Source organism: Lepisosteus oculatus, unplaced genomic scaffold (genome assembly GCF_040954835.1).
Source record: "Lepisosteus oculatus isolate fLepOcu1 unplaced genomic scaffold, fLepOcu1.hap2 HAP2_SCAFFOLD_37, whole genome shotgun sequence".
In the NCBI taxonomy this organism is placed as follows: Eukaryota; Metazoa; Chordata; class Actinopteri; order Semionotiformes; family Lepisosteidae; genus Lepisosteus; species Lepisosteus oculatus.
This window is the reverse complement of record NW_027167902.1, coordinates 2,603,095-2,675,183: the sequence shown is the minus strand read 5'-3', so window position 1 is coordinate 2,675,183 and position 72,089 is coordinate 2,603,095.

Genomic DNA, 72,089 nt, shown 5'->3' with positions numbered 1-72,089 from the left:
TATACTAACTCCAAGGACAAGAAACATCACAAACCATTATTTAAGTGCTGATGTTGGAGCTGCAATACTACTACCAAGACAAAAAATGATACAGGTAACACTGCTTTCAGATTTCTAAGAATTGCTAAAATAGTATGTTTACAGAGCATTCAGAGTTGAGAATATGACAAGTTCCTACCATCTCAAACACTGCCAATCTAGAACAAAAAGAAAGTACTTGAACGCCTGCAGTAATCGAACACAAACCAGAACATATCAGTGCATGACAACGAAATGTAGTCACAAAATGATTCTGCCCTTTCAAGTCCCAAAAAGGACCGAGGAACTTACCGGAGGCGATACCTGGATTTCAAACAGAGTACAATGTAGCCACTGTAGGGGAGAAGATCACAGAGAGCTCTTCTCAGATTGCTCAGAGTCAGCCCCAGCACCCTGTCCTGACTGAAGCAGACAAAGTGGTCAAACAGGTAGGTAGAAATGAGTAAGGAACAGAGAGTATGGTTATTCTTGCATTGTTTTGTTCGTCTGTCAAAGAAAAGAGTGCTTCTGACTTTTGTCAATGTTCATCTTTATTTTAGGAGAAGAACAAACGGTGGTATCACACTTTGCTCAAGTGTATGATACCATGTGTGTACAGCAGACATCACCAAAGGAACAGGAGACACCTGAGTAGAGAACAAGAATATGAAAAGACTGATGAAAAAAGGCACCAGGAGAAATCCATTGAATATGCACAATCTCGTCTGGTATTTCAATGAAAAGTTTCAGTGTTGTTTTTAGTGTCGCCGTATTGCATACATTTAAAACAATGTGTCTTGTTTAATGAACAATTTCATTTACTTTAGTAAAAAGTGTTGTTTACTGTAGTCCTAGCATGGATGCAATTGTTAGAAAAAACTTGAATGAAAAACTGAATGTTTCATACAATATGGGTTTGTGTTAACCCACACACCTAAGTGAAATGTTTGATTACGTTTACAAGACATAACACATAGTTCAGTTGAGTGTGAAAGGGAACAACAGAGAAAGTCACAAACAAAACATTTGTGAAGGACTTGATGAATGTTTTTTCTTTAGAAATTACAAAAAATAAAGAATTTTTCAACAAGATGTCTTTCTATAGCGAGTTTCATTTGAGATAGTCTTTTCTTAGAAGTGCAAGAGTGGTATTCCCTACAACTTATTCCCCAATTTGATCATTCTCAGAAATTAGGAGACGGAAACCACACCTACTGTAATATTAGACCTTGTAACAAGGCAACTAGGTTTCAATGGCTTAAAAGGTGCAGAAAGAGGCTCATGTATAATGACCTCCAGTGTCCCACAGGTTTCCCAAATCATTTCTTAGAGTATGGAAAAAGAGGAAATAAAGTGTCTACAGAAAGCGTATACCCCCTTGAACTTTGTTCAGTTTGTTGCGCCAGTGCCAGAGTTTCATGCAATTAAATGAGGACCTCTTTCTCACACCACATATGTTATACTTTCAAAGGGAAAAAAGGAAATATTACAATTGTATACATTTTCACCCACATGTTAATATTTGGTAGAAGCCCTTTTCACAGCAATTTCAGCTGTGAGTCTGTTGGTAATGGGCTCCACCACCTCTGCACCAACAAGATTTGATAATATTTGAGAATTTCAGAAGTCTGTCTGGTTTAGCTGAAGAATCAGCTAAGGTAAGTTTCAGGAAGAGCATCTGATTTCTTTCAATAAAGCAGAACAGAGAAAAAACACACAATACAAAATCATGAGAATTTGTATCCATATGACACTTTGACTCGAATACTTTTATCAGACCTACACAGAGTATATACTGTACACACTTTTTCAGCCCAGGTTTATACATTTGGATCTGCCATTTGTAGGTGTTTTTGTGTCTTAGCTCAACACTGTGAAACCTGTAGTTACAAACATGGAGGATGAAGACATGAAGACATATATTGTACCTCTGACCGGCCTACCTTCCAAGAGGTGAAAGATTAAACTTTTCCTTTATCGTCAACTCAGTGAATGTCTTTAAACTTTCGAAAACTGTAACAAAGAATAAGTTAAAAAACTTATTTTCATTGGACCCACAGAAAAGTCAAAGTTGTCCATAGAAATGCCCGTCTAAATCAGAAATCTACAGCACAAAGGCAGTGGCCTTTCGGGACATAAAAATGAAATCAGACTTTACTCAGACGAATTGCCCTTGGTCACGGACATCTTGCTATCAGTCACTACAAAGATGTTTTCTCTCGTGCCATGGCTTGCCTGACTTGCTTCTTCTGCTGGATGGCTTCTGGTCGCTGGTCAGGATCGACAGCCAGCATGTCCTGGAGCAGTGTCCTTAGCTCAGTGCTTATGGCTCTATTTACTTTCAGGGGGATGTGGAACTGCAGCCAGGGGTTCTCATCCAGGGCCTCTCCAACAGGCCCTGACAGACATATGCTCCTGTATCGGAAACACACTTTAGTTCAATTCTAAAATATTTCTCATAGGACTGAAGGAACCTTTGCCTGTTAAGAGTTAACAATTAGGTCCTCAAGAACTGTTTTACGGTTTTCTACACTCCTGGCTGGCCAAGGTCTCTTTAAGGTCTCTTAAGTGGAGGTGTAACTCATGTATCCTACATGTGATTTAGCAACATGAAAGGGAATAGCTTCTTATCGGATTATGGTCTTGGTTAACTGCCTAAGGCTGACCTAAGTGCCTAACTTTCTGACTTTCTTTATACCTTATATGTTAAGAAGCTTCTTCTGACCAATCAGAAATGTATGCTTTATGTATGAACATTTTGCTCATCAAAGTGAGTGAGAGACAAGGTTAACAGAAATTAGCCACGGCAGTAAATGACAGCACATTTTTGGGTTCTTAAATGGTCTCTACCTGGCACACCTGCAGTGCAAACTGACACACTGTTTAGAGAAACAGCTACTCTATTACTAATATTAATGAAACATTTCTTATTCTATGGAACAAAAACAAACAGTAAAACTAAAACACAGATCTCTTAGCTTCCTATTTCATGAACCAGATGACTGAATGACCAAGCCTAACTAGTAGTCAGAACCCCAGTTAACCCTCCGTAACACAAAGTTTAACCACACGACAGGAACTCTTTCAAACTGAGTGAAAATCATAAATGGATCCATAACTTTACATCAATTTACTATGTTGTGCCAATACCTGCATTTACATTTAGAACGAATGATGTCATAGAACCAGCATCACACCAGTTCCAGGTGTCTCCAAGGAGACAACAGAACTTCAGTTGTGTTTGCTAAAATACACACTTTGAAACATACTGTAACACTTAGTTAACATGTCTGGTTTAGTTGAAGAATCGGCTAAGGTAAGTTTCAGGGTTTAATGGTGGGATGGCACCTGTGCTTTTTTCCCCCAACCGCTAGAATATGATTCGCACCAAACCCAAAAGAAATACTGCACAGTTCAGGAACTTCATCAACCTAGCAACTGTAAAATAAGCTTACAAACAACTGAATTGAAATGCCAAAAAGTTCAGAGAAAGGCACAAACTATGTTTACTTGGGGTTTACAAAATTAAAGCTAACTAAAACTGTAATGATAAACAATCATGCTGCCAATGGACAGAGAAATATCATGTTTTTTGAATAATGTATTATTTGTTACATAGGAACCCAGTATAAGGGAATCCCTTGCGATCCTGTCTGCAGAGATAAAGGTAAGTATTGTTTTCTCTTTAGCTCTGTCACTCCAAGAAATATAATGAACATAAATATATTTGCCAATCTTTTCATAGTAATCCAAACAACTCTGCGTGTATCTGACATTTGTAATATTTATCTACCGCAGTATAACTCTTCTGGCAAGGCGATTGGTATTGTACCTTGAAAGAAAACTGATTGGAAATGTCATGTACTCTATGGTTTCTATTGATGTCAAGTGGCAAATGTTGACTGGTGATGTTATGTGAATCTTAGGAAATGGTCATTTTTCAATCGAGTCTATGTTTCTCAGAATTTGAGACAGAGAGGTCAATCTCTGCAATCCGAGCTGAGGGCATTTCTTGGAATGGAAAGGTAAGAGCAACGTGTTCTTTGTTATTCTCTTAAGACTCTTCGCCAGATTTAACGATGAAAAATGTAAATAATAATAACAAACATTATTTTATATAGTGCCTTGAAAGGTGGCTTCTTTACAGAATGACAAAACCAACTACAATAAATAATACACAAGATATGCATGATGACAATACACAGTTAGAGGAGACAGTAGATGGTCATTGTCAGTGTATTCTGAAGGTAGTTTTCCAATTTTTTGGAACGGGGTAAAAGCCACCTCTACTAAAATCTTTGTCCTAACCAAAAATGTAACAAAGTATAATAATAATATTAAAAATAATAATGATAAACTTTATCTATAGAGCACCTTTCATACAAATAGTGCTTTGGTGCTTTAAAAACCAAGCGTAAAAATAAAATATTAAAATTGAGAGATATACTTTCAGTTGTAAAGGAAAATACAGCAATACAGTAAAGCAACATACATGTCAATTAAATAAATAAAAATTAGGAAAGTCGTAATAAAATAAGAACAATTAAAGAGAACTAAAAAAAGAAACAGAAATAGAAAGAACAAAGAACCACTTTAACTAAAAGCAACATTTTCAAATGTTTTTTAAAACAATGTACCGAGCTTGACTGCCTAATAAAAAGTGGAAGTGAGTTTCATAATTTAGAAGCATAAAAACAAAAAGCAGCCTCTCCACTCTTTCTGCATTTCACATGTGGTATTTGCAGTAGGCCAGTATGTGCAGATCTCAGGTCACGTATACGAACATATGAAGACAGACATTCAGTAAGGTACAGACGTGCTAGGTCGCTTAAAGCTTTAAAAACAAGTAAAAGAACTTTCAAATTTATCCTAGATAATACAGGTGACCAGTGAAGTTTTTTTCAAAACAGGAATGATATTCTCTTTCTTGTATTTGTTAGGATCTGTGCTACTGCATTTCGAACAAGTAGTAAGGGATTTATTGTTTTCTTGGGAAGCCCACAAAACAGAGCATTATAATCATATCCACATCAATGTGAGCAATGGAGAAGTCAAATTAACGTGTCTAAATATCATCTAGTTCTATCCCAGGGAAGAGGGCTGTTGCCTACACAGACGACAAGACACAAAACGCTCAACTGTGCAAAACACGCATAAGGACATCAGTCAGGAGGAACAAGGTAAAGTGTTTTTTCTTCTTCACCATGGTCATGTAGTTTCACTCCAAGCACTGTCATATGAAATAACTGTGGAAACGACCTCCCCAACATTTTGGGTTGTTGCATTTTGCTTCAATGAATTTTAACCTTTTCTTTTAGACATTAAGAGGAAGGACACATTCACCCTTGGTAGAGATTCAGTTGTTCTATGAGATGTCAAGGTGAGAATTAACCACTTCAGGGATAAGTCAATCCACATAACTGAAAAAGGGGCAATGAACAGGATATGGGGATTTTGCTAGTTATAAAGTACAATAATCATCATTACATGATCTAAGACTACTGAAGTATAAGCTGTGTCCCTGACTGATTAATTAGCAAATTCATCTTTGTAGAGTGCAGCTACTATCTATTCAGTGGCATTTCCTTAAAACAATTGTATTCCCACATTCTGAATATGGAGTGAGATCATGTAGAGAATGTTGGACTTGTAATAACTAATTGAAGGATAATAATAATCAACGAAAGTGCTTAAAAGTATCAACAAATGCCTTCAAAGTACTTGACACGTACTTTGCTTTCAAAAGTGAAACATAATTAATGCTTACGTAAGATTTCTCTTGACTTCTCAGGAGTATACTAACTCCAAGGACAAGTAACATCACAAACCATTATTTAAGTGCTGATGTTGGAGCTGCAATACTACTACCAAGACAAAAAATGATACAGGTAACACTGCTTTCAGATTTCTAAGAATTGCTAAAATAGTATGTTTACAGAGCATTCAGAGTTGAGAATATGACAAGTTCCTACCATCTCAAACACTGCCAATCTAGAACAAAAAGAAAGTACTTGAACGCCTGCAGTAATCGAACACAAACCAGAACATATCAGTGCATGACAAGGAAATGTAGTCACAAAATGATTCTGCCCTTTCAAGTCCCAAAAAGGACCGAGGAACTTACCGGAGGCGATACCTGGATTTCAAACAGAGTACAATGTAGCCACTGTAGGGGAGAAGATCACAGAGAGCTCTTCTCAGATTGCTCAGAGTCAGCCCCAGCACCCTGTCCTGACTGAAGCAGACAAAGTGGTCAAACAGGTAGGTAGAAATGAGTAAGGAACAGAGAGTATGGTAATTCTTGCATTGTTTTGTTCGTCTGTCAAAGAAAAGAGTGCTTCTGACTTTTGTCAATGTTCATCTTTATTTTAGGAGAAGAACAAACGGTGGTATCACACTTTGCTCAAGTGTATGATACCATGTGTGTACAGCAGACATCACCAAAGGAACAGGAGACACCTGAGTAGAGAACAAGAATATGATAAGACTGATGAAAAAAAGCACCAGGAGAAATCCATTGAATATGCACAATCTCGTCCAGTATTTCAATGAAAAGTTTCATTGTTGTTTTTAGTGTTGTCGTATTGCATACATTTAAAACAATGTGTCTTGTTTAATGAACAATTTGATTTACTTTAGTAAAAAGTGTTGTTTACTGTAGTCCTAGCATGGATGCAATTGTTAGAAAAAACTTGAATGAAAAACTGAATGTTTCATACAATACGGGTTTGTGTTAACCCACACACCTAAGTGAAATGTTTGATTACGTTTACAAGACATAACACATAGTTCAGTTGAGTGTGAAAGGGAACAACAGAGAAAGTCACAAACAAAACATTTGTGAAGGACTTGATGAATGTTTTTTCTTTAGAAATGACAAAAAATAAAGAATTTTTCAACAAGATGTCTTTCTATAGCGAGTTTCATTTGAGATAGTCTTTTCTTAGAAGTGCAAGAGTGGTATTCCCTACAACTTATTCCCCAATTTGATCATTCTCAGAAATTAGGAGACGGAAACCACACCTACTGTAATATTAGACCTTGTAACAAGGCAACTAGGTTTCAATGGCTTAAAAGGTGCAGAAAGAGGCTCATGTATAATGACCTCCAGTGTCCCACAGGTTTCCCAAATCATTTCTTAGAGTATGGAAAAAGAGGAAATAAAGTGTCTACAGAAAGCGTATACCCCCTTGAACTTTGTTCAGTTTGTTGCGCCAGTACCAGAGTTTCATGCAATTAAATGAGGACCTCTATCTCACACCACATATGTTATACTTTCAATGGGAAAAAAGGAAAATTACAATTGTATACATTTTCACCCACATGTTAATATTTGGTAGAAGCCCTTTTCACAGCAATTTCAGCTGTGAGTCTGTTGGTAATGGGCTCCACCACCTCTGCACCAACAAGATTTGATAATATTTGAGAATTTCAGAAGTCTGTCTGGTTTAGCTGAAGAATCAGCTAAGGTAAGTTTCAGGAAGAGCATCTGATTTCTTTCAATAAAGCAGAACAGAGAAAAAACACACAATACAAAATCATGAGAATTTGTATCCATATGACACTTTGACTCGAATACTTTTATCAGACCTACACAGAGTATATACTGTACACACTTTTTCAGCCCAGGTTTATACATTTGGATCTGCCATTTGTAGGTGTTTTTGTGTCTTAGCTCAACACTGTGAAACCTGTAGTTACAAACATGGAGGATGAAGACATGAAGACATATATTGTACCTCTGACCGGCCTACCTTCCAAGAGGTGAAAGATTAAACTTTTCCTTTATCGTCAACTCAGTGAATGTCTTTAAACTTTCGAAAACTGTAACAAAGAATAAGTTAAAAAACTTATTTTCATTGGACCCACAGAAAAGTCAAAGTTGTCCATAGAAATGCCCGTCTAAATCAGAAATCTACAGCACAAAGGCAGTGGCCTTTCGGGACATAAAAATGAAATCAGACTTTACTCAGACGAATTGCCCTTGGTCACGGACATCTTGCTATCAGTCACTACAAAGATGTTTTCTCTCGTGCCATGGCTTGCCTGACTTGCTTCTTCTGCTGGATGGCTTCTGGTCGCTGGTCAGGATCGACAGCCAGCATGTCCTGGAGCAGTGTCCTTAGCTCAGTGCTTATGGCTCTATTTACTTTCAGGGGGATGTGGAACTGCAGCCAGGGGTTCTCATCCAGGGCCTCTCCAACAGGCCCTGACAGACATATGCTCCTGTATCGGAAACACACTTTAGTTCAATTCTAAAATATTTCTCATAGGACTGAAGGAACCTTTGCCTGTTAAGAGTTAACAATTAGGTCCTCAAGAACTGTTTTACGGTTTTCTACACTCCTGGCTGGCCAAGGTCTCTTTAAGGTCTCTTAAGTGGAGGTGTAACTCATGTATCCTACATGTGATTTAGCAACATGAAAGGGAATAGCTTCTTATCGGATTATGGTCTTGGTTAACTGCCTAAGGCTGACCTAAGTGCCTAACTTTCTGACTTTCTTTATACCTTATATGTTAAGAAGCTTCTTCTGACCAATCAGAAATGTATGCTTTATGTATGAACATTTTGCTCATCAAAGTGAGTGAGAGACAAGGTTAACAGAAATTAGCCACGGCAGTAAATGACAGCATATTTTTGGGTTCTTAAATGGTCTCTACCTGGCACACCTGCAGTGCAAACTGACACACTGTTTAGAGAAACAGCTACTCTATTACTAATATTAATGAAACATTTCTTATTCTATGGAACAAAAACAAACAGTAAAACTAAAACACAGATCTCTTAGCTTCCTATTTCATGAACCAGATGACTGAATGACCAAGCCTAACTAGTAGCCAGAACCCCAGTTAACCCTCCGTAACACAAAGTTTAACCACACGACAGGAACTCTTTCAAACTGAGTGAAAATCATAAATGGATCCATAACTTTACATCAATTTACTATGTTGTGCCAATACCTGCATTTACATTTAGAACGAATGATGTCATAGAACCAGCATCACACCAGTTCCAGGTGTCTCCAAGGAGACAACAGAACTTCAGTTGTGTTTGCTAAAATACACACTTTGAAACATACTGTAACACTTAGTTAACATGTCTGGTTTAGTTGAAGAATCGGCTAAGGTAAGTTTCAGGGTTTAATGGTGGGATGGCACCTGTGCTTTTTTCCCCCAACCGCTAGAATATGATTCGCACCAAACCCAAAAGAAATACTGCACAGTTCAAGAACTTCATCAACCTAGCAACTGTAAAATAAGCTTACAAAAACTGAATTGAAATGCCAAAAAGTTCAGAGAAAGGCACAAACTATGTTTACTTGGGGTTTACAAAATTAAAGCTAACTAAAACTGTAATGATAAACAATCATGCTGCCAATGGACAGAGAAATATCATGTTTTTTTAATAATGTATTATTTGTTACATAGGAACCCAGTATAAGGGAATCCCTTGCGATCCTGTCTGCAGAGATAAAGGTTAGTATTGTTTTCTCTTTAGCTCTGTCACTCCAAGAAATATAATGAACATAAATATATTTGCCAATCTTTTCATAGTAATCCAAACAACTCTGCGTGTATCTGACATTTGTAATATTTATCTACCACAGTATAACTCTTCTGGCAAGGCGATTGGTATTGTACCTTGAAAGAAAACTGATTGGAAATGTCATGTACTCTATGGTTTCTATTGATGTCAAGTGGCAAATGTTGACTGGTGATGTTATGTGAATCTTAGGAAATGGTCATTTTTCAATCGAGTCTATGTTTCTCAGAATTTGAGACAGGGAGGTCAATCTCTGCAATCCGAGCTGAGGGCATTTCCTGGAATGGAAAGGTAAGAGCAACGTGTTCTTTGATATTCTCTTAAGACTCTTCGCCAGATTTAACGATGAAAAATGTAAATAATAATAACAAACATTATTTTATATAGTGCCTTGAAAGGTGGCTTCTTTACAGAATGACAAAACCAACTACAATAAATAATACACAAGATATGCATGATGACAATACACAGTTAGAGGAGACAGTAGATGGTCATTGTCAGTGTATTCTGAAGGTAGTTTTCCAATTTTTTGGAACGGGGTAAAAGAGGCCACCTCTACTAGAATCTTTGTCCTAACCAAAAATGTAACAAAGTATAATAATAATATTAAAAATAATAATGATAAACTTTATCTATAGAGCACCTTTCATACAAATAGTGCTTTGGTGCTTTAAAAACCAAGCGTAAAAATAAAATATTAAAATTGAGAGATATACTTTCAGTTGTAAAGGAAAATACAGCAATACAGTAAAGCAACATACATGTCAATTAAATAAATAAAAATTAGGAAAGTCGTAATAAAATAAGAACAATTAAAGAGAACTAAAAAAAGAAACAGAAATAGAAAGAACAAAGAACCACTTTAACTAAAAGCAACATTTTCAAATGTTTTTTAAAACAATGTACCGAGCTTGACTGCCTAATAAAAAGTGGAAGTGAGTTTCATAATTTGGAAGCATAAAAACAAAAAGCAGCCTCTCCACTCTTTCTGCATTTCACATGTGGTATTTGCAGTAGGCCAGTATGTGCAGATCTCAGGTCACGTATAGGAACATATGAAGACAGACATTCAGTAAGGTACAGATGTGCTAGGTCGCTTAAAGCTTTAAAAACAAGTAAAAGAACTTTCAAATTTATCCTAGATAATACAGGTGACCGGTGAAGTTTTTTCAAAACAGGAATGATATTCTCTTTCTTGTATTTGTTAGGATCTTTGCTAATGCATTTCGAACAAGTAGTAAGGGATTTATTGTTTTCTTGGGAAGCCCACAAAACAGAGCATTATAATCATATCCACATCAATGTGAGCAATGGAGAAGTCAAATTAACGTGTCTAAATATCATCTAGTTCTATCCCAGGGAAGAGGGCTGTTGCCTACACAGACGACAAGACACAAAACGCTCAACTGTGCAAAACACGCATAAGGACATCAGTCAGGAGGAACAAGGTAAACTGTTTTTTCTTCTTCACCATGGTCATGTAGTTTCACTCCAAGCACTGTCATATGAAATAACTGTGGAAACGACCTCCCCAACATTTTGGGTTGTTGCATTTTGCTTCAATGAATTTTAACCTTTTCTTTTAGACATTAAGAGGAAGGACACATTCACCCTTGGTAGAGATTCAGTTGTTCTATGAGATGTCAAGGTGAGAATTAACCACTTCAGGGATAAGTCAATCCACATGACTGAAAAAGGGGCAATGAACAGGATATTGGGATTTTGCTAGTTATAAAGTACAATAATCATCATTACATGATCTAACACTACTGAAGTATAAGCTGTGTCCCTGACTGATTAATTAGCAAATTCATCTTTGTAGAGTGCAGCTACTATCTATTCAGTGGCATTTCCTTAAAACAATTGTATTCCCACATTCTGAATATGGAGTGAGATCATGTAGAGAATGTTGGACTTGTAATAACTAATTGAAGTATAATAATAATCAACGAAAGTGCTGAAAAGTATCAACAAATGCCTTCAAAGTACTTGACACGTACTTTGCTTTCAAAAGTGAAACATAATTAATGCTTACGTAAGATTTCTCTTGACTTCTCAGGAGTATACTAACTCAAAGGACAAGTAACATCACAAACCATTATTTAAGTGCTGATGTTGGAGCTGCAATACTACTACCAAGACAAAAAATGATACAGGTAACACTGCTTTCAGATTTCTAAGAATTGCTAAAATAGTATGTTTACAGAGCATTCAGAGTTGAGAATATGACAAGTTCCTACCATCTCAAACACTGCCAATCTAGAACAAAAAGAAAGTACTTGAACGCCTGCAGTAATCGAACACAAACCAGAACATATCAGTGCATGACAAGAAAATGTAGTCACAAAATGATTCTACCCTTTCAAGTCCCAAAAAGGACCGAGGAACTTACCGGAGGCGATACCTGGATTTCAAACAGAGTACAATGTAGCCACTGTAGGGGAGAAGATCACAGAGAGCTCTTCTCAGATTGCTCAGAGTCAGCCCCAGCACCCTGTCCTGACTGAAGCAGACAAAGTGGTCAAACAGGTAGGTAGAAATGAGTAAGGAACAGAGAGTATGGTTATTCTTGCATTGTTTTGTTCGTCTGTCAAAGAAAAGAGTGCTTCTGACTTTTGTCAATGTTCATCTTTATTTTAGGAGAAGAACAAACGGTGGTATCACACTTTGCTCAAGTGTATGATACCATGTGTGTACAGCAGACATCACCAAAGGAACAGGAGACACCTGAGTAGAGAACAAGAATATGAAAAGACTGATGAAAAAAAGCACCAGGAGAAATCCATTGAATATGCACAATCTCGTTTAGTATTTCAATGAAAAGTTTCAGTGTTGTTTTTAGTGTCGTCGTATTGCATACATTTAAAACAATGTGTCTTGTTTAATGAACAATTTGATTTACTTTAGTAAAAAGTGTTGTTTACTGTAGTCCTGGCATGGATGCAATTGTTAGAAAAAACTTGAATGAAAAACTGAATGTTTCATACAATACGGGTTTGTGTTAACCCACACACCTAAGTGAAATGTTTGATTACGTTTACAAGACATAACACATAGTTCAGTTGAGTGTGAAAGGGAACAACAGAGAAAGTCACAAACAAAACATTTGTGAAGGACTTGATGAATGTTTTTTCTTTAGAAATGACAAAAAATAAAGAATTTTTCAACAAGATGTCTTTCTATAGCGAGTTTCATTTGAGATAGTCTTTTCTTAGAAGTGCAAGAGTGGTATTCCCTACAACTTATTCCCCAATTTGATCATTCTCAGAAATTAGGAGACGGAAACCACACCTACTGTAATATTAGACCTTGTAACAAGGCAACTAGGTTTCAATGGCTTAAAAGGTGCAGAAAGAGGCTCATGTATAATGACCTCCAGTGTCCCACAGGTTTCCCAAATCATTTCTTAGAGTATGGAAAAAGAGGAAATAAAGTGTCTACAGAAAGCGTATACCCCCTTGAACTTTGTTCAGTTTGTTGCGCCAGTACCAGAGTTTCATGCAATTAAATGAGGACCTCTATCTCACACCACATATGTTATACTTTCAATGGGAAAAAAGGAAAATTACAATTGTATACATTTTCACCCACATGTTAATATTTGGTAGAAGCCCTTTTCACAGCAATTTCAGCTGTGAGTCTGTTGGTAATGGGCTCCACCACCTCTGCACCAACAAGATTTGATAATATTTGAGAATTTCAGAAGTCTGTCTGGTTTAGCTGAAGAATCAGCTAAGGTAAGTTTCAGGAAGAGCATCTGATTTCTTTCAATAAAGCAGAACAGAGAAAAAACACACAATACAAAATCATGAGAATTTGTATCCATATGACACTTTGACTCGAATACTTTTATCAGACCTACACAGAGTATATACTGTACACACTTTTTCAGCCCAGGTTTATACATTTGGATCTGCCATTTGTAGGTGTTTTTGTGTCTTAGCTCAACACTGTGAAACCTGTAGTTACAAACATGGAGGATGAAGACATGAAGACATATATTGTACCTCTGACCGGCCTACCTTCCAAGAGGTGAAAGATTAAACTTTTCCTTTATCGTCAACTCAGTGAATGTCTTTAAACTTTCGAAAACTGTAACAAAGAATAAGTTAAAAAACTTATTTTCATTGGACCCACAGAAAAGTCAAAGTTGTCCATAGAAATGCCCGTCTAAATCAGAAATCTACAGCACAAAGGCAGTGGCCTTTCGGGACATAAAAATGAAATCAGACTTTACTCAGACGAATTGCCCTTGGTCACGGACATCTTGCTATCAGTCACTACAAAGATGTTTTCTCTCGTGCCATGGCTTGCCTGACTTGCTTCTTCTGCTGGATGGCTTCTGGTCGCTGGTCAGGATCGACAGCCAGCATGTCCTGGAGCAGTGTCCTTAGCTCAGTGCTTATGGCTCTATTTACTTTCAGGGGGATGTGGAACTGCAGCCAGGGGTTCTCATCCAGGGCCTCTCCAACAGGCCCTGACAGACATATGCTCCTGTATCGGAAACACACTTTAGTTCAATTCTAAAATATTTCTCATAGGACTGAAGGAACCTTTGCCTGTTAAGAGTTAACAATTAGGTCCTCAAGAACTGTTTTACGGTTTTCTACACTCCTGGCTGGCCAAGGTCTCTTTAAGGTCTCTTAAGTGGAGGTGTAACTCATGTATCCTACATGTGATTTAGCAACATGAAAGGGAATAGCTTCTTATCGGATTATGGTCTTGGTTAACTGCCTAAGGCTGACCTAAGTGCCTAACTTTCTGACTTTCTTTATACCTTATATGTTAAGAAGCTTCTTCTGACCAATCAGAAATGTATGCTTTATGTATGAACATTTTGCTCATCAAAGTGAGTGAGAGACAAGGTTAACAGAAATTAGCCACGGCAGTAAATGACAGCATATTTTTGGGTTCTTAAATGGTCTCTACCTGGCACACCTGCAGTGCAAACTGACACACTGTTTAGAGAAACAGCTACTCTATTACTAATATTAATGAAACATTTCTTATTCTATGGAACAAAAACAAACAGTAAAACTAAAACACAGATCTCTTAGCTTCCTATTTCATGAACCAGATGACTGAATGACCAAGCCTAACTAGTAGCCAGAACCCCAGTTAACCCTCCGTAAACAAAGTTTAACCACACGACAGGAACTCTTTCAAACTGAGTGAAAATCATAAATGGATCCATAACTTTACATCAATTTACTATGTTGTGCCAATACCTGCATTTACATTTAGAACGAATGATGTCATAGAACCAGCATCACACCAGTTCCAGGTGTCTCCAAGGAGACAACAGAACTTCAGTTGTGTTTGCTAAAATACACACTTTGAAACATACTGTAACACTTAGTTAACATGTCTGGTTTAGTTGAAGAATCGGCTAAGGTAAGTTTCAGGGTTTAATGGTGGGATGGCACCTGTGCTTTTTTCCCCCAACCGCTAGAATATGATTCGCACCAAACCCAAAAGAAATACTGCACAGTTCAAGAACTTCATCAACCTAGCAACTGTAAAATAAGCTTACAAAAACTGAATTGAAATGCCAAAAAGTTCAGAGAAAGGCACAAACTATGTTTACTTGGGGTTTACAAAATTAAAGCTAACTAAAACTGTAATGATAAACAATCATGCTGCCAATGGACAGAGAAATATCATGTTTTTTTAATAATGTATTATTTGTTACATAGGAACCCAGTATAAGGGAATCCCTTGCGATCCTGTCTGCAGAGATAAAGGTTAGTATTGTTTTCTCTTTAGCTCTGTCACTCCAAGAAATATAATGAACATAAATATATTTGCCAATCTTTTCATAGTAATCCAAACAACTCTGCGTGTATCTGACATTTGTAATATTTATCTACCACAGTATAACTCTTCTGGCAAGGCGATTGGTATTGTACCTTGAAAGAAAACTGATTGGAAATGTCATGTACTCTATGGTTTCTATTGATGTCAAGTGGCAAATGTTGACTGGTGATGTTATGTGAATCTTAGGAAATGGTCATTTTTCAATCGAGTCTATGTTTCTCAGAATTTGAGACAGGGAGGTCAATCTCTGCAATCCGAGCTGAGGGCATTTCCTGGAATGGAAAGGTAAGAGCAACGTGTTCTTTGATATTCTCTTAAGACTCTTCGCCAGATTTAACGATGAAAAATGTAAATAATAATAACAAACATTATTTTATATAGTGCCTTGAAAGGTGGCTTCTTTACAGAATGACAAAACCAACTACAATAAATAATACACAAGATATGCATGATGACAATACACAGTTAGAGGAGACAGTAGATGGTCATTGTCAGTGTATTCTGAAGGTAGTTTTCCAATTTTTTGGAACGGGGTAAAAGAGGCCACCTCTACTAGAATCTTTGTCCTAACCAAAAATGTAACAAAGTATAATAATAATATTAAAAATAATAATGATAAACTTTATCTATAGAGCACCTTTCATACAAATAGTGCTTTGGTGCTTTAAAAACCAAGCGTAAAAATAAAATATTAAAATTGAGAGATATACTTTCAGTTGTAAAGGAAAATACAGCAATACAGTAAAGCAACATACATGTCAATTAAATAAATAAAAATTAGGAAAGTCGTAATAAAATAAGAACAATTAAAGAGAACTAAAAAAAGAAACAGAAATAGAAAGAACAAAGAACCACTTTAACTAAAAGCAACATTTTCAAATGTTTTTTAAAACAATGTACCGAGCTTGACTGCCTAATAAAAAGTGGAAGTGAGTTTCATAATTTGGAAGCATAAAAACAAAAAGCAGCCTCTCCACTCTTTCTGCATTTCACATGTGGTATTTGCAGTAGGCCAGTATGTGCAGATCTCAGGTCACGTATAGGAACATATGAAGACAGACATTCAGTAAGGTACAGATGTGCTAGGTCGCTTAAAGCTTTAAAAACAAGTAAAAGAACTTTCAAATTTATCCTAGATAATACAGGTGACCGGTGAAGTTTTTTCAAAACAGGAATGATATTCTCTTTCTTGTATTTGTTAGGATCTTTGCTAATGCATTTCGAACAAGTAGTAAGGGATTTATTGTTTTCTTGGGAAGCCCACAAAACAGAGCATTATAATCATATCCACATCAATGTGAGCAATGGAGAAGTCAAATTAACGTGTCTAAATATCATCTAGTTCTATCCCAGGGAAGAGGGCTGTTGCCTACACAGACGACAAGACACAAAACGCTCAACTGTGCAAAACACGCATAAGGACATCAGTCAGGAGGAACAAGGTAAACTGTTTTTTCTTCTTCACCATGGTCATGTAGTTTCACTCCAAGCACTGTCATATGAAATAACTGTGGAAACGACCTCCCCAACATTTTGGGTTGTTGCATTTTGCTTCAATGAATTTTAACCTTTTCTTTTAGACATTAAGAGGAAGGACACATTCACCCTTGGTAGAGATTCAGTTGTTCTATGAGATGTCAAGGTGAGAATTAACCACTTCAGGGATAAGTCAATCCACATGACTGAAAAAGGGGCAATGAACAGGATATTGGGATTTTGCTAGTTATAAAGTACAATAATCATCATTACATGATCTAACACTACTGAAGTATAAGCTGTGTCCCTGACTGATTAATTAGCAAATTCATCTTTGTAGAGTGCAGCTACTATCTATTCAGTGGCATTTCCTTAAAACAATTGTATTCCCACATTCTGAATATGGAGTGAGATCATGTAGAGAATGTTGGACTTGTAATAACTAATTGAAGTATAATAATAATCAACGAAAGTGCTGAAAAGTATCAACAAATGCCTTCAAAGTACTTGACACGTACTTTGCTTTCAAAAGTGAAACATAATTAATGCTTACGTAAGATTTCTCTTGACTTCTCAGGAGTATACTAACTCAAAGGACAAGTAACATCACAAACCATTATTTAAGTGCTGATGTTGGAGCTGCAATACTACTACCAAGACAAAAAATGATACAGGTAACACTGCTTTCAGATTTCTAAGAATTGCTAAAATAGTATGTTTACAGAGCATTCAGAGTTGAGAATATGACAAGTTCCTACCATCTCAAACACTGCCAATCTAGAACAAAAAGAAAGTACTTGAACGCCTGCAGTAATCGAACACAAACCAGAACATATCAGTGCATGACAAGAAAATGTAGTCACAAAATGATTCTACCCTTTCAAGTCCCAAAAAGGACCGAGGAACTTACCGGAGGCGATACCTGGATTTCAAACAGAGTACAATGTAGCCACTGTAGGGGAGAAGATCACAGAGAGCTCTTCTCAGATTGCTCAGAGTCAGCCCCAGCACCCTGTCCTGACTGAAGCAGACAAAGTGGTCAAACAGGTAGGTAGAAATGAGTAAGGAACAGAGAGTATGGTTATTCTTGCATTGTTTTGTTCGTCTGTCAAAGAAAAGAGTGCTTCTGACTTTTGTCAATGTTCATCTTTATTTTAGGAGAAGAACAAACGGTGGTATCACACTTTGCTCAAGTGTATGATACCATGTGTGTACAGCAGACATCACCAAAGGAACAGGAGACACCTGAGTAGAGAACAAGAATATGAAAAGACTGATGAAAAAAAGCACCAGGAGAAATCCATTGAATATGCACAATCTCGTTTAGTATTTCAATGAAAAGTTTCAGTGTTGTTTTTAGTGTCGTCGTATTGCATACATTTAAAACAATGTGTCTTGTTTAATGAACAATTTGATTTACTTTAGTAAAAAGTGTTGTTTACTGTAGTCCTGGCATGGATGCAATTGTTAGAAAAAACTTGAATGAAAAACTGAATGTTTCATACAATACGGGTTTGTGTTAACCCACACACCTAAGTGAAATGTTTGATTACGTTTACAAGACATAACACATAGTTCAGTTGAGTGTGAAAGGGAACAACAGAGAAAGTCACAAACAAAACATTTGTGAAGGACTTGATGAATGTTTTTTCTTTAGAAATGACAAAAAATAAAGAATTTTTCAACAAGATGTCTTTCTATAGCGAGTTTCATTTGAGATAGTCTTTTCTTAGAAGTGCAAGAGTGGTATTCCCTACAACTTATTCCCCAATTTGATCATTCTCAGAAATTAGGAGACGGAAACCACACCTACTGTAATATTAGACCTTGTAACAAGGCAACTAGGTTTCAATGGCTTAAAAGGTGCAGAAAGAGGCTCATGTATAATGACCTCCAGTGTCCCACAGGTTTCCCAAATCATTTCTTAGAGTATGGAAAAAGAGGAAATAAAGTGTCTACAGAAAGCGTATACCCCCTTGAACTTTGTTCAGTTTGTTGCGCCAGTACCAGAGTTTCATGCAATTAAATGAGGACCTCTATCTCACACCACATATGTTATACTTTCAATGGGAAAAAAGGAAAATTACAATTGTATACATTTTCACCCACATGTTAATATTTGGTAGAAGCCCTTTTCACAGCAATTTCAGCTGTGAGTCTGTTGGTAATGGGCTCCACCACCTCTGCACCAACAAGATTTGATAATATTTGAGAATTTCAGAAGTCTGTCTGGTTTAGCTGAAGAATCAGCTAAGGTAAGTTTCAGGAAGAGCATCTGATTTCTTTCAATAAAGCAGAACAGAGAAAAAACACACAATACAAAATCATGAGAATTTGTATCCATATGACACTTTGACTCGAATACTTTTATCAGACCTACACAGAGTATATACTGTACACACTTTTTCAGCCCAGGTTTATACATTTGGATCTGCCATTTGTAGGTGTTTTTGTGTCTTAGCTCAACACTGTGAAACCTGTAGTTACAAACATGGAGGATGAAGACATGAAGACATATATTGTACCTCTGACCGGCCTACCTTCCAAGAGGTGAAAGATGAAACTTTTCCTTTATCGTCAACTCAGTGAATGTCTTTAAACTTTCGAAAACTGTAACAAAGAATAAGTTAAAAAACTTATTTTCATTGGACCCACAGAAAAGTCAAAGTTGTCCATAGAAATGCCCGTCTAAATCAGAAATCTACAGCACAAAGGCAGTGGCCTTTCGGGACATAAAAATGAAATCAGACTTTACTCAGACGAATTGCCCTTGGTCACGGACATCTTGCTATCAGTCACTACAAAGATGTTTTCTCTCGTGCCATGGCTTGCCTGACTTGCTTCTTCTGCTGGATGGCTTCTGGTCGCTGGTCAGGATCGACAGCCAGCATGTCCTGGAGCAGTGTCCTTAGCTCAGTGCTTATGGCTCTATTTACTTTCAGGGGGATGTGGAACTGCAGCCAGGGGTTCTCATCCAGGGCCTCTCCAACAGGCCCTGACAGACATATGCTCCTGTATCGGAAACACACTTTAGTTCAATTCTAAAATATTTCTCATAGGACTGAAGGAACCTTTGCCTGTTAAGAGTTAACAATTAGGTCCTCAAGAACTGTTTTACGGTTTTCTACACTCCTGGCTGGCCAAGGTCTCTTTAAGGTCTCTTAAGTGGAGGTGTAACTCATGTATCCTACATGTGATTTAGCAACATGAAAGGGAATAGCTTCTTATCGGATTATGGTCTTGGTTAACTGCCTAAGGCTGACCTAAGTGCCTAACTTTCTGACTTTCTTTATACCTTATATGTTAAGAAGCTTCTTCTGACCAATCAGAAATGTATGCTTTATGTATGAACATTTTGCTCATCAAAGTGAGTGAGAGACAAGGTTAACAGAAATTAGCCACGGCAGTAAATGACAGCATATTTTTGGGTTCTTAAATGGTCTCTACCTGGCACACCTGCAGTGCAAACTGACACACTGTTTAGAGAAACAGCTACTCTATTACTAATATTAATGAAACATTTCTTATTCTATGGAACAAAAACAAACAGTAAAACTAAAACACAGATCTCTTAGCTTCCTATTTCATGAACCAGATGACTGAATGACCAAGCCTAACTAGTAGCCAGAACCCCAGTTAACCCTCCGTAACACAAAGTTTAACCACACGACAGGAACTCTTTCAAACTGAGTGAAAATCATAAATGGATCCATAACTTTACATCAATTTACTATGTTGTGCCAATACCTGCATTTACATTTAGAACGAATGATGTCATAGAACCAGCATCACACCAGTTCCAGGTGTCTCCAAGGAGACAACAGAACTTCAGTTGTGTTTGCTAAAATACACACTTTGAAACATACTGTAACACTTAGTTAACATGTCTGGTTTAGTTGAAGAATCGGCTAAGGTAAGTTTCAGGGTTTAATGGTGGGATGGCACCTGTGCTTTTTTCCCCCCACCGCTAGAATATGATTCGCACCAAACCCAAAAGAAATACTGCACAGTTCAGGAACTTCATCAACCTAGCAACTGTAAAATAAGCTTACAAACAACTGAATTGAAATGCCAAAAAGTTCAGAGAAAGGCACAAACTATGTTTACTTGGGGTTTACAAAATTAAAGCTAACTAAAACTGTAATGATAAACAATCATGTTGCCAATGGACAGAGAAATATCATGTTTTTTGAATAATGTATTATTTGTTACATAGGAACCCAGTATAAGGGAATCCCTTGCGATCCTGTCTGCAGAGATAAAGGTAAGTATTGTTTTCTCTTTAGCTCTGTCACTCCAAGAAATATAATGAACATAAATATATTTGCCAATCTTTTCATAGTAATCCAAACAACTCTGCGTGCATCTGACATTTGTAATATTTATCTACCGCAGTATAACTCTTCTGGCAAGGCGATTGGTATTGAACCTTGAAAGAAAACTGATTGGAAATGTCATGTACTCTATGGTTTCTATTGATGTCAAGTGGCAAATGTTGACTGGTGATGTTATGTGAATCTTAGGAAATGGTCATTTTTCAATCGAGTCTATGTTTCTCAGAATTTGAGACAGAGAGGTCAATCTCTGCAATCCGAGCTGAGGGCATTTCTTGGAATGGAAAGGTAAGAGCAACGTGTTCTTTGATATTCTCTTAAGACTCTTCGCCAGATTTAACGATGAAAAATGTAAATAATAATAACAAACATTATTTTATATAGTGCCTTGAAAGGTGGCTGCTTTACAGAATGACAAAACCAACTACAATAAATAATACACAAGATATGCATGATGACAATACACAGTTAGAGGAGACAGTAGATGGTCATTGTCAGTGTATTCTGAAGGTAGTTTTCCAATTTTTTGGAATGGGGTAAAAGAGGCCACCTCTACTAGAATCTTTGTCCTAACCAAAAATGTAACAAAGTATAATAATAATATTAAAAATAATAATAATAAACTTTATCTATAGAGCACCTTTCATACAAATAGTGCTTTGGTGCTTTAAAAACCAAGCGTAAAAATAAAATATTAAAATTGAGAGATATACTTTCAGTTGTAAAGGAAAATACAGCAATACAGTAACTATACAGTAACTATACAGTAACAATACAGTACATGTCAACTAAATAAATAAAAATTAGGAAAGTCGTAATAAAATAAGAACAATTAAAGAGAACTAAAAAAAGAAACAGAAATAGAAAGAACAAAGAACCACTTTAACTAAAAGCAACATTTTCAAATGTTTTTTAAAACAATGTACCGAGCTTGACTGCCTAATAAAAAGTGGAAGTGAGTTTCATAATTTAGAAGCATAAAAACAAAAAGCAGCCTCTCCACTCTTTCTGCATTTCACATGTGGTATTTGCAGTAGGCCAGTATGTGCAGATCTCAGGTCACGTATAGGAACATATGAAGACAGACATTCAGTAAGGTACAGACGTGCTAGGTCGCTTAAAGCTTTAAAAACAAGTAAAAGAACTTTCAAATTTATCCTAGATAATACAGGTGACCAGTGAAGTTTTTTCAAAACAGGAATGATATTCTCTTTCTTGTATTTGTTAGGATCTGTGCTACTGCATTTCGAACAAGTAGTAAGGGATTTATTGTTTTCTTGGGAAGCCCACAAAACAGAGCATTATAATCATATCCACATCAATGTGAGCAATGGAGAAGTCAAATTAACGTGTCTAAATATCATCTAGTTCTATCCCAGGGAAGAGGGCTGTTGCCTACACAGACGACAAGACACAAAACGCTCAACTGCGCAAAACACGCATAAGGACATCAGTCAGGAGGAACAAGGTAAAGTGTTTTTTCTTCTTCACCATGGTCATGTAGTTTCACTCCAAGCACTGTCATATGAAATAACTGTGGAAACGACCTCCCCAACATTTTGGGTTGTTGCATTTTGCTTCAATGAATTTTAACCTTTTCTTTTAGACATTAAGAGGAAGGACACATTCACCCTTGGTACAGATTCAGTTGTTCTATGAGATGTCAAGGTGAGAATTAACCACTTCAGGCATAAGTCAATCCACATGACTGAAAAAGGGGCAATGAACAGGATATGGGGATTTTGCTAGTTATAAAGTACAATAATCATCATTACATGATCTAAGACTACTGAAGTATAAGCTGTGTCCCTGACTGATTAATTAGCAAATTCATCTTTGTAGAGTGCAGCTACTATCTATTCAGTGGCCTTTCCTTAAAACAATTGTATTCCCACATTCTGAATATGGAGTGAGATCATGTAGAGAATGTTGGACTTGTAATAACTAATTGAAGGATAATAATAATCAACGAAAGTGCTTAAAAGTATCAACAAATGCTTTCAAAGTACTTGACACGTACTTTGCTTTCAAAAGTGAAACATAATTAATGCTTACGTAAGATTTCTCTTGACTTCTCAGGAGTATACTAACTCCAAGGACAAGTAACATCACAAACCATTATTTAAGTGCTGATGTTGGAGCTGCAATACTACTACCAAGACAAAAAATGATACAGGTAACACTGCTTTCAGATTTCTAAGAATTGCTAAAATAGTATGTTTACAGAGCATTCAGAGTTTAGAATATGACAAGTTCCTACCATCTCAAACACTGCCAATCTAGAACAAAAAGAAAGTACTTGAACGCCTGCAGTAATCGAACACAAACCAGAACATATCAGTGCATGACAAGGAAATGTAGTCACAAAATGATTCTACCCTTTCAAGTCCCAAAAAGGACCGAGGAACTTACCGGAGGCGATACCTGGATTTCAAACAGAGTACAATGTAGCCACTGTAGGGGAGAAGATCACAGAGAGCTCTTCTCAGATTGCTCAGAGTCAGCCCCAGCACCCTGTCCTGACTGAAGCAGACAAAGTGGTCAAACAGGTAGGTAGAAATGAGTAAGGAACAGAGAGTATGGTTATTCTTGCATTGTTTTGTTTGTCTGTCAAAGAAAAGAGTGCTTCTGACTTTTGTCAATGTTCATCTTTATTTTAGGAGAAGAACAAACGGTGGTATTACACTTTGCTCAAGTGTATGATACCATGTGTGTACGGCAGACATCACCAAAGGAACAGGAGACACCTGAGTAGAGAACAAGAATATGAAAAGACTGATGAAAAAAGCACCAGGAGAAATCCATTGAATATGCACAATCTCGTACAGTATTTCAATGAAAAGTTTCAGTGTTGTTTTTAGTGTCGTCGTATTGCATACATTTAAAACAATGTCTCTTGTTTAATGAACAATTTGATTTACTTTAGTAAAAAGTGTTGTTTACTGTAGTCCTAGCATGGATGCAATTGTTAGAAAAAACTTGGATGAAAAACTGAATGTTTCATACAATATGGGTTTGTGTTAACCCACACACCTAAGTGAAATGTTTGATTACGTTTACAAGACATAACACATAGTTCAGTTGAGTGTGAAAGGGAACAACAGAGAAAGTCACAAACAAAACATTTGTGAAGGACTTGATGAATGTTTTTCTTTAGAAATGACAAAAAATAAAGAATTTTTCAACAAGATGTCTTTCTATAGCGAGTTTCATTTGAGATAGTCTTTTCTTAGAAGTGCAAGAGTGGTATTCCCTACAACTTATTCCCCAATTTGATCATTCTCAGAAATTAGGAGACGGAAACCACACCTACTGTAATATTAGACCTTGTAACAAGGCAACTAGGTTTCAATGGCTTAAAAGGTGCAGAAAGAGGCTCATGTATAATGACCTCCAGTGTCCCACAGGTTTCCCAAATCATTTCTTAGAGTATGGAAAAAGAGGAAATAAAGTGTCTACAGAAAGCGTATACCCCCTTGAACTTTGTTCAGTTTGTTGCGCCAGTGCCAGAGTTTCATGCAATTAAATGAGGACCTCTTTCTCACACCACATATGTTATACTTTCAAAGGGAAAAAAGGAAATATTACAATTGTATACATTTTCACCCACATGTTAATATTTGGTAGAAGCCCTTTTCACAGCAATTTCAGCTGTGAGTCTGTTGGTAATGGGCTCCACCACCTCTGCACCAACAAGATTTGATAATATTTGAGAATTTCAGAAGTCTGTCTGGTTTAGCTGAAGAATCAGCTAAGGTAAGTTTCAGGAAGAGCATCTGATTTCTTTCAATAAAGCAGAACAGAGAAAAAACACACAATACAAAATCATGAGAATTTGTATCCATATGACACTTTGACTCGAATACTTTTATCAGACCTACACAGAGTATATACTGTACACACTTTTTCAGCCCAGGTTTATACATTTGGATCTGCCATTTGTAGGTGTTTTTGTGTCTTAGCTCAACACTGTGAAACCTGTAGTTACAAACATGGAGGATGAAGACATGAAGACATATATTGTACCTCTGACCGGCCTACCTTCCAAGAGGTGAAAGATGAAACTTTTCCTTTATCGTCAACTCAGTGAATGTCTTTAAACTTTCGAAAACTGTAACAAAGAATAAGTTAAAAAACTTATTTTCATTGGACCCACAGAAAAGTCAAAGTTGTCCATAGAAATGCCCGTCTAAATCAGAAATCTACAGCACAAAGGCAGTGGCCTTTCGGGACATAAAAATGAAATCAGACTTTACTCAGACGAATTGCCCTTGGTCACGGACATCTTGCTATCAGTCACTACAAAGATGTTTTCTCTCGTGCCATGGCTTGCCTGACTTGCTTCTTCTGCTGGATGGCTTCTGGTCGCTGGTCAGGATCTACAGCCAGCATGTCCTGGAGCAGTGTCCTTAGCTCAGTGCTTATGGCTCTATTTACTTTCAGGGGGATGTGGAACTGCAGCCAGGGGTTCTCATCCAGGGCCTCTCCAACAGGCCCTGACAGACATATGCTCCTGTATCGGAAACACACTTTAGTTAAATTCTAAAATATTTCTCATAGGACTGAAGGAACCTTTGCCTGTTAAGAGTTAACAATTAGGTCCTCAAGAACTGTTTTACGGTTTTCTACACTCCTGGCTGGCCAAGGTCTCTTTAAGGTCTCTTAAGTGGAGGTGTAACTCATGTATCCTACATGTGATTTAGCAACATGAAAGGGAATAGCTTCTTATCGGATTATGGTCTTGGTTAACTGCCTAAGGCTGACCTAAGTGCCTAACTTTCTGACTTTCTTTATACCTTATATGTTAAGAAGCTTCTTCTGACCAATCAGAAATGTATGCTTTATGTATGAACATTTTGCTCATCAAAGTGAGTGAGAGAAAAGGTTAACAGAAATTAGCCACGGCAGTAAATGACAGCATATTTTTGGGTTCTTAAATGGTCTCTACCTGGCACACCTGCAGTGCAAACTGACACACTGTTTAGAGAAACAGCTACTCTATTACTAATATTAATGAAACATTTCTTATTCTATGGAACAAAAACAAACAGTAAAACTAAAACACAGATCTCTTAGCTTCCTATTTCATGAACCAGATGACTGAATGACCAAGCCTAACTAGTAGCCAGAACCCCAGTTAACCCTCCGTAACACAAAGTTTAACCACACGACAGGAACTCTTTCAAACTGAGTGAAAATCATAAATGGATCCATAACTTTACATCAATTTACTATGTTGTGCCAATACCTGCATTTACATTTAGAACGAATGATGTCATAGAACCAGCATCACACCAGTTCCAGGTGTCTCCAAGGAGACAACAGAACTTCAGTTGTGTTTGCTAAAATACACACTTTGAAACATACTGTAACACTTAGTTAACATGTCTGGTTTAGTTGAAGAATCGGCTAAGGTAAGTTTCAGGGTTTAATGGTGGGATGGCACCTGTGCTTTTTTCCCCCAACCGCTAGAATATGATTCGCACCAAACCCAAAAGAAATACTGCACAGTTCAGGAACTTCATCAACCTAGCAACTGTAAAATAAGCTTACAAACAACTGAATTGAAATGCCAAAAAGTTCAGAGAAAGGCACAAACTATGTTTACTTGGGGTTTCCAAAATTAAAGCTAACTAAAACTGTAATGATAAACAATCATGCTGCCAATGGACAGAGAAATATCATGTTTTTTTAATAATGTATTATTTGTTACATAGGAACCCAGTATAAGGGAATCCCTTGCGATCCTGTCTGCAGAGATAAAGGTTAGTATTGTTTTCTCTTTAGCTCTGTCACTCCAAGAAATATAATGAACATAAATATATTTGCCAATCTTTTCATAGTAATCCAAACAACTCTGCGTGTATCTGACATTTGTAATATTTATCTACCACAGTATAACTCTTCTGGCAAGGCGATTGGTATTGTACCTTGAAAGAAAACTGATTGGAAATGTCATGTACTCTATGGTTTCTATTGATGTCAAGTGGCAAATGTTGACTGGTGATGTTATGTGAATCTTAGGAAATGGTCATTTTTCAATCGAGTCTATGTTTCTCAGAATTTGAGACAGGGAGGTCAATCTCTGCAATCCGAGCTGAGGGCATTTCCTGGAATGGAAAGGTAAGAGCAACGTGTTCTTTGATATTCTCTTAAGACTCTTCGCCAGATTTAACGATGAAAAATGTAAATAATAATAACAAACATTATTTTATATAGTGCCTTGAAAGGTGGCTTCTTTACAGAATGACAAAACCAACTACAATAAATAATACACAAGATATGCATGATGACAATACACAGTTAGAGGAGACAGTAGATGGTCATTGTCAGTGTATTCTGAAGGTAGTTTTCCAATTTTTTGGAACGGGGTAAAAGAGGCCACCTCTACTAGAATCTTTGTCCTAACCAAAAATGTAACAAAGTATAATAATAATATTAAAAATAATAATGATAAACTTTATCTATAGAGCACCTTTCATACAAATAGTGCTTTGGTGCTTTAAAAACCAAGCGTAAAAATAAAATATTAAAATTGAGAGATATACTTTCAGTTGTAAAGGAAAATACAGCAATACAGTAAAGCAACATACATGTCAATTAAATAAATACAAATTAGGAAAGTCGTAATAAAATAAGAACAATTAAAGAGAACTAAAAAAAGAAACAGAAATAGAAAGAACAAAGAACCACTTTAACTAAAAGCAACATTTTCAAATGTTTTTTAAAACAATGTACCGAGCTTGACTGCCTAATAAAAAGTGGAAGTGAGTTTCATAATTTAGAAGCATAAAAACAAAAAGCAGCCTCTCCACTCTTTCTGCATTTCACATGTGGTATTTGCAGTAGGCTAGTATGTGCAGATCTCAGGTCACGTATAGGAACATATGAAGACAGACATAGTAAGGTACAGACGTGCTAGGTCGCTTAAAGCTTTAAAAACAAGTAAAAGAACTTTCAAATTTATCCTAGATAATACAGGTGACCAGTGAAGTTTTTTCAAAACAGGAATGATATTCTCTTTCTTGTATTTGTTAGGATCTGTGCTACTGCATTTCGAACAAGTAGTAAGGGATTTATTGTTTTCTTGGGAAGCCCACAAAACAGAGCATTATAATCATATCCACATCAATGTGAGCAATGGAGAAGTCAAATTAACGTGTCTAAATATCATCTAGTTCTATCCCAGGGAAGAGGGCTGTTGCCTACACAGACGACAAGACACAAAATGCTCAACTGTGCAAAACATGCATAAGGACATCAGTCAGGAGGAACAAGGTAAAGTGTTTTTTCTTCTTCACCATGGTCATGTAGTTTCACTCCAAGCACTGTCATATGAAATAACTGTGGAAACGACCTCCCCAACATTTTGGGTTGTTGCATTTTGCTTCAATGAATTTTAACCTTTTCTTTTAGACATTAAGAGGAATGACACATTCACCCTTGGTACAGATTCAGTTGTTCTATGAGATGTCAAGGTGAGAATTAACCACTTCAGGCATAAGTCAATCCACATGACTGAAAAAGGGGCAATGAACAGGATATGGGGATTTTGCTAGTTATAAAGTACAATAATAATCATTACATGATCTAAGACTACTGAAGTATAAGCTGTGTCCCTGACTGATTAATTAGCAAATTCATCTTTGTAGAGTGCAGCTACTATCTATTCAGTGGCATTTCCTTAAAACAATTGTATTCCCACATTCTGAATATGGAGTGAGATCATGTAGAGAATGTTGGACTTGTAATAACTAATTGAAGGATAATAATAATCAACGAAAGTGCTTAAAAGTATCAACAAATGCCTTATAAGTACTTGACACGTACTTTGCTTTCAAAAGTGAAACATAATAAATGCTTATGTAAGATTTCTCTTGACTTCTCAGGAGTATACTAACTCCAAGGACAAGTAACATCACAAACCATTATTTAAGTGCTGATGTTGGAGCTGCAATACTACTACCAAGACAAAAAATGATACAGGTAACACTGCTTTCAGATTTCTAAGAATTGCTAAAATAGTATGTTTACAGAGCATTCAGAGTTGAGAATATGACAAGTTCCTACCATCTCAAACACTGCCAATCTAGAACAAAAAGAAAGTACTTGAACGCCTGCAGTAATCGAACACAAACCAGAACATATCAGTGCATGACAAGGAAATGTAGTCACAAAATGATTCTGCCCTTTCAAGTCCCAAAAAGGACCGAGGAACTTACCGGAGGCGATACCTGGATTTCAAACAGAGTACAATGTAGCCACTGTAGGGGAGAAGATCACAGAGAGCTCTTCTCAGATTGCTCAGAGTCAGCCCCAGCACCCTGTCCTGACTGAAGCAGACAAAGTGGTCAAACAGGTAGGTAGAAATGAGTAAGGAACAGAGAGTATGGTTATTCTTGCATTGCTTTGTTCTTCTGTCAAAGAAAAGAGTGCTTCTGACTTTTGTCAATGTTCATCTTTATTTTAGGAGAAGAACAAACGGTGGTATCACACTTTGCTCAAGTGTATGATACCATGTGTGTACAGCAGACATCACCAAAGGAACAGGAGACACCTGAGTAGAGAACAAGAATATGAAAAGACTGATGAAAAAAAGCACCAGGAGAAATCCATTGAATATGCACAATCTCGTCTAGTATTTCAATGAAAAGTTTCAGTGTTGTTTTTAGTGTCGTCGTATTGCATACATTTAAAACAATGTGTCTTGTTTAATGAACAATTTGATTTACTTTAGTAAAAAGTGTTGTTTACTGTAGTCCTAGCATGGATGCAATTGTTAGAAAAAACTTGAATGAAAAACTGAATGTTTCATACAATATGGGTTTGTGTTAACCCACACACCTAAGTGAAATGTTTGATTACGTTTACAAGACATAACACATAGTTCAGTTGAGTGTGAAAGGGAACAACAGAGAAAGTCACAAACAAAACATTTGTGAAGGACTTGATGAATGTTTTTTCTTTAGAAATGACAAAAAATAAAGAATTTTTCAACAAGATGTCTTTCTATAGCGAGTTTCATTTGAGATAGTCTTTTCTTAGAAGTGCAAGAGTGGTATTCCCTACAACTTATTGCCCAATTTGATCATTCTCAGAAATTAGGAGACGGAAACCACACCTACTGTAATATTAGACCTTGTAACAAGGCAACTAGGTTTCAATGGCTTAAAAGGTGCAGAAAGAGGCTCATGTATAATGACCTCCAGTGTCCCACAGGTTTCCCAAATCATTTCTTAGAGTATGGAAAAAGAGGAAATAAAGTGTCTACAGAAAGCGTATACCCCCTTGAACTTTGTTCAGTTTGTTGCGCCAGTGCCAGAGTTTCATGCAATTAAATGAGGACCTCTATCTCACACCACATATGTTATACTTTCAATGGGAAAAAAGGAAATATTACAATTGTATACATTTTCACCCACATGTTAATATTTGGTAGAAGCCCTTTTCACAGCAATTTCAGCTGTGAGTCTGTTGGTAATGGGCTCCACCACCTCTGCACCAACAAGATTTGATAATATTTGAGAATTTCAGAAGTCTGTCTGGTTTAGCTGAAGAATCAGCTAAGGTAAGTTTCAGGAAGAGCATCTGATTTCTTTCAATAAAGCAGAACAGAGAAAAAACACACAATACAAAATCATGAGAATTTGTATCCATATGACACTTTGACTCGAATACTTTTATCAGACCTACACAGAGTATACACTGTACACACTTTTTCAGCCCAGGTTTATACATTTGGATCTGCCATTTGTAGGTGTTTTTGTGTCTTAGCTCAACACTGTGAAACCTGTAGTTACAAACATGGAGGATGAAGACATGAAGACATATATTGTACCTCTGACCGGCCTACCTTCCAAGAGGTGAAAGATGAAACTTTTCCTTTATCGTCAACTCAGTGAATGTCTTTAAACTTTCGAAAACTGTAACAAAGAATAAGTTAAAAAACTTATTTTCATTGGACCCACAGAAAAGTCAAAGTTGTCCATAGAAATGCCCGTCTAAATCAGAAATCTACAGCACAAAGGCAGTGGCCTTTCGGGACATAAAAATGAAATCAGACTTTACTCAGACGAATTGCCCTTGGTCACGGACATCTTGCTATCAGTCACTACAAAGATCTTTTCTCTCGTGCCATGGCTTGCCTGACTTGCTTCTTCTGCTGGATGGCTTCTGGTCGCTGGTCAGGATCGACAGCCAGCATGTCCTGGAGCAGTGTCCTTAGCTCAGTGCTTATGGCTCTATTTACTTTCAGGGGGATGTGGAACTGCAGCCAGGGGTTCTCATCCAGGGCCTCTCCAACAGGCCCTGACAGACATATGCTCCTGTATCGGAAACACACTTTAGTTCAATTCTAAAATATTTCTCATAGGACTGAAGGAACCTTTGCCTGTTAAGAGTTAACAATTAGGTCCTCAAGAACTGTTTTACGGTTTTCTACACTCCTGGCTGGCCAAGGTCTCATTAAGGTCTCTTAAGTGGAGGTGTAACTCATGTATCCTACATGTGATTTAGCAACATGAAAGGGAATAGCTTCTTATCGGATTATGGTCTTGGTTAACTGCCTAAGGCTGACCTAAGTGCCTAACTTTCTGACTTTCTTTATACCTTATATGTTAAGAAGCTTCTTCTGACCAATCAGAAATGTATGCTTTATGTATGAACATTTTGCTCATCAAAGTGAGTGAGAGACAAGGTTAACAGAAATTAGCCACGGCAGTAAATGACAGCATATTTTTGGGTTCTTAAATGGTCTCTACCTGGCACACCTGCAGTGCAAACTGACACACACTGTTTAGAGAAACAGCTACTCTATTACTAATATTAATGAAACATTTCTTATTCTATGGAACAAAAACAAACAGTAAAACTAAAACACAGATCTCTTAGCTTCCTATTTCATGAACCAGATGACTGAATGACCAAGCCTAACTAGTAGCCAGAACCCCAGTTAACCCTCCGTAACACAAAGTTTAACCACACGACAGGAACTCTTTCAAACTGAGTGAAAATCATAAATGGATCCATAACTTTACATCAATTTACTATGTTGTGCCAATACCTGCATTTACATTTAGAACGAATGATGTCATAGAACCAGCATCACACCAGTTCCAGGTGTCTCCAAGGAGACAACAGAACTTCAGTTGTGTTTGCTAAAATACACACTTTGAAACATACTGTAACACTTAGTTAACATGTCTGGTTTAGTTGAAGAATCGGCTAAGGTAAGTTTCAGGGTTTAATGGTGGGATGGCACCTGTGCTTTTTTCCCCCAACCGCTAGAATATGATTCGCACCAAACCCAAAAGAAATACTGCACAGTTCAGGAACTTCATCAACCTAGCAACTGTAAAATAAGCTTACAAACAACTGAATTGAAATGCCAAAAAGTTCAGAGAAAGGCACAAACTATGTTTACTTGGGGTTTCCAAAATTAAAGCTAACTAAAACTGTAATGATAAACAATCATGCTGCCAATGGACAGAGAAATATCATGTTTTTTGAATAATGTATTATTTGTTACATAGGAACCCAGTATAAGGGAATCCCTTGCGATCCTGTCTGCAGAGATAAAGGTAAGTATTGTTTTCTCTTTAGCTCTGTCACTCCAAGAAATATAATGAACATAAATATATTTGCCAATCTTTTCATAGTAATCCAAACAACTCTGCGTGCATCTGACATTTGTAATATTTATCTACCGCAGTATAACTCTTCTGGCAAGGCGATTGGTATTGAACCTTGAAAGAAAACTGATTGGAAATGTCATGTACTCTATGGTTTCTATTGATGTCAAGTGGCAAATGTTGACTGGTGATGTTATGTGAATCTTAGGAAATGGTCATTTTTCAATCGAGTCTATGTTTCTCAGAATTTGAGACAGAGAGGTCAATCTCTGCAATCCGAGCTGAGGGCATTTCTTGGAATGGAAAGGTAAGAGCAACGTGTTCTTTGATATTCTCTTAAGACTCTTCGCCAGATTTAACGATGAAAAATGTAAATAATAATAACAAACATTATTTTATATAGTGCCTTGAAAGGTGGCTGCTTTACAGAATGACAAAACCAACTACAATAAATAATACACAAGATATGCATGATGACAATACACAGTTAGAGGAGACAGTAGATGGTCATTGTCAGTGTATTCTGAAGGTAGTTTTCCAATTTTTTGGAATGGGGTAAAAGAGGCCACCTCTACTAGAATCTTTGTCCTAACCAAAAATGTAACAAAGTATAATAATAATATTAAAAATAATAATAATAAACTTTATCTATAGAGCACCTTTCATACAAATAGTGCTTTGGTGCTTTAAAAACCAAGCGTAAAAATAAAATATTAAAATTGAGAGATATACTTTCAGTTGTAAAGGAAAATACAGCAATACAGTAAAGCAACATACATGTCAACTAAATAAATAAAAATTAGGAAAGTCGTAATAAAATAAGAACAATTAAAGAGAACTAAAAAAAGAAACAGAAATAGAAAGAACAAAGAACCACTTTAACTAAAAGCAACATTTTCAAATGTTTTTTAAAACAATGTACCGAGCTTGACTGCCTAATAAAAAGTGGAAGTGAGTTTCATAATTTAGAAGCATAAAAACAAAAAGCAGCCTCTCCACTCTTTCTGCATTTCACATGTGGTATTTGCAGTAGGCCAGTATGTGCAGATCTCAGGTCACGTATAGGAACATATGAAGACAGACATTCAGTAAGGTACAGACGTGCTAGGTCGCTTAAAGCTTTAAAAACAAGTAAAAGAACTTTCAAATTTATCCTAGATAATACAGGTGACCAGTGAAGTTTTTTCAAAACAGGAATGATATTCTCTTTCTTGTATTTGTTAGGATCTGTGCTACTGCATTTCGAACAAGTAGTAAGGGATTTATTGTTTTCTTGGGAAGCCCACAAAACAGAGCATTATAATCATATCCACATCAATGTGAGCAATGGAGAAGTCAAATTAACGTGTCTAAATATCATCTAGTTCTATCCCAGGGAAGAGGGCTGTTGCCTACACAGACGACAAGACACAAAACGCTCAACTGCGCAAAACACGCATAAGGACATCAGTCAGGAGGAACAAGGTAAAGTGTTTTTTCTTCTTCACCATGGTCATGTAGTTTCACTCCAAGCACTGTCATATGAAATAACTGTGGAAACGACCTCCCCAACATTTTGGGTTGTTGCATTTTGCTTCAATGAATTTTAACCTTTTCTTTTAGACATTAAGAGGAATGACACATTCACCCTTGGTACAGATTCAGTTGTTCTATGAGATGTCAAGGTGAGAATTAACCACTTCAGGCATAAGTCAATCCACATGACTGAAAAAGGGGCAATGAACAGGATATGGGGATTTTGCTAGTTATAAAGTACAATAATAATCATTACATGATCTAAGACTACTGAAGTATAAGCTGTGTCCCTGACTGATTAATTAGCAAATTCATCTTTGTAGAGTGCAGCTACTATCTATTCAGTGGCATTTCCTTAAAACAATTGTATTCCCACATTCTGAATATGGAGTGAGATCATGTAGAGAATGTTGGACTTGTAATAACTAATTGAAGGATAATAATAATCAACGAAAGTGCTTAAAAGTATCAACAAATGCCTTATAAGTACTTGACACGTACTTTGCTTTCAAAAGTGAAACATAATAAATGCTTATGTAAGATTTCTCTTGACTTCTCAGGAGTATACTAACTCCAAGGACAAGTAACATCACAAACCATTATTTAAGTGCTGATGTTGGAGCTGCAATACTACTACCAAGACAAAAAATGATACAGGTAACACTGCTTTCAGATTTCTAAGAATTGCTAAAATAGTATGTTTACAGAGCATTCAGAGTTGAGAATATGACAAGTTCCTACCATCTCAAACACTGCCAATCTAGAACAAAAAGAAAGTACTTGAACGCCTGCAGGAAACGAACACAAACCAGAACATATCAGTGCATGACAAGGAAATGTAGTCACAAAATGATTCTGCCCTTTCAAGTCCCAAAAAGGACCGAGGAACTTACCGGAGGCGATACCTGGATTTCAAACAGAGTACAATGTAGCCACTGTAGGGGAGAAGATCACAGAGAGCTCTTCTCAGATTGCTCAGAGTCAGCCCCAGCACCCTGTCCTGACTGAAGCAGACAAAGTGGTCAAACAGGTAGGTAGAAATGAGTAAGGAACAGAGAGTATGGTTATTCTTGCATTGCTTTGTTCGTCTGTCAAAGAAAAGAGTGCTTCTGACTTTTGTCAATGTTCATCTTTATTTTAGGAGAAGAACAAACGGTGGTATCACACTTTGCTCAAGTGTATGATACCATGTGTGTACAGCAGACATCACCAAAGGAACAGGAGACACCTGAGTAGAGAACAAGAATATGAAAAGACTGATGAAAAAAAGCACCAGGAGAAATCCATTGAATATGCACAATCTCGTCTAGTATTTCAATGAAAAGTTTCAGTGTTGTTTTTAGTGTCGTCGTATTGCATACATTTAAAACAATGTGTCTTGTTTAATGAACAATTTGATTTACTTTAGTAAAAAGTGTTGTTTACTGTAGTCCTAGCATGGATGCAATTGTTAGAAAAAACTTGAATGAAAAACTGAATGTTTCATACAATATGGGTTTGTGTTAACCCACACACCTAAGTGAAATGTTTGATTACGTTTACAAGACATAACACATAGTTCAGTTGAGTGTGAAAGGGAACAACAGAGAAAGTCACAAACAAAACATTTGTGAAGGACTTGATGAATGTTTTTTCTTTAGAAATGACAAAAAATAAAGAATTTTTCAACAAGATGTCTTTCTATAGCGAGTTTCATTTGAGATAGTCTTTTCTTAGAAGTGCAAGAGTGGTATTCCCTACAACTTATTGCCCAATTTGATCATTCTCAGAAATTAGGAGACGGAAACCACACCTACTGTAATATTAGACCTTGTAACAAGGCAACTAGGTTTCAATGGCTTAAAAGGTGCAGAAAGAGGCTCATGTATAATGACCTCCAGTGTCCCACAGGTTTCCCAAATCATTTCTTAGAGTATGGAAAAAGAGGAAATAAAGTGTCTACAGAAAGCGTATACCCCCTTGAACTTTGTTCAGTTTGTTGCGCCAGTGCCAGAGTTTCATGCAATTAAATGAGGACCTCTATCTCACACCACATATGTTATACTTTCAATGGGAAAAAAGGAAATATTACAATTGTATACATTTTCACCCACATGTTAATATTTGGTAGAAGCCCTTTTCACAGCAATTTCAGCTGTGAGTCTGTTGGTAATGGGCTCCACCACCTCTGCACCAACAAGATTTGATAATATTTGAGAATTTCAGAAGTCTGTCTGGTTTAGCTGAAGAATCAGCTAAGGTAAGTTTCAGGAAGAGCATCTGATTTCTTTCAATAAAGCAGAACAGAGAAAAAACACACAATACAAAATCATGAGAATTTGTATCCATATGACACTTTGACTCGAATACTTTTATCAGACCTACACAGAGTATACACTGTACACACTTTTTCAGCCCAGGTTTATACATTTGGATCTGCCATTTGTAGGTGTTTTTGTGTCTTAGCTCAACACTGTGAAACCTGTAGTTACAAACATGGAGGATGAAGACATGAAGACATATATTGTACCTCTGACCGGCCTACCTTCCAAGAGGTGAAAGATGAAACTTTTCCTTTATCGTCAACTCAGTGAATGTCTTTAAACTTTCGAAAACTGTAACAAAGAATAAGTTAAAAAACTTATTTTCATTGGACCCACAGAAAAGTCAAAGTTGTCCATAGAAATGCCCGTCTAAATCAGAAATCTACAGCACAAAGGCAGTGGCCTTTCGGGACATAAAAATGAAATCAGACTTTACTCAGACGAATTGCCCTTGGTCACGGACATCTTGCTATCAGTCACTACAAAGATCTTTTCTCTCGTGCCATGGCTTGCCTGACTTGCTTCTTCTGCTGGATGGCTTCTGGTCGCTGGTCAGGATCGACAGCCAGCATGTCCTGGAGCAGTGTCCTTAGCTCAGTGCTTATGGCTCTATTTACTTTCAGGGGGATGTGGAACTGCAGCCAGGGGTTCTCATCCAGGGCCTCTCCAACAGGCCCTGACAGACATATGCTCCTGTATCGGAAACACACTTTAGTTCAATTCTAAAATATTTCTCATAGGACTGAAGGAACCTTTGCCTGTTAAGAGTTAACAATTAGGTCCTCAAGAACTGTTTTACGGTTTTCTACACTCCTGGCTGGCCAAGGTCTCATTAAGGTCTCTTAAGTGGAGGTGTAACTCATGTATCCTACATGTGATTTAGCAACATGAAAGGGAATAGCTTCTTATCGGATTATGGTCTTGGTTAACTGCCTAAGGCTGACCTAAGTGCCTAACTTTCTGACTTTCTTTATACCTTATATGTTAAGAAGCTTCTTCTGACCAATCAGAAATGTATGCTTTATGTATGAACATTTTGCTCATCAAAGTGAGTGAGAGACAAGGTTAACAGAAATTAGCCACGGCAGTAAATGACAGCATATTTTTGGGTTCTTAAATGGTCTCTACCTGGCACACCTGCAGTGCAAACTGACACACACTGTTTAGAGAAACAGCTACTCTATTACTAATATTAATGAAACATTTCTTATTCTATGGAACAAAAACAAACAGTAAAACTAAAACACAGATCTCTTAGCTTCCTATTTCATGAACCAGATGACTGAATGACCAAGCCTAACTAGTAGCCAGAACCCCAGTTAACCCTCCGTAACACAAAGTTTAACCACACGACAGGAACTCTTTCAAACTGAGTGAAAATCATAAATGGATCCATAACTTTACATCAATTTACTATGTTGTGCCAATACCTGCATTTACATTTAGAACGAATGATGTCATAGAACCAGCATCACACCAGTTCCAGGTGTCTCCAAGGAGACAACAGAACTTCAGTTGTGTTTGCTAAAATACACACTTTGAAACATACTGTAACACTTAGTTAACATGTCTGGTTTAGTTGAAGAATCGGCTAAGGTAAGTTTCAGGGTTTAATGGTGGGATGGCACCTGTGCTTTTTTCCCCCAACCGCTAGAATATGATTCGCACCAAACCCAAAAGAAATACTGCACAGTTCAGGAACTTCATCAACCTAGCAACTGTAAAATAAGCTTACAAACAACTGAATTGAAATGCCAAAAAGTTCAGAGAAAGGCACAAACTATGTTTACTTGGGGTTTCCAAAATTAAAGCTAACTAAAACTGTAATGATAAACAATCATGCTGCCAATGGACAGAGAAATATCATGTTTTTTGAATAATGTATTATTTGTTACATAGGAACCCAGTATAAGGGAATCCCTTGCGATCCTGTCTGCAGAGATAAAGGTAAGTATTGTTTTCTCTTTAGCTCTGTCACTCCAAGAAATATAATGAACATAAATATATTTGCCAATCTTTTCATAGTAATCCAAACAACTCTGCGTGCATCTGACATTTGTAATATTTATCTACCGCAGTATAACTCTTCTGGCAAGGCGATTGGTATTGAACCTTGAAAGAAAACTGATTGGAAATGTCATGTACTCTATGGTTTCTATTGATGTCAAGTGGCAAATGTTGACTGGTGATGTTATGTGAATCTTAGGAAATGGTCATTTTTCAATCGAGTCTATGTTTCTCAGAATTTGAGACAGAGAGGTCAATCTCTGCAATCCGAGCTGAGGGCATTTCTTGGAATGGAAAGGTAAGAGCAACGTGTTCTTTGATATTCTCTTAAGACTCTTCGCCAGATTTAACGATGAAAAATGTAAATAATAATAACAAACATTATTTTATATAGTGCCTTGAAAGGTGGCTGCTTTACAGAATGACAAAACCAACTACAATAAATAATACACAAGATATGCATGATGACAATACACAGTTAGAGGAGACAGTAGATGGTCATTGTCAGTGTATTCTGAAGGTAGTTTTCCAATTTTTTGGAATGGGGTAAAAGAGGCCACCTCTACTAGAATCTTTGTCCTAACCAAAAATGTAACAAAGTATAATAATAATATTAAAAATAATAATAATAAACTTTATCTATAGAGCACCTTTCATACAAATAGTGCTTTGGTGCTTTAAAAACCAAGCGTAAAAATAAAATATTAAAATTGAGAGATATACTTTCAGTTGTAAAGGAAAATACAGCAATACAGTAAAGCAACATACATGTCAACTAAATAAATAAAAATTAGGAAAGTCGTAATAAAATAAGAACAATTAAAGAGAACTAAAAAAAGAAACAGAAATAGAAAGAACAAAGAACCACTTTAACTAAAAGCAACATTTTCAAATGTTTTTTAAAACAATGTACCGAGCTTGACTGCCTAATAAAAAGTGGAAGTGAGTTTCATAATTTAGAAGCATAAAAACAAAAAGCAGCCTCTCCACTCTTTCTGCATTTCACATGTGGTATTTGCAGTAGGCCAGTATGTGCAGATCTCAGGTCACGTATAGGAACATATGAAGACAGACATTCAGTAAGGTACAGACGTGCTAGGTCGCTTAAAGCTTTAAAAACAAGTAAAAGAACTTTCAAATTTATCCTAGATAATACAGGTGACCAGTGAAGTTTTTTCAAAACAGGAATGATATTCTCTTTCTTGTATTTGTTAGGATCTGTGCTACTGCATTTCGAACAAGTAGTAAGGGATTTATTGTTTTCTTGGGAAGCCCACAAAACAGAGCATTATAATCATATCCACATCAATGTGAGCAATGGAGAAGTCAAATTAACGTGTCTAAATATCATCTAGTTCTATCCCAGGGAAGAGGGCTGTTGCCTACACAGACGACAAGACACAAAACGCTCAACTGCGCAAAACACGCATAAGGACATCAGTCAGGAGGAACAAGGTAAAGTGTTTTTTCTTCTTCACCATGGTCATGTAGTTTCACTCCAAGCACTGTCATATGAAATAACTGTGGAAACGACCTCCCCAACATTTTGGGTTGTTGCATTTTGCTTCAATGAATTTTAACCTTTTCTTTTAGACATTAAGAGGAAGGACACATTCACCCTTGGTACAGATTCAGTTGTTCTATGAGATGTCAAGGTGAGAATTAACCACTTCAGGCATAAGTCAATCCACATGACTGAAAAAGGGGCAATGAACAGGATATGGGGATTTTGCTAGTTATAAAGTACAATAATCATCATTACATGATCTAAGACTACTGAAGTATAAGCTGTGTCCCTGACTGATTAATTAGCAAATTCATCTTTGTAGAGTGCAGCTACTATCTATTCAGTGGCCTTTCCTTAAAACAATTGTATTCCCACATTCTGAATATGGAGTGAGATCATGTAGAGAATGTTGGACTTGTAATAACTAATTGAAGGATAATAATAATCAACGAAAGTGCTTAAAAGTATCAACAAATGCTTTCAAAGTACTTGACACGTACTTTGCTTTCAAAAGTGAAACATAATTAATGCTTACGTAAGATTTCTCTTGACTTCTCAGGAGTATACTAACTCCAAGGACAAGTAACATCACAAACCATTATTTAAGTGCTGATGTTGGAGCTGCAATACTACTACCAAGACAAAAAATGATACAGGTAACACTGCTTTCAGATTTCTAAGAATTGCTAAAATAGTATGTTTACAGAGCATTCAGAGTTGAGAATATGACAAGTTCCTACCATCTCAAACACTGCCAATCTAGAACAAAAAGAAAGTACTTGAACGCCTGCAGTAATCGAACACAAACCAGAACATATCAGTGCATGACAAGGAAATGTAGTCACAAAATGATTCTACCCTTTCAAGTCCCAAAAAGGACCGAGGAACTTACCGGAGGCGATACCTGGATTTCAAACAGAGTACAATGTAGCCACTGTAGGGGAGAAGATCACAGAGAGCTCTTCTCAGATTGCTCAGAGTCAGCCCCAGCACCCTGTCCTGACTGAAGCAGACAAAGTGGTCAAACAGGTAGGTAGAAATGAGTAAGGAACAGAGAGTATGGTTATTCTTGCATTGTTTTGTTTGTCTGTCAAAGAAAAGAGTGCTTCTGACTTTTGTCAATGTTCATCTTTATTTTAGGAGAAGAACAAACGGTGGTATTACACTTTGCTCAAGTGTATGATACCATGTGTGTACGGCAGACATCACCAAAGGAACAGGAGACACCTGAGTAGAGAACAAGAATATGAAAAGACTGATGAAAAAAGCACCAGGAGAAATCCATTGAATATGCACAATCTCGTACAGTATTTCAATGAAAAGTTTCAGTGTTGTTTTTAGTGTCGTCGTATTGCATACATTTAAAACAATGTCTCTTGTTTAATGAACAATTTGATTTACTTTAGTAAAAAGTGTTGTTTACTGTAGTCCTAGCATGGATGCAATTGTTAGAAAAAACTTGGATGAAAAACTGAATGTTTCATACAATATGGGTTTGTGTTAACCCACACACCTAAGTGAAATGTTTGATTACGTTTACAAGACATAACACATAGTTCAGTTGAGTGTGAAAGGGAACAACAGAGAAAGTCACAAACAAAACATTTGTGAAGGACTTGATGAATGTTTTTCTTTAGAAATGACAAAAAATAAAGAATTTTTCAACAAGATGTCTTTCTATAGCGAGTTTCATTTGAGATAGTCTTTTCTTAGAAGTGCAAGAGTGGTATTCCCTACAACTTATTCCCCAATTTGATCATTCTCAGAAATTAGGAGACGGAAACCACACCTACTGTAATATTAGACCTTGTAACAAGGCAACTAGGTTTCAATGGCTTAAAAGGTGCAGAAAGAGGCTCATGTATAATGACCTCCAGTGTCCCACAGGTTTCCCAAATCATTTCTTAGAGTATGGAAAAAGAGGAAATAAAGTGTCTACAGAAAGCGTATACCCCCTTGAACTTTGTTCAGTTTGTTGCGCCAGTGCCAGAGTTTCATGCAATTAAATGAGGACCTCTTTCTCACACCACATATGTTATACTTTCAAAGGGAAAAAAGGAAATATTACAATTGTATACATTTTCACCCACATGTTAATATTTGGTAGAAGCCCTTTTCACAGCAATTTCAGCTGTGAGTCTGTTGGTAATGGGCTCCACCACCTCTGCACCAACAAGATTTGATAATATTTGAGAATTTCAGAAGTCTGTCTGGTTTAGCTGAAGAATCAGCTAAGGTAAGTTTCAGGAAGAGCATCTGATTTCTTTCAATAAAGCAGAACAGAGAAAAAACACACAATACAAAATCATGAGAATTTGTATCCATATGACACTTTGACTCGAATACTTTTATCAGACCTACACAGAGTATATACTGTACACACTTTTTCAGCCCAGGTTTATACATTTGGATCTGCCATTTGTAGGTGTTTTTGTGTCTTAGCTCAACACTGTGAAACCTGTAGTTACAAACATGGAGGATGAAGACATGAAGACATATATTGTACCTCTGACCGGCCTACCTTCCAAGAGGTGAAAGATGAAACTTTTCCTTTATCGTCAACTCAGTGAATGTCTTTAAACTTTCGAAAACTGTAACAAAGAATAAGTTAAAAAACTTATTTTCATTGGACCCACAGAAAAGTCAAAGTTGTCCATAGAAATGCCCGTCTAAATCAGAAATCTACAGCACAAAGGCAGTGGCCTTTCGGGACATAAAAATGAAATCAGACTTTACTCAGACGAATTGCCCTTGGTCACGGACATCTTGCTATCAGTCACTACAAAGATCTTTTCTCTCGTGCCATGGCTTGCCTGACTTGCTTCTTCTGCTGGATGGCTTCTGGTCGCTGGTCAGGATCTACAGCCAGCATGTCCTGGAGCAGTGTCCTTAGCTCAGTGCTTATGGCTCTATTTACTTTCAGGGGGATGTGGAACTGCAGCCAGGGGTTCTCATCCAGGGCCTCTCCAACAGGCCCTGACAGACATATGCTCCTGTATCGGAAACACACTTTAGTTAAATTCTAAAATATTTCTCATAGGACTGAAGGAACCTTTGCCTGTTAAGAGTTAACAATTAGGTCCTCAAGAACTGTTTTACGGTTTTCTACACTCCTGGCTGGCCAAGGTCTCTTTAAGGTCTCTTAAGTGGAGGTGTAACTCATGTATCCTACATGTGATTTAGCAACATGAAAGGGAATAGCTTCTTATCGGATTATGGTCTTGGTTAACTGCCTAAGGCTGACCTAAGTGCCTAACTTTCTGACTTTCTTTATACCTTATATGTTAAGAAGCTTCTTCTGACCAATCAGAAATGTATGCTTTATGTATGAACATTTTGCTCATCAAAGTGAGTGAGAGACAAGGTTAACAGAAATTAGATACGGCAGTAAATGACAGCATATTTTTGAGTTCTTAAATGGTCTCTACCTGGCACACCTGCAGTGCAAACTGACACACACTGTTTAGAGAAACAGCTACTCTATTACTAATATTAATGAAACATTTCTTATTCTATGGAACAAAAACAAACAGTAAAACTAAAACACAGATCTCTTAGCTTCCTATTTCATGAACCAGATGACTGAATGACCAAGCCTAACTAGTAGCCAGAACCCCAGTTAACCCTCCGTAACACAAAGTTTAACCACACGACAGGAACTCTTTCAAACTGAGTGAAAATCATAAATGGATCCATAACTTTACATCAATTTACTATGTTGTGCCAATACCTGCATTTACATTTAGAACGAATGATGTCATAGAACCAGCATCACACCAGTTCCAGGTGTCTCCAAGGAGACAACAGAACTTCAGTTGTGTTTGCTAAAATACACACTTTGAAACATACTGTAACACTTAGTTAACATGTCTGGTTTAGTTGAAGAATCGGCTAAGGTAAGTTTCAGGGTTTAATGGTGGGATGGCACCTGTGCTTTTTTCCCCCAACCGCTAGAATATGATTCGCACCAAACCCAAAAGAAATACTGCACAGTTCAGGAACTTCATCAACCTAGCAACTGTAAAATAAGCTTACAAACAACTGAATTGAAATGCCAAAAAGTTCAGAGAAAGGCACAAACTATGTTTACTTGGGGTTTACAAAATTAAAGCTAACTAAAACTGTAATGATAAACAATCATGCTGCCAATGGACAGAGAAATATCATGTTTTTTGAATAATGTATTATTTGTTACATAGGAACCCAGTATAAGGGAATCCCTTGCGATCCTGTCTGCAGAGATAAAGGTAAGTATTGTTTTCTCTTTAGCTCTGTCACTCCAAGAAATATAATGAACATAAATATATTTGCCAATCTTTTCATAGTAATCCAAACAACTCTGCGTGTATCTGACATTTGTAATATTTATCTACCGCAGTATAACTCTTCTGGCAAGGCGATTGCTATTGTACCTTGAAAGAAAACTGATTGGAAATGTCATGTACTCTATGGTTTCTATTGATGTCAAGTGGCAAATGTTGACTGGTGATGTTATGTGAATCTTAGGAAATGGTCATTTTTCAATCGAGTCTATGTTTCTCAGAATTTGAGACAGAGAGGTCAATCTCTGCAATCCGAGCTGAGGGCATTTCTTGGAATGGAAAGGTAAGAGCAACGTGTTCTTTGATATTCTCTTAAGACTCTTCGCCAGATTTAACGATGAAAAATGTAAATAATAATAACAAACATTATTTTATATAGTGCCTTGAAAGGTGGCTGCTTTACAGAATGACAAAACCAACTACAATAAATAATACACAAGATATGCATGATGACAATACACAGTTAGAGGAGACAGTAGATGGTCATTGTCAGTGTATTCTGAAGGTAGTTTTCCAATTTTTTGGAACGGGGTAAAAGAGGCCACCTCTACTAGAATCTTTGTCCTAACCAAAAATGTAACAAAGTATAATAATAATATTAAAAATAATAATAATAAACTTTATCTATAGAGCACCTTTCATACAAATAGTGCTTTGGTGCTTTAAAAACCAAGCGTAAAAATAAAATATTAAAATTGAGAGATATACTTTCAGTTGTAAAGGAAAATACAGCAATACAGTAAAGCAACATACATGTCAATTAAATAAATAAAAATTAGGAAAGTCGTAATAAAATAAGAACAATTAAAGAGAACTAAAAAAAGAAACAGAAATAGAAAGAACAAAGAACCACTTTAACTAAAAGCAACATTTTCAAATCTTTTTTAAAACAATGTACCGAGCTTGACTGCCTAATAAAAAGTGGAAGTGAGTTTCATAATTTAGAAGCATAAAAACAAAAAGCAGCCTCTCCACTCTTTCTGCATTTCACATGTGGTATTTGCAGTAGGCCAGTATGTGCAGATCTCAGGTCACGTATAGGAACATATGAAGACAGACATTCAGTAAGGTACAGACGTGCTAGGTCGCTTAAAGCTTTAAAAACAAGTAAAAGAACTTTCAAATTTATCCTAGATAATACAGGTGACCAGTGAAGTTTTTTCAAAACAGGAATGATATTCTCTTTCTTGTATTTGTTAGGATCTGTGCTACTGCATTTCGAACAAGTAGTAAGGGATTTATTGTTTTCTTGGGAAGCCCACAAAACAGAGCATTATAATCATATCCACATCAATGTGAGCAATGGAGAAGTCAAATTAACGTGTCTAAATATCATCTAGTTCTATCCCAGGGAAGAGGGCTGTTGCCTACACAGACCACAAGACACAAAACGCTCAACTGTGCAAAACATGCATAAGGACATCAGTCAGGAGGAACAAGGTAAAGTGTTTTTTCTTCTTCACCATGGTCATGTAGTTTCACTCCAAGCACTGTCATATGAAATAACTGTGGAAACGACCTCCCCAACATTTTGGGTTGTTGCATTTTGCTTCAATGAATTTTAACCTTTTCTTTTAGACATTAAGAGGAAGGACACATTCACCCTTGGTAGAGATTCAGTTGTTCTATGAGATGTCAAGGTGAGAATTAACCACTTCAGGGATAAGTCAATCCACATAACTGAAAAAGGGGCAATGAACAGGATATGGGGATTTTGCTAGTTATAAAGTACAATAATCATCATTACATGATCTAAGACTACTGAAGTATAAGCTGTGTCCCTGACTGATTAATTAGCACATTCATCTTTGTAGAGTGCAGCTACTATCTATTCAGTGGCATTTCCTTAAAACAATTGTATTCCCACATTCTGAATATGGAGTGAGATCATGTAGAGAATGTTGGACTTGTAATAACTAATTGAAGGATAATAATAATCAACGAAAGTGCTTAAAAGTATCAACAAATGCCTTCAAAGTACTTGACACGTACTTTGCTTTCAAAAGTGAAACATAATTAATGCTTACGGAAGATTTCTCTTGACTTCTCAGGAGTATACTAACTCCAAGGACAAGTAACATCACAAACCATTATTTAAGTGCTGATGTTGGAGCTGCAATACTACTACCAAGACAAAAAATGATACAGGTAACACTGCTTTCAGATTTCTAAGAATTGCTAAAATAGTATGTTTACAGAGCATTCAGAGTTGAGAATATGACAAGTTCCTACCATCTCAAACACTGCCAATCTAGAACAAAAAGAAAGTACTTGAACGCCTGCAGTAATCGAACACAAACCAGAACATATCAGTGCATGACAAGGAAATGTAGTCACAAAATGATTCTACCCTTTCAAGTCCCAAAAAGGACCGAGGAACTTACCGGAGGCGATACCTGGATTTCAAACAGAGTACAATGTAGCCACTGTAGGGGAGAAGATCACAGAGAGCTCTTCTCAGATTGCTCAGAGTCAACCCCAGCACCCTGTCCTGACTGAAGCAGACAAAGTGGTCAAACAGGTAGGTAGAAATGAGTAAGGAACAGAGAGTATGGTTATTCTTGCATTGTTATGTTCGTCTGTCAAAGAAAAGAGTGCTTCTGACTTTTGTCAATGTTCATCTTTATTTTAGGAGAAGAACAAACGGTGGTATCACACTTTGCTCAAGTGTATGATACCATGTGTGTACGGCAGACATCACCAAAGGAACAGGAGACACCTGAGTAGAGAACAAGAATATGAAAAGACTGATGAAAAAAAGCACCAGGAGAAATCCATTGAATATGCACAATCTCGTACAGTATTTCAATGAAAAGTTTCAGTGTTGTTTTTAGTGTCGTCGTATTGCATACATTTAAAACAATGTGTCTTGTTTAATGAACAATTTGATTTACTTTAGTAAAAAGTGTTGTTTACTGTAGTCCTAGCATGGATGCAATTGTTAGAAAAAACTTGGATGAAAAACTGAATGTTTCATACAATATGGGTTTGTGTTAACCCACACACCTAAGTGAAATGTTTGATTACGTTTACAAGACATAACACATAGTTCAGTTGAGTGTGAAAGGGAACAACAGAGAAAGTCACAAACAAAACATTTGTGAAGGACTTGATGAATGTTTTTTCTTTAGAAATGACAAAAAATAAAGAATTTTTCAACAAGATGTCTTTCTATAGCGAGTTTCATTTGAGATAGTCTTTTCTTAGAAGTGCAAGAGTGGTATTCCCTACAACTTATTCCCCAATTTGATCATTCTCAGAAATTAGGAGACGGAAACCACACCTACTGTAATATTAGACCTTGTAACAAGGCAACTAGGTTTCAATGGCTTAAAAGGTGCAGAAAGAGGCTCATGTATAATGACCTCCAGTGTCCCACAGGTTTCCCAAATCATTTCTTAGAGTATGGAAAAAGAGGAAATAAAGTGTCTACAGAAAGCGTATACCCCCTTGAACTTTGTTCAGTTTGTTGCGCCAGTGCCAGAGTTTCATGCAATTAAATGAGGACCTCTTTCTCACACCACATATGTTATACTTTCAAAGGGAAAAAAGGAAATATTACAATTGTATACATTTTCACCCACATGTTAATATTTGGTAGAAGCCCTTTTCACAGCAATTTCAGCTGTGAGTCTGTTGGTAATGGGCTCCACCACCTCTGCACCAACAAGATTTGATAATATTTGAGAATTTCAGAAGTCTGTCTGGTTTAGCTGAAGAATCAGCTAAGGTAAGTTTCAGGAAGAGCATCTGATTCCTTTCAATAAAGCAGAACAGAGAAAAAACACACAATACAAAATCATGAGAATTTGTATCCATATGACACTTTGACTCGAATACTTTTATCAGACCTACACAGAGTATATACTGTACACACTTTTTCAGCCCAGGTTTATACATTTGGAACTGCCATTTGTAGGTGTTTTTGTGTCTTAGCTCAACTCTGTGAAACCTGTAGTTACAAACATGGAGGATGAAGACATGAAGACATATATTGTACCTCTGACCGGCCTACCTTCCAAGAGGTGAAAGATGAAACTTTTCCTTTATCGTCAACTCAGTGAATGTCTTTAAACTTTCGAAAACTGTAACAAAGAATACGTTAAAAAACTTATTTTCATTGGACCCACAGAAAAGTCAAAGTTGTCCATAGAAATGCCCGTCTAAATCAGAAATCTACAGCACAAAGGCAGTGGCCTTTCGGGACATAAAAATGAAATCAGACTTTACTCAGACGAATTGCCCTTGGTCACGGACATCTTGCTATCAGTCACTACAAAGATGTTTTCTCTCGTGCCATGGCTTGCCTGACTTGCTTCTTCTGCTGGATGGCTTCTGGTCGCTGGTCAGGATCGACAGCCAGCATGTCCTGGAGCAGTGTCCTTAGCTCAGTGCTTATGGCTCTATTTACTTTCAGGGGGATGTGGAACTGCAGCCAGGGGTTCTCATCCAGGGCCTCTCCAACAGGCCCTGACAGACATATGCTCCTGTATCGGAAACACACTTTAGTTCCATTCTAAAATATTTCTCATAGGACTGAAGGAACCTTTGCCTGTTAAGAGTTAACAATTAGGTCCTCAAGAACTGTTTTACGGTTTTCTACACTCCTGGCTGGCCAAGGTCTCTTTAAGGTCTCTTAAGTGGAGGTGTAACTCATGTATCCTACATGTGATTTAGCAACATGAAAGGGAATAGCTTCTTATCGGATTATGGTCTTGGTTAACTGCCTAAGGCTGACCTAAGTGCCTAACTTTCTGACTTTCTTTATACCTTATATGTTAAGAAGCTTCTTCTGACCAATCAGAAATGTATGCTTTATGTATGAACATTTTGCTCATCAAAGTGAGTGAGAGACAAGGTTAACAGAAATTAGCCACGGCAGTAAATGACAGCATATTTTTGGGTTCTTAAATGGTCTCTACCTGGCACACCTGCAGTGCAAACTGACACACACTGTTTAGAGAAACAGCTACTCTATTACTAATATTAATGAAACATTTCTTATTCTATGGAACAAAAACAAACAGTAAAACTAAAACACAGATCTCTTAGCTTCCTATTTCATGAACCAGATGACTGAATGACCAAGCCTAACTAGTAGCCAGAACCCCAGTTAACCCTCCGTAACACAAAGTTTAACCACACGACAGGAACTCTTTCAAACTGAGTGAAAATCATAAATGGATCCATAACTTTACATCAATTTACTATGTTGTGCCAATACCTGCATTTACATTTAGAACGAATGATGTCATAGAACCAGCATCACACCAGTTCCAGGTGTCTCCAAGGAGACAACAGAACGTCAGTTGTGTTTGCTAAAATACACACTTTGAAACATACTGTAACACTTAGTTAACATGTCTGGTTTAGTTGAAGAATCGGCTAAGGTAAGTTTCAGGGTTGAATGGTGGGATGGCACCTGTGCTTTTTTCCCCCAACCGCTAGAATATGATTCGCACCAAACCCAAAAGAAATACTGCACAGTTCAGGAACTTCATCAACCTAGCAACTGTAAAATAACCTTACAAACAACTGAATTGAAATGCCAAAAAGTTCAGAGAAAGGCACAAACTATGTTTACTTGGGGTTTACAAAATTAAAGCTAACTAAAACTGTAATGATAAACAATCATGCTGCCAATGGACAGAGAAATATCATGTTTTTTGAATAATGTATTATTTGTTACATAGGAACCCAGTATAAGGGAATCCCTTGCGATCCTGTCTGCAGAGATAAAGGTAAGTATTGTTTTCTCTTTAGCTCTGTCACTCCAAGAAATATAATGAACATAAATATATTTGCCAATCTTTTCATAGTAATCCAAACAACTCTGCGTGTATCTGACATTTGTAATATTTATCTACCGCAGTATAACTCTTCTGGCAAGGCGATTGCTATTGTACCTTGAAAGAAAACTGATTGGAAATGTCATGTACTCTATGGTTTCTATTGATGTCAAGTGGCAAATGTTGACTGGTGATGTTATGTGAATCTTAGGAAATGGTCATTTTTCAATCGAGTCTATGTTTCTCAGAATTTGAGACAGAGAGGTCAATCTCTGCAATCCGAGCTGAGGGCATTTCTTGGAATGGAAAGGTAAGAGCAACGTGTTCTTTGTTATTCTCTTAAGACTCTTCGCCAGATTTTACGATGAAAAATGTAAATAATAATAACAAACATTATTTTATATAGGTGGGTAGCTGCGTCAGCATGCGTAGGCTGCAAAGGAACAAGTAATAGGTTTATTCCATGCTGAAAAAAAGAAGAAAGAGAACACAACGTTTCGGCCGTGGAGCCTTCTTCAGGTGTGAGAGAGACAGGGCAGTAGGCAAAGGTAAAGTAGCGGGAGAACAAAGGTTGAGAGGGAGGAGGAGTGAGAGCCGGGAGCAGGGGACAGAAAGAGAGGCCAATCAAGAGGTGTGAAGTCAGAATGGGTGCAGAGAGGTGTGAAATGAAACTTCCAATGAATGGAGAAAATTTAAAAGAACAGTAATCTGTCGTTAAGGGAAGGGAGAATGTGTGATCCTAGCTGCAGAATAATTTTAGTTTCGGTGGTCTTTCTGATGTATGAGTTCGGAAAACCGTCTTTGAGAACACAGACGGAGAGATTAGAGTGGTCGTGGCCGTCAGAGGTGAAATGAGAAACAATGGGCTTGGAGAGATCTTTAATCTTCACAGCCCTGACGTGTTCTCTGAAGCGGTCTCCGAGTCTCCTTCCTGTTTCCCCAATGTAGATGGCTGGGCATTTACTGCAAGAGATACAGTAAATAAGGTTGCTGGAGGTACAAGATGCTGTCTGGGTGATCCGGAATTGTCCTGAGGGGCCTTGAATGAGTGTGGTGGTGGCTGTGTACTTGCAGGTGATACAGCGAGCTCTTTTGCAAGGGAAAGTGCCTGGTGTGGATGGTTGCTGAGGGCGGTCAAGGGAGCTGTGGACAAGGAGGTTACGCAGATTAGGTGGTCGGCGATATGAGATGATAGGGCGATCAGAAAAGAGGGCCCCAATGGAGGGATCATCCTGTAGGATGGAAAAGTTCTGGTTAATGGTCCTGGGGATAGGAAGTGTGTTAGGGTGGTAAGGAAGCACCAAAGGAATGCGGTTGTTACGGCGGGAGTTCCTGATCGGGTTGATGGTCCGGGGGCTGTTTTTGGCTCGGGCAAGGGCCCTGTCAATCACACTGCTGGGGTATCCTCTGTTGATAAAAAATGAGTACATTTCGAGGGCTTGGTTTTCGAAGTCGATGTCGTCGCTGCATAATCGTCTTAACCTAAGGAACTGTGAAAAAGGAAGAGAGTTTTTAGTGTGGTTGGGGTGAAATGAGCTGTACAGGAGGTAGCTGTGTGAATCCGTGGGTTTGTAATAAACTGAAGTGGACAGTCGGGGGTAGTTGATAGACAAGTGGATGTCTAGAAACGGAAGAGTGGTGGAAGAAATGTTAACCGTATATTTGAGGGACGGGTGGAAGTTGGTGAAATGGTGCAGGAAGAATTCAAGCTGATCGTTGGAGCATGTGGCGGCACCGACGCAGTCATCAATATATCGTTTGTAGAGGTCAGGGACATAGTGTAGGAAGCGAAGAAGCGTTCTTCTACCCAGCCGACAAAAATGTTGGCATAGCTGGGTCCCATTCTGGTGCCCATGGCAACTCCACTGACCTGTTGGTAAAAAAGATCATTGAAAGAGAATGCGTTCAGTGTGAGGACCAATTCTGCAAGGCGTACCAGGGTGTGGGTGGGTGGATCAAGCACTGTGCGTTTGTCCAGCGTGTGCTTGAGGGCTGTAAGGCCGTCATTATGGGGAATGACGGTGTACAGAGATGTGATGTCCATGGTAAAAATGTGGCATTCGGTACCCTGAAATTGGAAATCATTGAAAAGTTGGAGCGCGTGGTTGGTGTCTTTGATGTATGAGGGAAGATCTTCAACCAGCGGTCTCATGAGGCTGTCGAGAAAGGCTGAGATGTAAGTAGTTGGACAGTTACATGCTGATACGATGGGGCGTCCAGGGGTGTCCGGTTTGTGGATTTTGGGGAGGAGGTAAAATTGAGATACCTGTGGGTGTTCCATGATGAGCCGGTTCGCCTCCTGGGGGAGCTCGTTGCTGCTGATAAGAAGGGAAATGGTGGATACCACTTCCTTTTGGTAGTCAGTGGTAGGGTCCTGTTGGAGAGAGAGGTAGGCAGAAGTGTCAGTTAGTTGTCTAGAGGCTTCAAAGATATATAGATCTTTACGCCACACCACAACAGCACCTCCTTTGTCCGCTGGTTTGATGACGATATCATCCCTGTTGCGGAGAGACTGGAGCGCCTGATTTTCTCCTTGGGTGAGGTTAGACCTATGTTTACTGGGTATAGAGAGTGCCTTGGGAGCTTGATTAGTGCATTGGTTGATGAAATAATCAACTGGTGGAAAACGGCCAGAGGAGGGAGTCCAACAGCTCTGTTTGGGATTAATATTGTTAATGACATCAATAACCGGGTTGTTATCAGCTGCCTGTGAAGAGGAATTGTCGGCAAAATGTGCTCTGAGACGGATCCTGCGGTAAAAGCGGTTAAGGTCGACATTGGTCTGGGGGATGTCCTGTCTCCAACAGGACCCTACCACTGACTACCAAAAGGAAGTGGTATCCACCATTTCCCTTCTTATCAGCAGCAACGAGCTCCCCCAGGAGGCGAACCGGCTCATCATGGAACACCCACAGGTATCTCAATTTTACCTCCTCCCCAAAATCCACAAACCGGACACCCCTGGACGCCCCATCGTATCAGCATGTAACTGTCCAACTACTTACATCTCAGCCTTTCTCGACAGCCTCATGAGACCGCTGGTTGAAGATCTTCCCTCATACATCAAAGACACCAACCACGCGCTCCAACTTTTCAATGATTTCCAATTTCAGGGTACCGAATGCCACATTTTTACCATGGACATCACATCTCTGTACACCGTCATTCCCCATAATGACGGCCTTACAGCCCTCAAGCACACGCTGGACAAACGCACAGTGCTTGATCCACCCACCCACACCCTGGTACGCCTTGCAGAATTGGTCCTCACACTGAACGCATTCTCTTTCAATGATCTTTTTTACCAACAGGTCAGTGGAGTTGCCATGGGCACCAGAATGGGACCCAGCTATGCCAACATTTTTGTCGGCTGGGTAGAAGAACGCTTCTTCGCTTCCTACACTGGCTATGTCCCTGACCTCTACAAACGATATATTGATGACTGCGTCGGTGCCGCCACATGCTCCAACGATCAGCTTGAATTCTTCCTGCACCATTTCACCAACTTCCACCCGTCCCTCAAATATACGGTTAACATTTCTTCCACCACTCTTCCGTTTCTAGACATCCACTTGTCTATCAACTACCCCCGACTGTCCACTTCAGTTTATTACAAACCCACGGATTCACACAGCTACCTCCTGTACAGCTCATTTCACCCCAACCACACTAAAAACTCTCTTCCTTTTTCACAGTTCCTTAGGTTAAGACGATTATGCAGCGACGACATCGACTTCGAAAACCAAGCCCTCGAAATGTACTCATTTTTTATCAACAGAGGATACCCCAGCAGTGTGATTGACAGGGCCCTTGCCCGAGCCAAAAACAGCCCCCGGACCATCAACCCGATCAGGAACTCCCGCCGTAACAACCGCATTCCTTTGGTGCTTCCTTACCACCCTAACACACTTCCTATCCCCAGGACCATTAACCAGAACTTTTCCATCCTACAGGATGATCCCTCCATTGGGGCCCTCTTTTCTGATCGCCCTATCATCTCATATCGCCGACCACCTAATCTGCGTAACCTCCTTGTCCACAGCTCCCTTGACCGCCCTCAGCAACCATCCACACCAGGCACTTTCCCTTGCAAAAGAGCTCGCTGTATCACCTGCAAGTACACAGCCACCACCACACTCATTCAAGGCCCCTCAGGACAATTCCGGATCACCCAGACAGCATCTTGTACCTCCAGCAACCTTATTTACTGTATCTCTTGCAGTAAATGCCCAGCCATCTACATTGGGGAAACAGGAAGGAGACTCGGAGACCGCTTCAGAGAACACGTCAGGGCTGTGAAGATTAAAGATCTCTCCAAGCCCATTGTTTCTCATTTCACCTCTGACGGCCACGACCACTCTAATCTCTCCGTCTGTGTTCTCAAAGACGGTTTTCCGAACTCATACATCAGAAAGACCACCGAAACTAAAATTATTCTGCAGCTAGGATCACACATTCTCCCTTCCCTTAACGACAGATTACTGTTCTTTTAAATTTTCTCCATTCATTGGAAGTTTCATTTCACACCTCTCTGCACCCATTCTGACTTCACACCTCTTGATTGGCCTCTCTTTCTGTCCCCTGCTCCCGCCTCTCACTCCTCCTCCCTCTCAACCTTTGTTCTCCCGCTACTTTACCTTTGCCTACTGCCCTGTCTCTCTCACACCTGAAGAAGGCTCCACGGCCGAAACGTTGTGTTCTCTTTCTTCTTTTTTTCAGCATGGAATAAACCTATTACTTGTTCCTTTGCAGCCTACGCATGCTGACGCAGCTACCCACCTATATAAAATAATGTTTGTTATTATTATTTACATTTTTCATCGTAAAATCTGGCGAAGAGTCTTAAGAGAATAACAAAGAACACGTTGCTCTTACCTTTCCATTCCAAGAAATGCCCTCAGCTCGGATTGCAGAGATTGACCTCTCTGTCTCAAATTCTGAGAAACATAGACTCGATTGAAAAATGACCATTTCCTAAGATTCACATAACATCACCAGTCAACATTTGCCACTTGACATCAATAGAAACCATAGAGTACATGACATTTCCAATCAGTTTTCTTTCAAGGTACAATAGCAATCGCCTTGCCAGAAGAGTTATACTGCGGTAGATAAATATTACAAATGTCAGATACACGCAGAGTTGTTTGGATTACTATGAAAAGATTGGCAAATATATTTATGTTCATTATATTTCTTGGAGTGACAGAGCTAAAGAGAAAACAATACTTACCTTTATCTCTGCAGACAGGATCGCAAGGGATTCCCTTATACTGGGTTCCTATGTAACAAATAATACATTATTCAAAAAACATGATATTTCTCTGTCCATTGGCAGCATGATTGTTTATCATTACAGTTTTAGTTAGCTTTAATTTTGTAAACCCCAAGTAAACATAGTTTGTGCCTTTCTCTGAACTTTTTGGCATTTCAATTCAGTTGTTTGTAAGGTTATTTTACAGTTGCTAGGTTGATGAAGTTCCTGAACTGTGCAGTATTTCTTTTGGGTTTGGTGCGAATCATATTCTAGCGGTTGGGGGAAAAAAGCACAGGTGCCATCCCACCATTCAACCCTGAAACTTACCTTAGCCGATTCTTCAACTAAACCAGACATGTTAACTAAGTGTTACAGTATGTTTCAAAGTGTGTATTTTAGCAAACACAACTGACGTTCTGTTGTCTCCTTGGAGACACCTGGAACTGGTGTAATGCTGGTTCTATGACATCATTCGTTCTAAATGTAAATGCAGGTATTGGCACAACATAGTAAATTGATGTAAAGTTATGGATCCATTTATGATTTTCACTCAGTTTGAAAGAGTTCCTGTCGTGTGGTTAAACTTTGTGTTACGGAGGGTTAACTGGGGTTCTGGCTACTAGTTAGGCTTGGTCATTCAGTCATCTGGTTCATGAAATAGGAAGCTAAGAGATCTGTGTTTTAGTTTTACTGTTTGTTTTTGTTCCATAGAATAAGAAATGTTTCATTAATATTAGTAATAGAGTAGCTGTTTCTCTAAACAGTGTGTGTCAGTTTGCACTGCAGGTGTGCCAGGTAGAGACCATTTACGAACCCAAAAATATGCTGTCATTTACTGCCGTGGCTAATTTCTGTTAACCTTGTCTCTCACTCACTTTGATGAGCAAAATGTTCATACATAAAGCATACATTTCTGATTGGTCAGAAGAAGCTTCTTAACATATAAGGTATAAAGAAAGTCAGAAAGTTAGGCACTTAGGTCAGCCTTAGGCAGTTAACCAAGACCATAATCCGATAAGAAGCTATTCCCTTTCATGTTGCTAAATCACATGTAGGATACATGAGTTACACCTCCACTTAAGAGACCTTAAAGAGACCTTGGCCAGCCAGGAGTGTAGAAAACCGTAAAACAGTTCTTGAGGACCTAATTGTTAACTCTTAACAGGCAAAGGTTCCTTCAGTCCTATGAGAAATATTTTAGAATTGAACTAAAGTGTGTTTCCGATACAGGAGCATATGTCTGTCAGGGCCTGTTGGAGAGGCCCTGGATGAGAACCCCTGGCTGCAGTTCCACATCCCCCTGAAAGTAAATAGAGCCATAAGCACTGAGCTAAGGTCACTGCTCCAGGACATGCTGGCTGTCGATCCTGACCAGCGACCAGAAGCCATCCAGCAGAAGAAGCAAGTCAGGCAAGCCATGGCACGAGAGAAAACATCTTTGTAGTGACTGATAGCAAGATGTCCGTGACCAAGGGCAATTCGTCTGAGTAAAGTCTGATTTCATTTTTATGTCCCGAAAGGCCACTGCCTTTGTGCTGTAGATTTCTGATTTAGACGGGCATTTCTATGGACAACTTTGACTTTTCTGTGGGTCCAATGAAAATAAGTTTTTTAACGTATTCTTTGTTACAGTTTTCGAAAGTTTAAAGACATTCACTGAGTTGACGATAAAGGAAAAGTTTCATCTTTCACCTCTTGGAAGGTAGGCCGGTCAGAGGTACAATATATGTCTTCATGTCTTCATCCTCCATGTTTGTAACTACAGGTTTCACAGAGTTGAGCTAAGACACAAAAACACCTACAAATGGCAGTTCCAAATGTATAAACCTGGGCTGAAAAAGTGTGTACAGTATATACTCTGTGTAGGTCTGATAAAAGTATTCGAGTCAAAGTGTCATATGGATACAAATTCTCATGATTTTGTATTGTGTGTTTTTTCTCTGTTCTGCTTTATTGAAAGGAATCAGATGCTCTTCCTGAAACTTACCTTAGCTGATTCTTCAGCTAAACCAGACAGACTTCTGAAATTCTCAAATATTATCAAATCTTGTTGGTGCAGAGGTGGTGGAGCCCATTACCAACAGACTCACAGCTGAAATTGCTGTGAAAAGGGCTTCTACCAAATATTAACATGTGGGTGAAAATGTATACAATTGTAATATTTCCTTTTTTCCCATTGAAAGTATAACATATGTGGTGTGAGATAGAGGTCCTCATTTAATTGCATGAAACTCTGGCACTGGCGCAACAAACTGAACAAAGTTCAAGGGGGTATACGCTTTCTGTAGACACTTTATTTCCTCTTTTTCCATACTCTAAGAAATGATTTGGGAAACCTGTGGGACACTGGAGGTCATTATACATGAGCCTCTTTCTGCACCTTTTAAGCCATTAAAACCTAGTTGCCTTGTTACAAGGTCTAATATTACAGTAGGTGTGGTTTCCGTCTCCTAATTTCTGAGAATGATCAAATTGGGGAATAAGTTGTAGGGAATACCACTCTTGCACTTCTAAGAAAAGACTATCTCAAATGAAACTCGCTATAGAAAGACATCTTGTTGAAAAATTCTTTATTTTTTGTCATTTCTAAAGAAAAAACATTCATCAGGTCCTTCACACATGTTTTGTTTGTGACTTTCTCTGTTGTTCCCTTTCACACTCAACTGAACTATGTGTTATGTCTTGTAAACGTAATCAAACATTTCACTTAGGTGTGTGGGTTAACACAAACCCATATTGTATGAAACATTCAGTTTTTCATTCAAGTTTTTTCTAACAATTGCATCCATGCTAGGACTACAGTAAACAACACTTTTTACTAAAGTAAATGAAATTGTTCATTAAACAAGACACATTGTTTTAAATGTATGCAATACGACGACACTAAAAACAACACTGAAACTTTTCATTGAAATACGGTACGAGATTGTGCATATTCAATGGATTTCTTCTGGTGCTTTTTTTCATCAGTCTTTTTATATTCTTGTTCTCTACTCAGGTGTCTCCTGTTCCTTTGGTGATGTCTGCTGTACACACATGGTATCATACACTTGAGCAAAGTGTGATACCACCGTTTGTTCTTCTCCTAAAATAAAGATGAACATTAACAAAAGTCAGAAGCACTCTTTTCTTTGACAGACGAACAAAACAATGCAAGAATAACCATACTCTCTGTTCCTTACTCATTTCTACCTACCTGTTTGACCACTTTGTCTGCTTCAGTCAGGACAGGGTGCTGGGGCTGACTCTGAGCAATCTGAGAAGAGCTCTCTGTGATCTTCTCCCCTACAGTGGCTACATTGTACTCTGTTTGAAATCCAGGTATCGCCTCCGGTAAGTTCCTCGGTCCTTTTTGGGACTTGAAAGGGTAGAATCATTTTGTGACTACATTTCCTTGTCATGCACTGATATGTTCTGGTTTGTGTTCGATTACTGCAGGCGTTCAAGTACTTTCTTTTTGTTCTAGATTGGCAGTGTTTGAGATGGTAGGAACTTGTCATATTCTCAACTCTGAATGCTCTGTAAACATACTATTTTAGCAATTCTTAGAAATCTGAAAGCAGTGTTACCTGTATCATTTTTTGTCTTGGTAGTAGTATTGCAGCTCCAACATCAGCACTTAAATAATGGTTTGTGATGTTACTTGTCCTTGGAGTTAGTATACTCCTGAGAAGTCAAGAGAAATCTTACGTAAGCATTAATTATGTTTCACTTTTGAAAGCAAAGTACGTGTCAAGTACTTTGAAGGCATTTGTTGATACTTTTAAGCACTTTCGTTGATTGTTATTATCCTTCAATTAGTTATTACAAGTCCAACATTCTCTACATGATCTCACTCCATATTCAGAATGTGGGAATACAATTGTTTTAAGGAAATGCCACTGACTAGATAGTAGCTGCACTCTACAAAGATGAATGTGCTAATTAATCAGTCAGGGACACAGCTTATACTTCAGTAGTCTTAGATCATGTAATGATGATTATTGTACTTTATAACTAGCAAAATCCCCATATCCTGTTCATTGCCCCTTTTTCAGTTATGTGGATTGACTTATCCCTGAAGTGGTTAATTCTCACCTTGACATCTCATAGAACAACTGAATCTCTACCAAGGGTGAATGTGTCCTTCCTCTTAATGTCTAAAAGAAAAGGTTAAAATTCATTGAAGCAAAATGCAACAACCCAAAATGTTGGGGAGGTCGTTTCCACAGTTATTTCATATGACAGTGCTTGGAGTGAAACTACATGACCATGGTGAAGAAGAAAAAACACTTTACCTTGTTCCTCCTGACTGATGTCCTTATGCATGTTTTGCACAGTTGAGCGTTTTGTGTCTTGTGGTCTGTGTAGGCAACAGCCCTCTTCCCTGGGATAGAACTAGATGATATTTAGACACGTTAATTTGACTTCTCCATTGCTCACATTGATGTGGATATGATTATAATGCTCTGTTTTGTGGGCTTCCCAAGAAAACAATAAATCCCTTACTACTTGTTCGAAATGCAGTAGCACAGATCCTAACAAATACAAGAAAGAGAATATCATTCCTGTTTTGAAAAAACTTCACTGGTCACCTGTATTATCTAGGATAAATTTGAAAGTTCTTTTACTTGTTTTTAAAGCTTTAAGCGACCTAGCACGTCTGTACCTTACTGAATGTCTGTCTTCATATGTTCCTATACGTGACCTGAGATCTGCACATACTGGCCTACTGCAAATACCACATGTGAAATGCAGAAAGAGTGGAGAGGCTTCTTTTTGTTTTTATGCTTCTAAATTATGAAACTCACTTCCACTTTTTATTAGGCAGTCAAGCTCGGTACATTGTTTTAAAAAACATTTGAAAATGTTGCTTTTAGTTAAAGTGGTTCTTTGTTCTTTCTATTTCTGTTTCTTTTTTTAGTTCTCTTTAATTGTTCTTATTTTATTACGACTTTCCTAATTTTTATTTATTTAGTTGACATGTATGTTGCTTTACTGTATTGCTGTATTTTCCTTTACAACTGAAAGTATATCTCTCAATTTTAATATTTTATTTTTACGCTTGGTTTTTAAAGCACCAAAGCACTATTTGTATGAAAGGTGCTCTATAGATAAAGTTTATTATTATTATTTTTAATATTATTATTATACTTTGTTACATTTTTGGTTAGGACAAAGATTCTAGTAGAGGTGGCCTCTTTTACCCCATTCCAAAAAATTGGAAAACTACCTTCAGAATACACTGACAATGACCATCTACTGTCTCCTCTAACTGTGTATTGTCATCATGCATATCTTGTGTATTATTTATTGTAGTTGGTTTTGTCATTCTGTAAAGCAGCCACCTTTCAAGGCACTATATAAAATAATGTTTGTTATTATTATTTACATTTTTCATCGTTAAATCTGGCGAAGAGTCTTAAGAGAATATCAAAGAACACGTTGCTCTTACCTTTCCATTCCAAGAAATGCCCTCAGCTCGGATTGCAGAGATTGACTTCTCTGTCTCAAATTCTGAGAAACATAGACTCGATTGAAAAATGACCATTTCCTAAGATTCACATAACATCACCAGTCAACATTTGCCACTTGACATCAATAGAAACCATAGAGTACATGACATTTCCAATCAGTTTTCTTTCAAGGTTCAATACCAATCGCCTTGCCAGAAGAGTTATACTGCGGTAGATAAATATTACAAATGTCAGATGCACGCAGAGTTGTTTGGATTACTATGAAAAGATTGGCAAATATATTTATGTTCATTATATTTCTTGGAGTGACAGAGCTAAAGAGAAAACAATACTTACCTTTATCTCTGCAGACAGGATCGCAAGGGATTCCCTTATACTGGGTTCCTATGTAACAAATAATACATTATTCAAAAAACATGATATTTCTCTGTCCATTGGCAGCATGATTGTTTATCATTACAGTTTTAGTTAGCTTTAATTTTGGAAACCCCAAGTAAACATAGTTTGTGCCTTTCTCTGAACTTTTTGGCATTTCAATTCAGTTGTTTGTAAGCTTATTTTACAGTTGCTAGGTTGATGAAGTTCCTGAACTGTGCAGTATTTCTTTTGGGTTTGGTGCGAATCATATTCTAGCGGTTGGGGGAAAAAAGCACAGGTGCCATCCCACCATTAAACCCTGAAACTTACCTTAGCCGATTCTTCAACTAAACCAGACATGTTAACTAAGTGTTACAGTATGTTTCAAAGTGTGTATTTTAGCAAACACAACTGAAGTTCTGTTGTCTCCTTGGAGACACCTGGAACTGGTGTGATGCTGGTTCTATGACATCATTCGTTCTAAATGTAAATGCAGGTATTGGCACAACATAGTAAATTGATGTAAAGTTATGGATCCATTTATGATTTTCACTCAGTTTGAAAGAGTTCCTGTCGTGTGGTTAAACTTTGTGTTACGGAGGGTTAACTGGGGTTCTGGCTACTAGTTAGGCTTGGTCATTCAGTCATCTGGTTCATGAAATAGGAAGCTAAGAGATCTGTGTTTTAGTTTTACTGTTTGTTTTTGTTCCATAGAATAAGAAATGTTTCATTAATATTAGTAATAGAGTAGCTGTTTCTCTAAACAGTGTGTGTCAGTTTGCACTGCAGGTGTGCCAGGTAGAGACCATTTAAGAACCCAAAAATATGCTGTCATTTACTGCCGTGGCTAATTTCTGTTAACCTTGTCTCTCACTCACTTTGATGAGCAAAATGTTCATACATAAAGCATACATTTCTGATTGGTCAGAAGAAGCTTCTTAACATATAAGGTATAAAGAAAGTCAGAAAGTTAGGCACTTAGGTCAGCCTTAGGCAGTTAACCAAGACCATAATCCGATAAGAAGCTATTCCCTTTCATGTTGCTAAATCACATGTAGGATACATGAGTTACACCTCCACTTAAGAGACCTTAAAGAGACCTTGGCCAGCCAGGAGTGTAGAAAACCGTAAAACAGTTCTTGAGGACCTAATTGTTAACTCTTAACAGGCAAAGGTTCCTTCAGTCCTATGAGAAATATTTTAGAATTGAACTAAAGTGTGTTTCCGATACAGGAGCATATGTCTGTCAGGGCCTGTTGGAGAGGCCCTGGATGAGAACCCCTGGCTGCAGTTCCACATCCCCCTGAAAGTAAATAGAGCCATAAGCACTGAGCTAAGGACACTGCTCCAGGACATGCTGGCTGTCGATCCTGACCAGCGACCAGAAGCCATCCAGCAGAAGAAGCAAGTCAGGCAAGCCATGGCACGAGAGAAAACATCTTTGTAGTGACTGATAGCAAGATGTCCGTGACCAAGGGCAATTCGTCTGAGTAAAGTCTGATTTCATTTTTATGTCCCGAAAGGCCACTGCCTTTGTGCTGTAGATTTCTGATTTAGATGGGCATTTCTATGGACAACTTTGACTTTTCTGTGGGTCCAATGAAAATAAGTTTTTTAACTTATTCTTTGTTACAGTTTTCGAAAGTTTAAAGACATTCACTGAGTTGACGATAAAGGAAAAGTTTCATCTTTCACCTCTTGGAAGGTAGGCCGGTCAGAGGTACAATATATGTCTTCATGTCTTCATCCTCCATGTTTGTAACTACAGGTTTCACAGTGTTGAGCTAAGACACAAAAACACCTACAAATGGCAGTTCCAAATGTATAAACCTGGGCTGAAAAAGTGTGTACAGTGTATACTCTGTGTAGGTCTGATAAAAGTATTCGAGTCAAAGTGTCATATGGATACAAATTCTCATGATTTTGTATTGTGTGTTTTTTCTCTGTTCTGCTTTATTGAAAGAAATCAGATGCTCTTCCTGAAACTTACCTTAGCTGATTCTTCAGCTAAACCAGACAGACTTCTGAAATTCTCAAATATTATCAAATCTTGTTGGTGCAGAGGTGGTGGAGCCCATTACCAACAGACTCACAGCTGAAATTGCTGTGAAAAGGGCTTCTACCAAATATTAACATGTGGGTGAAAATGTATACAATTGTAATATTTCCTTTTTTCCCATTGAAAGTATAACATATGTGGTGTGAGATAGAGGTCCTCATTTAATTGCATGAAACTCTGGCACTGGCGCAACAAACTGAACAAAGTTCAAGGGGGTATACGCTTTCTGTAGACACTTTATTTCCTCTTTTTCCATACTCTAAGAAATGATTTGGGAAACCTGTGGGACACTGGAGGTCATTATACATGAGCCTCTTTCTGCACCTTTTAAGCCATTGAAACCTAGTTGCCTTGTTACAAGGTCTAATATTACAGTAGGTGTGGTTTCCGTCTCCTAATTTCTGAGAATGATCAAATTGGGCAATAAGTTGTAGGGAATACCACTCTTGCACTTCTAAGAAAAGACTATCTCAAATGAAACTCGCTATAGAAAGACATCTTGTTGAAAAATTCTTTATTTTTTGTCATTTCTAAAGAAAAAACATTCATCAAGTCCTTCACAAATGTTTTGTTTGTGACTTTCTCTGTTGTTCCCTTTCACACTCAACTGAACTATGTGTTATGTCTTGTAAACGTAATCAAACATTTCACTTAGGTGTGTGGGTTAACACAAACCCATATTGTATGAAACATTCAGTTTTTCATTCAAGTTTTTTCTAACAATTGCATCCATGCTAGGACTACAGTAAACAACACTTTTTACTAAAGTAAATCAAATTGTTCATTAAACAAGACACATTGTTTTAAATGTATGCAATACGACGACACTAAAAACAACACTGAAACTTTTCATTGAAATACTAGACGAGATTGTGCATATTCAATGGATTTCTCCTGGTGCTTTTTTTCATCAGTCTTTTCATATTCTTGTTCTCTACTCAGGTGTCTCCTGTTCCTTTGGTGATGTCTGCTGTACACACATGGTATCATACACTTGAGCAAAGTGTGATACCACCGTTTGTTCTTCTCCTAAAATAAAGATGAACATTGACAAAAGTCAGAAGCACTCTTTTCTTTGACAGACGAACAAAGCAATGCAAGAATAACCATACTCTCTGTTCCTTACTCATTTCTACCTACCTGTTTGACCACTTTGTCTGCTTCAGTCAGGACAGGGTGCTGGGGCTGACTCTGAGCAATCTGAGAAGAGCTCTCTGTGATCTTCTCCCCTACAGTGGCTACATTGTACTCTGTTTGAAATCCAGGTATCGCCTCCGGTAAGTTCCTCGGTCCTTTTTGGGACTTGAAAGGGCAGAATCATTTTGTGACTACATTTCCTTGTCATGCACTGATATGTTCTGGTTTGTGTTCGATTACTGCAGGCGTTCAAGTACTTTCTTTTTGTTCTAGATTGGCAGTGTTTGAGATGGTAGGAACTTGTCATATTCTCAACTCTGAATGCTCTGTAAACATACTATTTTAGCAATTCTTAGAAATCTGAAAGCAGTGTTACCTGTATCATTTTTTGTCTTGGTAGTAGTATTGCAGCTCCAACATCAGCACTTAAATAATGGTTTGTGATGTTACTTGTCCTTGGAGTTAGTATACTCCTGAGAAGTCAAGAGAAATCTTACATAAGCATTTATTATGTTTCACTTTTGAAAGCAAAGTACGTGTCAAGTACTTATAAGGCATTTGTTGATACTTTTAAGCACTTTCGTTGATTATTATTATCCTTCAATTAGTTATTACAAGTCCAACATTCTCTACATGATCTCACTCCATATTCAGAATGTGGGAATACAATTGTTTTAAGGAAATGCCACTGAATAGATAGTAGCTGCACTCTACAAAGATGAATTTGCTAATTAATCAGTCAGGGACACAGCTTATACTTCAGTAGTCTTAGATCATGTAATGATTATTATTGTACTTTATAACTAGCAAAATCCCCATATCCTGTTCATTGCCCCTTTTTCAGTCATGTGGATTGACTTATGCCTGAAGTGGTTAATTCTCACCTTGACATCTCATAGAACAACTGAATCTGTACCAAGGGTGAATGTGTCATTCCTCTTAATGTCTAAAAGAAAAGGTTAAAATTCATTGAAGCAAAATGCAACAACCCAAAATGTTGGGGAGGTCGTTTCCACAGTTATTTCATATGACAGTGCTTGGAGTGAAACTACATGACCATGGTGAAGAAGAAAAAACACTTTACCTTGTTCCTCCTGACTGATGTCCTTATGCATGTTTTGCACAGTTGAGCATTTTGTGTCTTGTCGTCTGTGTAGGCAACAGCCCTCTTCCCTGGGATAGAACTAGATGATATTTAGACACGTTAATTTGACTTCTCCATTGCTCACATTGATGTGGATATGATTATAATGCTCTGTTTTGTGGGCTTCCCAAGAAAACAATAAATCCCTTACTACTTGTTCGAAATGCAGTAGCACAGATCCTAACAAATACAAGAAAGAGAATATCATTCCTGTTTTGAAAAAACTTCACTGGTCACCTGTATTATCTAGGATAAATTTGAAAGTTCTTTTACTTGTTTTTAAAGCTTTAAGCGACCTAGCACGTCTGTACCTTACTATGTCTGTCTTCATATGTTCCTATACGTGACCTGAGATCTGCACATACTAGCCTACTGCAAATACCACATGTGAAATGCAGAAAGAGTGGAGAGGCTGCTTTTTGTTTTTATGCTTCTAAATTATGAAACTCACTTCCACTTTTTATTAGGCAGTCAAGCTCGGTACATTGTTTTAAAAAACATTTGAAAATGTTGCTTTTAGTTAAAGTGGTTCTTTGTTCTTTCTATTTCTGTTTCTTTTTTTAGTTCTCTTTAATTGTTCTTATTTTATTACGACTTTCCTAATTTTTATTTATTTAATTGACATGTATGTTGCTTTACTGTATTGCTGTATTTTCCTTTACAACTGAAAGTATATCTCTCAATTTTAATATTTTATTTTTACGCTTGGTTTTTAAAGCACCAAAGCACTATTTGTATGAAAGGTGCTCTATAGATAAAGTTTATCATTATTATTTTTAATATTATTATTATACTTTGTTACATTTTTGGTTAGGACAAAGATTCTAGTAGAGGTGGCCTCTTTTACCCCGTTCCAAAAAATTGGAAAACTACCTTCAGAATACACTGACAATGACCATCTACTGTCTCCTCTAACTGTGTATTGTCATCATGCATATCTTGTGTATTATTTATTGTAGTTGGTTTTGTCATTCTGTAAAGAAGCCACCTTTCAAGGCACTATATAAAATAATGTTTGTTATTATTATTTACATTTTTCATCGTTAAATCTGGCGAAGAGTCTTAAGAGAATATCAAAGAACACGTTGCTCTTACCTTTCCATTCCAGGAAATGCCCTCAGCTCGGATTGCAGAGATTGACCTCTCTGTCTCAAATTCTGAGAAACATAGACTCGATTGAAAAATGACCATTTCCTAAGATTCACATAACATCACCAGTCAACATTTGCCACTTGACATCAATAGAAACCATAGAGTACATGACATTTCCAATCAGTTTTCTTTCAAGGTTCAATACCAATCGCCTTGCCAGAAGAGTTATACTGCGGTAGATAAATATTACAAATGTCAGATGCACGCAGAGTTGTTTGGATTACTATGAAAAGATTGGCAAATATATTTATGTTCATTATATTTCTTGGAGTGACAGAGCTAAAGAGAAAACAATACTTACCTTTATCTCTGCAGACAGGATCGCAAGGGATTCCCTTATACTGGGTTCCTATGTAACAAATAATACATTATTCAAAAAACATGATATTTCTCTGTCCATTGGCAGCATGATTGTTTATCATTACAGTTTTAGTTAGCTTTAATTTTGTAAACCCCAAGTAAACATAGTTTGTGCCTTTCTCTGAACTTTTTGGCATTTCAATTCAGTTGTTTGTAAGCTTATTTTACAGTTGCTAGGTTGATGAAGTTCCTGAACTGTGCAGTATTTCTTTTGGGTTTGGTGCGAATCATATTCTAGCGGTTGGGGGAAAAAAGCACAGGTGCCATCCCACCATTAAACCCTGAAACTTACCTTAGCCGATTCTTCAACTAAACCAGACATGTTAACTAAGTGTTACAGTATGTTTCAAAGTGTGTATTTTAGCAAACACAACTGAAGTTCTGTTGTCTCCTTGGAGACACCTGGAACTGGTGTGATGCTGGTTCTATGACATCATTCGTTCTAAATGTAAATGCAGGTATTGGCACAACATAGTAAATTGATGTAAAGTTATGGATCCATTTATGATTTTCACTCAGTTTGAAAGAGTTCCTGTCGTGTGGTTAAACTTTGTGTTACGGAGGGTTAACTGGGGTTCTGGCTACTAGTTAGGCTTGGTCATTCAGTCATCTGGTTCATGAAATAGGAAGCTAAGAGATCTGTGTTTTAGTTTTACTGTTTGTTTTTGTTCCATAGAATAAGAAATGTTTCATTAATATTAGTAATAGAGTAGCTGTTTCTCTAAACAGTGTGTGTCAGTTTGCACTGCAGGTGTGCCAGGTAGAGACCATTTAAGAACCCAAAAATATGCTGTCATTTACTGCCGTGGCTAATTTCTGTTAACCTTGTCTCTCACTCACTTTGATGAGCAAAATGTTCATACATAAAGCATACATTTCTGATTGGTCAGAAGAAGCTTCTTAACATATAAGGTATAAAGAAAGTCAGAAAGTTAGGCACTTAGGTCAGCCTTAGGCAGTTAACCAAGACCATAATCCGATAAGAAGCTATTCCCTTTCATGTTGCTAAATCACATGTAGGATACATGAGTTACACCTCCACTTAAGAGACCTTAAAGAGACCTTGGCCAGCCAGGAGTGTAGAAAACCGTAAAACAGTTCTTGAGGACCTAATTGTTAACTCTTAACAGGCAAAGGTTCCTTCAGTCCTATGAGAAATATTTTAGAATTGAACTAAAGTGTGTTTCCGATACAGGAGCATATGTCTGTCAGGGCCTGTTGGAGAGGCCCTGGATGAGAACCCCTGGCTGCAGTTCCACATCCCCCTGAAAGTAAATAGAGCCATAAGCACTGAGCTAAGGACACTGCTCCAGGACATGCTGGCTGTCGATCCTGACCAGCGACCAGAAGCCATCCAGCAGAAGAAGCAAGTCAGGCAAGCCATGGCACGAGAGAAAAGATCTTTGTAGTGACTGATAGCAAGATGTCCGTGACCAAGGGCAATTCGTCTGAGTAAAGTCTGATTTCATTTTTATGTCCCGAAAGGCCACTGCCTTTGTGCTGTAGATTTCTGATTTAGACGGGCATTTCTATGGACAACTTTGACTTTTCTGTGGGTCCAATGAAAATAAGTTTTTTAACTTATTCTTTGTTACAGTTTTCGAAAGTTTAAAGACATTCACTGAGTTGACGATAAAGGAAAAGTTTCATCTTTCACCTCTTGGAAGGTAGGCCGGTCAGAGGTACAATATATGTCTTCATGTCTTCATCCTCCATGTTTGTAACTACAGGTTTCACAGTGTTGAGCTAAGACACAAAAACACCTACAAATGGCAGTTCCAAATGTATAAACCTAGGCTGAAAAAGTGTGTACAGTATATACTCTGTGTAGGTCTGATAAAAGTATTCGAGTCAAAGTGTCATATGGATACAAATTCTCATGATTTTGTATTGTGTCTTTTTTCTCTGTTCTGCTTTATTGAAAGAAATCAGATGCTCTTCCTGAAACGTACCTTAGCTGATTCTTCAGCTAAACCAGACAGACTTCTGAAATTCTCAAATATTATCAAATCTTGTTGGTGCAGAGGTAGTGGAGCCCATTACCAACAGACTCACAGCTGAAATTGCTGTGAAAAGGGCTTCTACCAAATATTAACATGTGGGTGAAAATGTATACAATTGTAATATTTCCTTTTTTCCCTTTGAAAGTATAACATATGTGGTGTGAGAAAGAGGTCCTCATTTAATTGCATGAAACTCTGGCACTGGCGCAACAAACTGAACAAAGTTCAAGGGGGTATACGCTTTCTGTAGACACTTTATTTCCTCTTTTTCCATACTCTAAGAAATGATTTGGGAAACCTGTGGGACACTGGAGGTCATTATACATGAGCCTCTTTCTGCACCTTTTAAGCCATTGAAACCTAGTTGCCTTGTTACAAGGTCTAATATTACAGTAGGTGTGGTTCCCGTCTCCTAATTTCTGAGAATGATCAAATTGGGGAATAAGTTGTAGGGAATACCACTCTTGCACTTCTAAGAAAAGACTATCTCAAATGAAACTCGCTATAGAAAGACATCTTGTTGAAAAATTCTTTATTTTTCGTCATTTCTAAAGAAAAAACATTCATCAAGTCCTTCACAAATGTTTTGTTTGTGACTTTCTCTGTTGTTCCCTTTCACACTCAACTGAACTATGTGTTATGTCTTGTAAACGTAATCAAACATTTCACTTAGGTGTGTGGGTTAACACAAACCCATATTGTATGAAACATTCAGTTTTTCATTCAAGTTTTTTCTAACAATTGCATCCATGCTAGGACTACAGTAAACAACACTTTTTACTAAAGTAAATCAAATTGTTCATTAAACAAGACACATTGTTTTAAATGTATGCAATACGACGACACTAAAAACAACACTGAAACTTTTCATTGAAATACTGGACGAGATTGTGCATATTCAATGGATTTCTCCTGGTGCTTTTTTTCATCAGTCTTTTCATATTCTTGTTCTCTACTCAGGTGTCTCCTGTTCTTTTGGTGATGTCTGCTGTACACACATGGTATCATACACTTGAGCAAAGTGTGATACCACCGTTTGTTCTTCTCCTAAAATAAAGATGAACATTGACAAAAGTCAGAAGCACTCTTTTCTTTGACAGACGAACAAAACAATGCAAGAATAACCATACTCTCTGTTCCTTACTTATTTCTACCTACCTGTCTGACCACTTTGTCTGCTTCAGTCAGGACAGGGTGCTGGGGCTGACTCTGAGCAATCTGAGAAGAGCTCTCTGTGATCTTCTCCCCTACAGTGGCTACATTGTACTCTGTTTGAAATCCAGGTATCGCCTCCGGTAAGTTCCTCTGTCCTTTTTGGGACTTGAAAGGGTAGAATCATTTTGTGACTACATTTCCTTGTCATGCACTGATATGTTCTGGTTTGTGTTCGATTACTGCAGGCGTTCAAGTACTTTCTTTTTTTTCTAGATTGGCAGTGTTTGAGATGGTAGGAACTTGTCATATTCTCAACTCTGAATGCTCTGTAAACATACTATTTTAGCAATTCTTAGAAATCTGAAAGCAGTGTTACCTGTATCATTTTTTGTCTTGGTAGTAGTATTGCAGCTCCAACATCAGCACTTAAATAATGGTTTGTGATGTTACTTGTCCTTGGAGTTAGTATACTCCTGAGAAGTCAAGAGAAATCTTACGTAAGCATTAATTATGTTTCACTTTTGAAAGCAAAGTACGTGTCAAGTACTTTGAAGGCATTTGTTGATACTTTTAAGCACTTTCGTTGATTATTATTATCCTTCAATTAGTTATTACAAGTCCAACATTCTCTACATGATCTCACTCCATATTCAGAATGTGGGAATACAATTGTTTTAAGGAAATACCACTGAATAGATAGTAGCTGCACTCTACAAAGATGAATTTGCTAATTAATCAGTCAGGGACACAGCTTATACTTCAGTAGTCTTAGATCATGTAATGATGATTATTGTACTTTATAACTAGCAAAATCCCCATATCCTGTTCATTGCCTCTTTTTCAGTTATGTGGATTGACTTATCCCTGAAGTGGTTAATTCTCACCTTGACATCTCATAGAACAACTGAATCTCTACCAAGGGTGAATGTGTCCTTCCTCTTAATGTCTAAAAGAAAAGGTTAAAATTCATTGAAGCAAAATGCAACAACCCAAAATGTTGGGGAGGTCGTTTCCACAGTTATTTCATATGACAGTGCTTGGAGTGAAACTACATGACCATGGTGAAGAAGAAAAAACACTTTACCTTGTTCCTCCTGACTGATGTCCTTATGCGTGTTTTGCACAGTTGAGCGTTTTGTGTCTTGTCGTCTGTGTAGGCAACAGCCCTCTTCCCTGGGATAGAACTAGATGATATTTAGACACGTTAATTTGACTTCTCCATTGCTCACATTGATGTGGATATGATTATAATGCTCTGTTTTGTGGGCTTCCCAAGAAAACAATAAATCCCTTACTACTTGTTCGAAATGCAGTAGCACAGATCCTAACAAATACAAGAAAGAGAATATCATTCCTGTTTTGAAAAAAACTTCACTGGTCACCTGTATTATCTAGGATAAATTTGAAAGTTCTTTTACTTGTTTTTAAAGCTTTAAGCGACCTAGCACCTCTGTACCTTACTGAATGTCTGTCTTCATATGTTCCTATACGTGACCTGAGATCTGCACATACTGGCCTACTGCAAATACCACATGTGAAATGCAGAAAGAGTGGAGAGGCTGCTTTTTGTTTTTATGCTTCCAAATTATGAAACTCACTTCCACTTTTTATTAGGCAGTCAAGCTCGGTACATTGTTTTAAAAAAGATTTGAAAACGTTGCTTTTAGTTAAAGTGGTTCTTTGTTCTTTCTATTTCTGTTTCTTGTTTTAGTTCTCTTTAATTGTTCTTATTTTATTACGACTTTCC